At 45.3% G+C, this 67416-nt stretch overlaps 43 non-coding genes across 43 annotated transcripts; all 43 read left to right on the top strand.

The window, feature by feature from the left end:
• The first annotated feature begins 27326 nt into the window (after nt 1-27326).
• Nucleotides 27327-27398, top strand: trnam-cau (transfer RNA methionine (anticodon CAU)). The gene has a single exon. It is a non-coding gene; the product is annotated as a tRNA-Met (tRNA).
• Nucleotides 27399-27525: 127 nt separating this feature from the next.
• Nucleotides 27526-27607, top strand: trnal-aag (transfer RNA leucine (anticodon AAG)). The gene has a single exon. It is a non-coding gene; the product is annotated as a tRNA-Leu (tRNA).
• A 228-nt stretch (nt 27608-27835) lies between these two features.
• trnam-cau (transfer RNA methionine (anticodon CAU)) lies at nt 27836-27907 on the top strand. The gene has a single exon. It is a non-coding gene; the product is annotated as a tRNA-Met (tRNA).
• Nucleotides 27908-28034: 127 nt separating this feature from the next.
• Nucleotides 28035-28116, top strand: trnal-aag (transfer RNA leucine (anticodon AAG)). The gene has a single exon. It is a non-coding gene; the product is annotated as a tRNA-Leu (tRNA).
• A 379-nt stretch (nt 28117-28495) lies between these two features.
• On the top strand, nt 28496-28577 carry trnal-aag (transfer RNA leucine (anticodon AAG)). Its single transcript has one exon. It is a non-coding gene; the product is annotated as a tRNA-Leu (tRNA).
• A 239-nt stretch (nt 28578-28816) lies between these two features.
• Nucleotides 28817-28888, top strand: trnam-cau (transfer RNA methionine (anticodon CAU)). The gene has a single exon. It is a non-coding gene; the product is annotated as a tRNA-Met (tRNA).
• Nucleotides 28889-29015: 127 nt separating this feature from the next.
• trnal-uag (transfer RNA leucine (anticodon UAG)) lies at nt 29016-29097 on the top strand. The gene has a single exon. It is a non-coding gene; the product is annotated as a tRNA-Leu (tRNA).
• A 429-nt stretch (nt 29098-29526) lies between these two features.
• Nucleotides 29527-29608, top strand: trnal-aag (transfer RNA leucine (anticodon AAG)). The gene has a single exon. It is a non-coding gene; the product is annotated as a tRNA-Leu (tRNA).
• Nucleotides 29609-29997: 389 nt separating this feature from the next.
• Nucleotides 29998-30079, top strand: trnal-aag (transfer RNA leucine (anticodon AAG)). Its single transcript has one exon. It is a non-coding gene; the product is annotated as a tRNA-Leu (tRNA).
• Nucleotides 30080-30468: 389 nt separating this feature from the next.
• On the top strand, nt 30469-30550 carry trnal-aag (transfer RNA leucine (anticodon AAG)). The gene has a single exon. It is a non-coding gene; the product is annotated as a tRNA-Leu (tRNA).
• Nucleotides 30551-30780: 230 nt separating this feature from the next.
• On the top strand, nt 30781-30852 carry trnam-cau (transfer RNA methionine (anticodon CAU)). The gene has a single exon. It is a non-coding gene; the product is annotated as a tRNA-Met (tRNA).
• A 127-nt stretch (nt 30853-30979) lies between these two features.
• Nucleotides 30980-31061, top strand: trnal-uag (transfer RNA leucine (anticodon UAG)). The gene has a single exon. It is a non-coding gene; the product is annotated as a tRNA-Leu (tRNA).
• Nucleotides 31062-31291: 230 nt separating this feature from the next.
• trnam-cau (transfer RNA methionine (anticodon CAU)) lies at nt 31292-31363 on the top strand. Its single transcript has one exon. It is a non-coding gene; the product is annotated as a tRNA-Met (tRNA).
• A 127-nt stretch (nt 31364-31490) lies between these two features.
• Nucleotides 31491-31572, top strand: trnal-aag (transfer RNA leucine (anticodon AAG)). The gene has a single exon. It is a non-coding gene; the product is annotated as a tRNA-Leu (tRNA).
• A 389-nt stretch (nt 31573-31961) lies between these two features.
• Nucleotides 31962-32043, top strand: trnal-aag (transfer RNA leucine (anticodon AAG)). Its single transcript has one exon. It is a non-coding gene; the product is annotated as a tRNA-Leu (tRNA).
• Nucleotides 32044-32432: 389 nt separating this feature from the next.
• Nucleotides 32433-32514, top strand: trnal-aag (transfer RNA leucine (anticodon AAG)). Its single transcript has one exon. It is a non-coding gene; the product is annotated as a tRNA-Leu (tRNA).
• A 238-nt stretch (nt 32515-32752) lies between these two features.
• On the top strand, nt 32753-32824 carry trnam-cau (transfer RNA methionine (anticodon CAU)). The gene has a single exon. It is a non-coding gene; the product is annotated as a tRNA-Met (tRNA).
• A 127-nt stretch (nt 32825-32951) lies between these two features.
• On the top strand, nt 32952-33033 carry trnal-uag (transfer RNA leucine (anticodon UAG)). Its single transcript has one exon. It is a non-coding gene; the product is annotated as a tRNA-Leu (tRNA).
• A 429-nt stretch (nt 33034-33462) lies between these two features.
• trnal-aag (transfer RNA leucine (anticodon AAG)) lies at nt 33463-33544 on the top strand. Its single transcript has one exon. It is a non-coding gene; the product is annotated as a tRNA-Leu (tRNA).
• A 389-nt stretch (nt 33545-33933) lies between these two features.
• Nucleotides 33934-34015, top strand: trnal-aag (transfer RNA leucine (anticodon AAG)). The gene has a single exon. It is a non-coding gene; the product is annotated as a tRNA-Leu (tRNA).
• Nucleotides 34016-34452: 437 nt separating this feature from the next.
• trnal-uag (transfer RNA leucine (anticodon UAG)) lies at nt 34453-34534 on the top strand. The gene has a single exon. It is a non-coding gene; the product is annotated as a tRNA-Leu (tRNA).
• Nucleotides 34535-34764: 230 nt separating this feature from the next.
• Nucleotides 34765-34836, top strand: trnam-cau (transfer RNA methionine (anticodon CAU)). Its single transcript has one exon. It is a non-coding gene; the product is annotated as a tRNA-Met (tRNA).
• Nucleotides 34837-34963: 127 nt separating this feature from the next.
• Nucleotides 34964-35045, top strand: trnal-aag (transfer RNA leucine (anticodon AAG)). The gene has a single exon. It is a non-coding gene; the product is annotated as a tRNA-Leu (tRNA).
• A 389-nt stretch (nt 35046-35434) lies between these two features.
• On the top strand, nt 35435-35516 carry trnal-aag (transfer RNA leucine (anticodon AAG)). The gene has a single exon. It is a non-coding gene; the product is annotated as a tRNA-Leu (tRNA).
• A 389-nt stretch (nt 35517-35905) lies between these two features.
• Nucleotides 35906-35987, top strand: trnal-aag (transfer RNA leucine (anticodon AAG)). Its single transcript has one exon. It is a non-coding gene; the product is annotated as a tRNA-Leu (tRNA).
• Nucleotides 35988-36225: 238 nt separating this feature from the next.
• On the top strand, nt 36226-36297 carry trnam-cau (transfer RNA methionine (anticodon CAU)). The gene has a single exon. It is a non-coding gene; the product is annotated as a tRNA-Met (tRNA).
• Nucleotides 36298-36424: 127 nt separating this feature from the next.
• On the top strand, nt 36425-36506 carry trnal-uag (transfer RNA leucine (anticodon UAG)). The gene has a single exon. It is a non-coding gene; the product is annotated as a tRNA-Leu (tRNA).
• Nucleotides 36507-36736: 230 nt separating this feature from the next.
• On the top strand, nt 36737-36808 carry trnam-cau (transfer RNA methionine (anticodon CAU)). The gene has a single exon. It is a non-coding gene; the product is annotated as a tRNA-Met (tRNA).
• A 127-nt stretch (nt 36809-36935) lies between these two features.
• Nucleotides 36936-37017, top strand: trnal-aag (transfer RNA leucine (anticodon AAG)). Its single transcript has one exon. It is a non-coding gene; the product is annotated as a tRNA-Leu (tRNA).
• A 389-nt stretch (nt 37018-37406) lies between these two features.
• trnal-aag (transfer RNA leucine (anticodon AAG)) lies at nt 37407-37488 on the top strand. Its single transcript has one exon. It is a non-coding gene; the product is annotated as a tRNA-Leu (tRNA).
• Nucleotides 37489-37726: 238 nt separating this feature from the next.
• Nucleotides 37727-37798, top strand: trnam-cau (transfer RNA methionine (anticodon CAU)). The gene has a single exon. It is a non-coding gene; the product is annotated as a tRNA-Met (tRNA).
• Nucleotides 37799-37925: 127 nt separating this feature from the next.
• Nucleotides 37926-38007, top strand: trnal-uag (transfer RNA leucine (anticodon UAG)). The gene has a single exon. It is a non-coding gene; the product is annotated as a tRNA-Leu (tRNA).
• A 219-nt stretch (nt 38008-38226) lies between these two features.
• Nucleotides 38227-38298, top strand: trnam-cau (transfer RNA methionine (anticodon CAU)). The gene has a single exon. It is a non-coding gene; the product is annotated as a tRNA-Met (tRNA).
• Nucleotides 38299-38428: 130 nt separating this feature from the next.
• On the top strand, nt 38429-38510 carry trnal-aag (transfer RNA leucine (anticodon AAG)). Its single transcript has one exon. It is a non-coding gene; the product is annotated as a tRNA-Leu (tRNA).
• A 352-nt stretch (nt 38511-38862) lies between these two features.
• On the top strand, nt 38863-38944 carry trnal-aag (transfer RNA leucine (anticodon AAG)). Its single transcript has one exon. It is a non-coding gene; the product is annotated as a tRNA-Leu (tRNA).
• A 238-nt stretch (nt 38945-39182) lies between these two features.
• trnam-cau (transfer RNA methionine (anticodon CAU)) lies at nt 39183-39254 on the top strand. Its single transcript has one exon. It is a non-coding gene; the product is annotated as a tRNA-Met (tRNA).
• A 125-nt stretch (nt 39255-39379) lies between these two features.
• Nucleotides 39380-39461, top strand: trnal-uag (transfer RNA leucine (anticodon UAG)). Its single transcript has one exon. It is a non-coding gene; the product is annotated as a tRNA-Leu (tRNA).
• A 432-nt stretch (nt 39462-39893) lies between these two features.
• Nucleotides 39894-39975, top strand: trnal-aag (transfer RNA leucine (anticodon AAG)). The gene has a single exon. It is a non-coding gene; the product is annotated as a tRNA-Leu (tRNA).
• A 352-nt stretch (nt 39976-40327) lies between these two features.
• Nucleotides 40328-40409, top strand: trnal-aag (transfer RNA leucine (anticodon AAG)). Its single transcript has one exon. It is a non-coding gene; the product is annotated as a tRNA-Leu (tRNA).
• Nucleotides 40410-40846: 437 nt separating this feature from the next.
• Nucleotides 40847-40928, top strand: trnal-uag (transfer RNA leucine (anticodon UAG)). Its single transcript has one exon. It is a non-coding gene; the product is annotated as a tRNA-Leu (tRNA).
• Nucleotides 40929-41158: 230 nt separating this feature from the next.
• trnam-cau (transfer RNA methionine (anticodon CAU)) lies at nt 41159-41230 on the top strand. The gene has a single exon. It is a non-coding gene; the product is annotated as a tRNA-Met (tRNA).
• Nucleotides 41231-41360: 130 nt separating this feature from the next.
• trnal-aag (transfer RNA leucine (anticodon AAG)) lies at nt 41361-41442 on the top strand. Its single transcript has one exon. It is a non-coding gene; the product is annotated as a tRNA-Leu (tRNA).
• Nucleotides 41443-41783: 341 nt separating this feature from the next.
• Nucleotides 41784-41865, top strand: trnal-aag (transfer RNA leucine (anticodon AAG)). Its single transcript has one exon. It is a non-coding gene; the product is annotated as a tRNA-Leu (tRNA).
• The last annotated feature ends 25551 nt before the right edge of the window (nt 41866-67416 follow it).

Here is a 67416-nt window from a genome sequence, read left to right as displayed (position 1 = left end):
CCTCACATGCATGTTTCTGGAGTGTGGGAGGAAGCCGGAGAACCTGGAGAGAACCCAGCAGACACAGGGAGAACCCGGAGAGAACCCAGCAGACACAGGGAGAACCCGGAGAGAACCCACGCAGACACAGGGAGAACATGCAAACTCCACACAGAAAGGTCCCAGGTCCGGGCCCCGGAATCGAACCCACAACCTTCTTGCTGTGAGGCGGCATCGCTAAACCACTGCGCCACCAACAATAAAGTCCAAAGTTCAAGTTTAAGGACCAAGGCCAATTCAACGTCACGACATCGTGCTGCCCAGCGCTCTCTCATGTGACCTCCATGCACTGCTTACATGGATGAGACGTGACAGTGGAACGACACCTTTGTATGTTAAAAACATCCACTAGAACCTCCTTGTGGGTCCTCATAAGCAGCCTGCCTCTTATTCAACCAGCTTAAATATGAGTCATCCTTCAGAAAAGCAGACATTTGTGCTTGTTTGGCAAACTGCTTGTTCACAAGAAAACTCTGACTAAGCAACACTCTAAAACCAGGGCTGTTCCTGACAGCGTGTTGCCTCGTGCACGTGCTCTGAATCCGTGCTTGTGTTCCGTTGTGCCGTGCAAATGTCCGCTGACGAGCCAACTCTCCGTCTGAGAGATTAGGCTGCGTGCGAGAGCGGAGGAAAGCCTGCAGAGGCAACAAAAGCCCTCCGACAAAGCAGAGCGGCGCTCGCACAGAGTCGCAGAGTGACGACTCGCCAGGGTTCTGGAGCCGGAGGGTCAGTTGTAGAGGAAGTGACTGGACTCACCACAATGAGCTCAAGCACGAGACAGCGTGAAGTCACAGTTGCACTTTTACCCTTTTCATGTTGGTCAAAAATAAGACAGCCGTGTATCCAAAGCCGCACGGCGAACCGCTGAGGATGAACCATGGCAAAGATTTCTTTTCAACGTTGCTGTGTTGCTGTGTTGCACAGTCATCCAAACACAGAGGGGTCTGAGGCGACCTCACACTTCCCAGCGGTTGAAATCAGAGAGCAAAAGTACTGACATTCTGTACGTCCGTAAACGTACTGATACTTGTAGAATAAATGATTAATAATAATAATAATAATAATAGTAATCTGGTAAAAGTACTGACCTCCTTTACTGGAGTAAAAGAGAGAGAGAACAGACTTTGTATCTGCAGTTTTCCTGAGTTCAGATTCAGATTCCTTTTATTTGCCATCGTGTAAAACACATAGGAAGCTGTTTGGGCCATGACATGTGTGCCTTTCAGTTCTTTTTTTCACATGTATCAACTGACAGACATACAACACAGTGCAATGAAGAAATAAACAAATACCATGTGTATATAATAATAATAATAATAATAATAATAATAATAATGATATATGAAGTGCATGTTGGGACCAGTAGTGCAAGGTATTTATATATTGCTGCTGATAAGTGCTGGTGTCACTGGATGTAGCGGGGGAGGGGAAGCCAGAGTCATGGAGCAGCCTGGTGGCTGAGGGGAAGAAGCTCAGTCTATGGCGTTGCTGCTGTGGCCTTCAGCAGCCGCATGCTCCTCCCAGAGGGGAGCAAGGTGAGGAGTCCGTGGCCAGGGTGGGAGGGGTCGGCCATGACCCCTCCCACCCTATTGGTGGTGTGCGGTGAATTCTCCAGGTGGCTTTGAGGGATGTCGATGTTGACGGAGTCTTGGCTGACACCGACGTGGTTGTATAAAAACTGGTTTATTGCCAAGAAGTCAGGAATCAAACGGGCACCTTGGCCCGATGTGAGCAACTCCAATGATCCTTTGTTCACATCACCTCTTATACCCCCAGTAACCCGCGATGAAGACACTCGGAGTGGGGGAGAAGGTATACATTCCTTAGTCGCAGCAGGGTCACTTCTTAATCCAAATGAGTACATATACCTCAGTTTAGATGCTACAGGTACATTAACTTTTGCAGGTGAAATGAAAAGAAATGTTGTTGCATGACGATAATGATGTGTGTTGACGTTCACATCTCTGAGAGCAAGGAGTGTCTGTCCTGCTTCTATTCAGGTTCAGACACAACTCCACTGTGTGTGTGTGTGTGTGTGTGTGTGTGTGTGTGACAATAATGTGGAACACATCGATAAGCTCTTCCTAGTCCTCGTGTAAGTCCTCGGCAAAGCGATTTAATATTTACACTTCCACTGTAAGCCGCATTATCCCTTCATGGCCCAACTATCTGTGTGCACTCTTGGCCTGCGTGTGTTTGTATTGACGCCGAGGCCGTTCAAGCTCGGCTGCCTAATGACTTCAAAGACTTCAGGTAATTATGGACTGCACAGAGCTCAAGTGCCAAACTTCATCCCGGCCCCTCCTCCGGGAGAGTCCTGTACTGCGGAATGGAGGGAGTGAGTGGGAGGAGTGAAGGCCAGTGAGAGGTGAAGTGAGTCTTCAGGCCAGCGGGGTTCGCTGACCTTCTGACCTTCCGACTGAGACGTGGCCTCTGTGGTTCATACAGGTTTTTGACCATTGTAAAGCACTGTGAGTTGCATTTGTGTGAAAAGTGCCATATCGATAAAGTTTGAATTGATCTGATTCATCGATGGCCTGGCCAAGCTTCTTAAACTGATCATGATCATGCCCCCTCTTCTCTCTCTGTGTGTGTTTAACGATATTCCATCCATTCTTTCCCTGCAGGGTCAATGAATCTCTTCCGTCCACACGCTGCTCTCCTTCACATCTAATCACATTTTGTTCAACCGTTGTTTTTCTTATTGCTCATTCATGGTGACTAAAAAATGAATGAACCTCCACAGTTTGCCTGTTAAGCGCATCATATAGTTCTCTTCCTAAAATTATTGTTGCCAAAGAAGTGAAATATTCCAGCGAGTGGATTCCCGACGCAGCGCAGGGAGACAGAATGTCACTATTAAAACAGAAACCCAAGCAAACTGTGCATCGAAGCCTCTGCACAAAACGTTCTGCATAACCGGCCCCTTTCTCCAGAGTGTGGGCGGGGGGGGGGGGCTGGCAGATCCCAGCTTGACTCGGCCATGGCTGTCAATCATCCACGTTTGACTCCAAGCCTCTGTAAATTCCTCCTTCCATCCGGTTGCTGGATTGTGACCTTCAGAATCCCCCCCCCCCTCCCCCAACCCCCCTCTCCCTGCCCCCCTGCTCTGTGTGCAGAACAGTCGACGGGCAAAAGAGCCGCGTGTTCCTCCACTGTGGACCCGCTGGTTGATGAGACTCTGCAGTTCCATCCGTCACCAGCAGTTGGGCTACGTTAGCAAACGCATCACGTAGGCTGATTTTTCACACGTCTGTGTGGTGATTAGTGACAGATCACTGACTCCGGCTATAATCACACTTTTCCATCATCATTGCCATCGGACTTGCCATCACTTCTATTTTGCTACACTCACTGGTTTGTCTTTGTAAAAATAAATAAATAAATAAATAAAATGGAACTTGGTAGAACATCCCTGCAAACGATGACCCACGGTGATTGTTCTCAGAAATGAGTTGTGTTTTTTTTTTATATTGAGAAAAATTCATCCAAAGTGAAAAGACTTTGGAAAAACTATTTCCTGCTCACATTGGAGATATTTGCATCGTGTAAGTGATGTCGTGAAACATCAGTGGGTTTCACTCGCCAGAGGCTGAAACAGTTTCCCTGGGTGGATACAACATCAGAGTTAAATACTTGAATAAAAAAAAAGTGTTAATATTGCCATAACGTATTAACTTCCTTTGTTTGCCATTTGTAAAGTAGCAACACAAAGATGACACCCAGGCTTCTCTAATTTTGCCTTGAGACTGATTCCAGGAGCTAAGACTGTGTAGCATGACGGCTACAACGTTCTAATGTTCACCTCATAGACATCTTCCCACCTCCTATCCCATAGTTCATCCACATTCTGTCACCCTGTCATAACCCCTTTCTGTTGTTGAGAAGAAATTTGAGATTGCAAACCAGACGGGAGGACGGCTGCCCCCCCCCCCCCCTCCCCCCCGACGTGTGATTTTTATTGGACGGTACTTCAGGCCAGACCTTCTGACCAAAAGGTGTCACACCGAGTGTGGAAGCAAGGGAGAGCGAGCAGGTACGAGAGTGGAGGTTCACGCGGTCGCTGGCCGAGGGCTTCAAACACTCTCAACGAGTCAACGGTGTTCCCACAGGGAGGCCGTGCGAGGACGCTCGCAGAGTCGTTAGGCCGCTAATGATCCCAACTTGCGAGCGCTCGGAGGAAGCCGGACCGCTGCCGTCACACACGGAGCAAACCCACTTCACACGAGAAAAAGCCGCCGGCGTGACATCAAACCCAGGTGAGGTGAGCGCGACCTAAATGAACTCGCTAGCGCTAAAGTGAACGCGCGTTCGCTAGCGAGCATCTTAAACGCGTCACGCGCTCGGTTATTGAACTACTGCGCACTGTGTGTTTGTCCATAGGGAGTCCGGGTTAAAGTTCCCCTTGACAGACAGGATGAGATTTCACAAGAATGACGTTTGCTTTTGTTTTGTTTACGCTTGTTTGCTGTCCAGAATGGTTGTTTCTATTTTTCTCAACAAAAACAAAAAAAATATTCCATCTCCTCCATCCGTCCAATCATAATGCGCCATTTTCACTGGTCAGTGAACCGGTCACGTGACCCCCGTACGTCACGTCCGCTGGTAGCGGGTGCAATAGCAATCTGTCAAATGGCTACAATAGGACAACAATGTCATTTGTTTGCCAATTCAGTTGAGTTCTCCACAAACCACAACACACCACCGAGCGTCCTCCTCCTCCTCCTCCTCCTCCTCCACGCCGCTGAGAAGCAGAGAAAGACGCCGAGCCAAAGGCCCGCGATGAATTCAAAGCAGCGGTTTGAGTGCGCGGCCCAAACGAGCTGCCCTCGGCCTGAACCAGCGTGTGGAACCAATGCCCGGCAACAATTAATCTCTGTGAGATCATTAGGCCAAGCCGAGTCGAGTCCCACAGTGGCTGGCTTGTAATGAGCTGCTCTGCCCGCAGTCTGCACACAGCACCCCCCCCCCCCCCATCGTCCTGCACGCTACGAGCAAAGCGCAGTCTCTGTTGGTCGCAGGGCCGCGTTTGATTTAAAGACTGAAGTTCAAGTTGAAGGGCCGCGCAGATGTCCGGCCGCCTGAGGGCTTCGTGTAAGCCTGTTGGAACTTCAAGGGACCTCGTGCGTCCAGTTCCAGTTCTGACCTGTGGCAGCTCCAGAGGGCGGAGCCAGAGCGCAGTGCCGGGAACTCTGGGAAAAACATCTGGCTTTGTACACATGTATCTTAATATTGCTTTGTAAAACAAATTAAAAGATCTAAAAGCACAGATAAAATCAAACCCACAAACTTTATTTTGAAAAAAAAAAAACAGTGCACTATTACACTATTACTATATACTATAATCTTACTTAGCTGGTTTTACATGTCAGAAACACATTACATACCTGACCGTGTGTGACACACACTGGTGCTAAGTGATCGGTTCAAGCACAAAAAAAAAAAAAATCAATAAACACATGTTTGACTGTGCTAGTTTTCTCTTGGACGTCCAATAAACGTGGCAGCCCAGGGCCACTTTAAAGCAGCAGGCTGGCAAATTGAATTCCACACGGCCTCCAAACGCCTCCTTCCTCCTCCCAAACCTGCGGCCTGCAGCCAACCATTAAACTGAAAGTCATTTCTTTCTTCCTCCTACTTTTCCCACCAGACCACCACCACCACCACCACCACCTGGCCTTAGTATCGACCCCCTCCCCCCCCCCACCTCAGACCCCCCCCCAGTGATCACCTTTGGTTCTCACTCCAGTTCTGTCAGTGTTGCACGTCTGCGATGCCACGTGACTCTCAGAGGCAATCGTAAAGAGTTGAGGAGCTAAAGCATAAAAATAGGCCTTTCCGCACTGAATATGCATGTAATGTGCGATGTATGCGACCGATTTATTCTTTATGACTTTAGCGCGCGCTATAGGGAAACTTACACGGGGGGACATTATGCAGCGTTTTATGACTTTGTAATGGCCTGCGGCAGAGATGACATTAGTTGTGCATCCACAGTCAACGAAGGCCTCCAAACACGGCGGCTCAGTCGGGCTCCTGCCTGCTCACCTTTCAGTTCGGCCGCTTGCTTCTCACTTGACAGTAAATGGCTGCAGCGCTCGGGTCAGAGTGCAGCGCTAGCAGGGAAGCGTTGCTCTGAAGTCACGTTGCCTGCCAGGCGACACGTTCTGCCAGGCTTCCCTGAGCAAACTGCGACGCCGCACACACTGCCAGTTTATACAAATAAAAAAAAAATATATATATATATATATATATATAAAAAAAAAATAATCTCAATGTCCTTTTTAAATGCAAAAATTCCCAGTTTTAGCAAGATTTTTTTTGGATATGGTTTGAGGTTATTTCGATCCACCACTGATGCTCTGCGCTGTAGTTTCTTTACATTGGAGCAGAGAGATTATCAAGAAAATAACAGCATGTGCTGAAGAAAAGAAGCGACTATGATGAAATTGCAAGAAATATGAATGAACTAGTTCATAATAAAAATGGAAACACACACACACACACACACACACACACACACACGATGTTGGCACTTTAAGGGTCAAAGTTCGTACATCTCATTCTCCAATCCGATGTTTGCTAATAATCTCCTCCATCCTCATTCCAGTCAGTCTTCCACCAATTCCCTCCTCCTGCCTTTAGGCCCCTCCCCCCCCCACCCCACCCCGCTCCACTCTTATCATATAATCTATCTATGTCTCTGTATATATTTTACTCCTATCTCCTCACTGCCCTAATCTCAGCCTTAAGCGTAACCCTAATCTCAGCACGACGTTGAAGCTGGCACCACATCGGCCGCGGTGCTTCTTAGGTTTCCATTCCACCTTAAAAAGAAAATACGCAATTTGACCGCTAGACCGGCAAACTTCGTACGAGCCTTGTTTTTCCTTTGCTGGTCCTCCTGGTCTGAAAGACACCAGGACGAGCGGCTCGAGGGGCCTCGATGCGTTTGCCTCGCACAAATGGAGCGATCAATTCCACGTCCCCCCACCCCAGATCAACTGGATATTTATTTGATCGGCGAGGCGAGAATTCACACCAAAGCGGCGCTTGTTAAGCACTCTCTGTTGTTTTGTCCCACATGACGGTGCTTTTCTTCTTCCAGTCTTTTGCCCTGGGTTGGTTTCTGGACGGCAGCTTCAGACACAAACTGATCCGAGTACAGTTTGATCCTCCCCCCCCAACCCCCCCTCTGCGGCTCGTGGCCTTTGGTGTCCATGTGAAAAAAAAACACTTGGCCGTCTCCGTTGAAAGTGCCGCCCCCCCCCCCCCCCCCCCCTCAGGGACTGAGAACAAACGGAACAAGTGGGTGACTCGGCCTGAGCCCACTTGATGTGACGACTCTGACAGTCACCAGTTGGTGACTGTCAGAGTCGTCACATCAAGTGGGCTCACGCAGTCCCCTTGTTCAACTGGTCACAGTGGGAAACGGGTCGTCAAAGCAGGAGGGAAATCAGCCACTGATTGGGCAACACTCCCAGGTAACGGCAAAGTGCCGCTGTTCATTGTTGTTCAGTGTGCGTAAACCTCTGCATGATCAGTGGACAAAAGCCCTTCAGTAATCTTTTCCTAACGAGGAAGCAGCGGGTGTGGGGACGTACTTGGCGGCCGCTCGTGATTGTCTGTGAAGCATTGATGTGAAACATTTCCATGCACGCTTGTGTGTAACTGAGGCACGTGCAGGACCTTTTTGAACACGAGGCCCTCTGCTCTCCAGGGTGGTTGACTGTTTGAAAGGCGTCCCCTCGGTGTCCTGAGTCACACACACACATTCCTCACGCTGACCAGCGAAGGAACTCTCGTCATTCACCCACCAACGGATGGATGAGGCGAAGGCAGACTGATCAATCAATCCATCAATCAATCAATCAATCAACTCTTGCTCAATCACAACCAGATGGGCTTCTTGTGACTGCTTGTTTGTCTCTCTACCTGCCCCCACGTGGCAGGTAAACTAGCAACTTGTCCTGGGTGCAACCCCGCCTTTCCATCCCCTGAGTGGTGGGAGAGGCGGCAGCAGGAAAAGAAGTACACACACACACACACACACAAAGCAACAGAAGTTGAAACACACTCATTGGAGTCTGCGTCACACACACGCTGAAGCCTGACTCACACAAACCTGAAGCCCCGAGGAGGAAGCGACGTGGGAGCGTCGCTGAACTTCTTCCAGCAACTTAAAAGAGGCTCAGTTGGAGAGAACACAACACACACACACACACACACACACACACACACACACACACACACACACACACACACACACACACACAAACAAAAGTATAGTTCAATTACAGGTACACACAAACTCTGAAGTTTAGAAAAGAAAGTAGACAATCAAGTGCGCCGTCAAACTGACAAAGCCAAGGATGAATGTGATTGGCCGCCTGCTGTAGCGATGATGCTTCCAGTCTGTTGCTGCTGCTGCTGCACATCAGAAAACATGCATTCTCCCCACCAATCCTCTACTGTTTCCAAACCCGCATCAGCAGTCAGAGCCTCATAAACAACAGAGTCTGTGATGATGACTGCCGCCGCCGCCCACAGTTTATTATCATTCACACACTGTGTGGTTTCATAGACAGCGAAGCCTCTCGGCAGAATTCTGGATCAAATGGGTCCGGCGGTCCAAAGCGGGGCCGACGACATCATCATGCAGAGATGTTTGTATACATAAATAAGGAGCGCAAGCGGGGGAGAGCCTTCAGAAGGCCGACCCAGGCAGCAGAAGCGTTGAGCAGTGCAGCATTAATGGGCACAGAAAGCAGCACCAACACAGCGTTCAAGACCGACCAAAACATCAAAAACAGCAGCGTGAGAATTGCCCACTGTGCCAAACGCTGCAAAACTATTGTTGGCCAGGTTGATTAGGGTGGGGGGGGAAGGAAGTCGTCCCCGAGATTCTTCTGCATCCGCTGCCAAAGAACGAGATGAACAAACTTTAAATAGTCGCCGGGGTTCGCGGTGTCGCCGCTTCGTGCACTTCAGACGAGATTCATTTGTCTTCTTCTGACGGCACCGCTGTCTCCGCCTCCTCCTCCCTTCAGGAGCGCCACCCGGTGGCAGGGGTGACGCGTCTTTTTGTCAGCTCGCGTTTTAAAGGCGAACTCGCACTGACAGGCCGGCCACGCCCCCCTCCGCCGTCAGTGTCACGACTCACTGTTAACGCGACGAAGATGAAATACTTCACGGTCGCTCCGCTGCTTCCAAAGACACAGCCGGGGAAATAGTCCAGGGACACTACACTGCAAAAACAACACTGTTATAAAGCCTGCAGATGTATGGACGGACATTCAGAGGAAAGTGGAAGGCGGGACACACAGGGAGCACCTCAACACAGCGGGTAATACTCGACGTTAAGCTATACGGTGTTTTTTCTGATGTGAAAATGCGCCGCAAGAACACAAAACAGACCGATTGTGATTGTCTGTTTGGGGGGAAGAAAGTAACTGACTGTTTTCTATCATTTCCTCTCTATTGTTCTGTTCTTTGTGTGGTTGGGCTGGCCGCGTAGCCGCATAGCCGTGACGGAGCTACGCTTTATCTTGCCATGCTAGCAAATCAAAACGCCAAGAGGCATTAGCATGTCTTTCATTTTTAAACACGTTTGGAAAAGACATTTTATGAAACGTGTGGATGCGGTGATTTAATGCGGTTTGAGCCTCCAGGCAGGGTTTTAAATTCCCTGCCAGGGAGTTTCCAGGTTTGTTTCCAAGTCACATCGCAGTGCAACTTCTTCTTCTGCGGCGTCGACACACCGGACGCCGTCCTCACAGCTGCCGGACGTCGTCCCCGCCGTGGCGTTCAGTTGGCATCCGTCTCTCCCACTGAGTTTTAATTGCTGCCCCCTGATCAGTGCAGCGAGCGCTCCACATCCTCCGACCTCATGAAGCGCAACACGCTGCCGTCTCGTCACTTCCAAGGCTCGAGAGCGTTTTCATCTCCCCGGGTCTTCATTCCAAAAATTCTCCTCTCTTCGTCAAAATCTGCCGGCTGCGAAAAAAAAAACATCTTGTCTTTTTCCAAAAGTTAACAAGGGACTGTGCAGAAAATACCTTGTCTGTTGACACAGCTGGTAATATCTTCATCATCATCATCATCGTCACCATTTTATACAGGCAAAGCATCGAACAGACACTGGCAGCGTTTCCATCGCCCCTAGAAGATACCAGGACGAGCAGCTCGAGGGCCTTAATGTGTGTGTGTCTGTGTGTGTGTGTGTGTGTGTGTGTGTTTATAGAGGAATATCTCAAAAATGCCATGGAAAAAGACTTCTTTGTGTGACCCCGTACGTGACTTACGGGGTCACGTGACCAGTTGACTGACCGGTGAAAACGCACAATGTTTTGTACCTCCGTCCTCCACACGGTGGCGTCTTGAGGGACGAGATTTGACCAGAACCACCTGCAAATCGCAAACAACTGTGCTCTGTGGAAATTTTAGAAATCAATTTTTTTTTTTCTATTTCGAAAAAAAACTGTCATGGAAACGCAGCTAAGAGAGGAAGTGTGACATCGCTTCTTTTCTCTTTATAGATCACATGGCATCGTCGCCATGGCAACAGTTAAGATTTTAAATCAAATCAAATGATCCATTTAACAATGAAAATTTACCAAAATAAATGAATGAATAGTGGTCACAGGTTGGCCACCAGAATCGTATTAAAATGTGGCCTTGAGTGTGGCGCTGTTTTCCATCATACAGAGAGTGACTGACGTGAGGCCCTAATGTGGAATGGCACTGGGGAAGCAGAGAGAAAGACCACTGTCATACACAACCCCCAGGGCGCCATTGATTGAAGGGTGTGTGTGTGTGTGTGTGTGTGTGTGTGAAAAATACACTCATAAACATGCAAAAAAAAAAAAAAAAAAAATGAACAAACGAAACCCAACACACTATTTTGCTCATTAATTGACGGGTAGCGTTCAAGTTTATGCACACACGGTAAAAAAAAAACATCACTTTTCCCCCGACAAACACGCAGAATCACGACACGCTGCAGATTATTATTTATCCAGTTTGTATTCCAGCAGGGCTGTCAAACTGTCACACTGATTACATGCTGACAGACAGGCTCCGTGTGTGTGTGTGTGTGTGTGTGTGTGTTTCAGTTATCTTAATATTGGACATTTATGAGACGGTGAAGAGCATATGGACTATGATATCTCACTCAATTTATTATTATTATTATTATTATTATTATTAATGATAATAATAACAATAATAATAATAATAATGATTTTTCATTGGCTCCAGTTGGATTCGAGCCTCCATATCTCACACAAGTTAGTAAATATTGCTCATTTTTACAGCGCTGAGATTTCACCTTCTACTGTGAGAAGATGCAGATGACCCGTGACGATTCTCACTTCTTCTCACTTCTTCTCAGAGAGCTCTGACACGCACTGGAGCCTCCGTCTTTTCCCACCAGTGTATCACTCATATGTCAGCTTGAGGCACTGCATTGTTTTCTGCTTTGTTTCCTCGCGCCTGCTAAGAGCCGTTGCTCGTCCTCCTGGGGGAGGAGCCTGAAGACGAGGAGTTACTGCAGAACGTTACAGAGGTTCCGTTTCAGTTTCCATGTTGTGCCCCTGCAGCTCCCCTGGGTGAACGACACCATCTGCAGTCGCCACCGTCTGCACTCCCAGGTCCACCTGAGTGCGTATGTTTAGATTCAACTGATAAAGACACAGATTGCAACCTCTTTTCTGACAGGTTGACCGATGACACCTGATCGTACTGGCCTCACTGGACACATACGCTGTCACAGCAAAGTTGCACTGTGGTACAGTGATATCTTCTCTGAACAGAAATGTGTATCACTTTTACATTTGCAGATGACTCAATGCTTTCAAATTAAAGATGCAAAATACTGACGGGGCATTTCCTCTTGTTGGTCATCCTGAATGGATTCAGAAATGAACCCCGAGGACCATGAGTACATAAATATTAAAAGAAAGAGAGTCAATAGCCATAAAAACTTAGACGAGTCAGACACAAAGAAGATTTGATTAGAATTAAACCAAAGATGATTTCATTATTTATTATGATCCCACTGGCGAGCTTTTCCTGCCACTACCGCTTACTGCCTGCACTGCAGGGATCTGCTGGTTCCTCTCTGGATCCCCTTTGATTGTTAATATGATACTGGCTGCTCAAACACGATCTTGTGGACATCGATGCAAAACAGACAAAGTATAAAAAAAGAGACCATCTAATCACCAAGATTGCAAAATCCTTCCTGAAAGACTCGATGCAAGGAGTTGCAGAGAATGAAGAACATCCAGACCGCCGAGGTTTACACTGGGGACTTGAATCCAGACTGATGGACCATGGAAACTGAAATGAGTAGAAACCAAGTAGATTTCTGAGTTTGGGAGCTGAACGTGTTGAGCAGTGCCGGGAAATCAGTTCTAGGGGATCAAGAAGAAAAGTCCCAGTACTGTCAATCCAGAAGCACTGAGAAAGATGATACAATAAAAATCTCTGGATGTACTTTACTGTGAGCCACTCTGATACAGCAGGCAGGGGGTGAAGTTAATGAACAGGTCAAACTAATGGCGCTACTACCATTCAGCAAAGACCTTAATGGTCGCAATGACCCAGAATAGCACCACGTCTTTCTTCCCCCCCCCAAGTCTTTCAAGATTCAGTAGCTTTGTGAGGAGAAAAAAAAAAGCTTTACAATTCATAAGTGGTAACTTCAGGTTAGCATGAGTGCAGTGATTAGTTAAAAGTAGCAACGTGGAGGAATCAATGTGAGCGCAGTCACGTCAGCCCACTCCCTGGAGAGCGAGCCGTGAACGCTGCCTGATCAAACAGCCTTCATCAGTGCCTAGAAAATTCCCTTTTCTGAGCGTTGTGTATTTTAAAAACCTCTCCGTCTGGACGAAGGGGAAGACTTGGAGCAGAGAACATCAGGTCCCTGCAGAGGTGGCAGCGCATCAAACAGTGCATTAGTCAGCACGGAGAAAAGCTCAAGCTGCAATGGAATCTGTCCAATGGGTGTCAGGACGTCCACTCAGAGAGCCAATCAGCTTTGCCCTCATGCAAGCCAGACCTCCCACCAGCACCACTCTGCTAATATTTGCTGTTTTGTTGATTCGGTTGGGGAACGCATCGCTGCCTGCCTGCCTGCCCGCCTTCCAACCTGCATTTAAAACACCCACAACTGCAAAGCCCTGCAGACCTCAATGTTGGTTGAGAAGCAGCAGTGGAACCCCTGGATGGGCTGAAGCCTCTGTTCACCAGCGGCAACCACAAGTGACTCAAGCCTCTGTTGGCCTCACCTGAAAAGCATCCTGACGTCTCTGTGTGTGTGTGTGTGTGTGTGTGTTCACGCATTATTTCAACAACTGTCAGGCATTTTAGCTAACGGGGTAGCATTTTTTTTTTTTTTTTTACAGCTTATTTAAATGGAAGTGAGCGAAAGCAAGTAAGTGGGTGCATGTGTTAGTGAACGTTAGTGCCCTACGGATGCCGTTATTTCTCCAAACGTACTTGAAAGTGCAGGGGCACATGTGGTTTAGCAGTAGCGCCCCAAAATAGAAATAATGCATTTGGCATTTAACAGCAGAATGACTTGCTGGATAGAGGAAAGGATGGAATATATATATATATATATATATATATATATATACATATATATGAGAATTCCAGTGAATTACGGCTTATGCAATTCACACCATTCAACGGAAACACCTGCAAATCACAATTTTTGAAATATTGCTTTTATTTTGCCGAGAATCCACCTTGACAAAAGCAATGACCTAACACAGACAAAGGGAGCCATGCATTCTGGAGGGCAACGGCCCACAGGTGACGACAATCAAGGGACAGATAGACAATGTGACACAGGTGACAAAAAGGCGGGAAAGCAGAAACAGGAAGTAAAGCAGGGAAAATACAAAGAGGCAAGGCTCTGGGAATAAAACAGGAAACACAAAAACAAAAGCATGACCGTCGTCACAGTCACGGGCCTACACGGCACTGACACGCTGCAATTGGAAAACAGAGAAGCAAGAATGCAGATGAGTTCCGATTCCAAAGCCGTTGTCTCCGCTCATCACAGTGAAGCTTCCCACTAATGGGAATAGAATTAGAAGAGCTGATGAATCATCCCTCTGCTTGGCTCAGCCACTCACTGGGACAAGCAGCTGCAAACGGGGCAGACTGACACTCTTCACACACACAGCAGCCACAGGTCTCACCACCGCGTCGGACGGACTATAGCACTCAAGCGCTTGGTCGCCGCCCTGGAGGACGACCTGCTCATAAATTGTGTGTAACTGGTTTTTCTCCCAGAACATTTTTTTTTTTTTTTAAAGGTCCAGTGTGTAAAATTGAACCTGATTGATGATTTCAAATTGCTAAAAGCTTAATACACTGCCCATGAATACCTCCAATAACAGTGATTTGGTTCCCAGCCTTAGAACTACTAAAGTTGATTGTTCAGTACGAGCTTTGACTGTTTGTCTTGTGTCTTTGACATCGCTCTATCCCACATCGGTGAAATTTGTTCACACTTACGTACACAAATGGAAATCTCACGTAAATACTCACTTCACTTGGGGAAATCTTTTACTTTGGCCGCTGAAATGATTTCATTTATTCTCAGACTCACACTTCCCATCGACCTTTTTCTTCCAGATTTAGTTCCAGCTCTCCGGCGACTGAGTGACGGAAAACCCTCAAAGTTTCAGCAAACTTCCCCGCACACAGTAAATCCTGCATTGCTGAGGCTTAAAGGAAGCAGCGCAGTATTCCACGTATCGACGTGATGCCTGCGCTGCTGCAGAAGCGTCCAGTCAGCCACATTCTGACATTAATCTGACACAGATAGATGGCGACGTTGCGTCGCCTTCAACGACATGTTCGCATGTCGGGCAGTCAGTGTTGTGGGAGGGCCTGGAGTGGCGGTGGGAAATGATCGGCTGTCTTAGTAACTTAGTAACGAGACGCCGGCGTTAACAAATGAAATCCAGAGGGCAAAAGAAGCCATTGGAGAAGTTGCACTGATGAACTCACGAGGAGGTCGCGCTTGCGTATTCAGCGTGCGTGGCTCAGCTTTATCTCTTCTAATTAAAGGAACGCCTGGAAACTGGGATTCAATCAGAAGAAACGCAGCGACTAAACATCCCTTCATCCCTTCCCGTCCCCCACCTGCTGCCTCACGCCAGCTCTCCTGGACTTCTGCGTCTGCCCCCCCTCACCCCCCTCCCCCTCTCCGCCCATAACTGCATTCAGGGACCCCCTTATTAAAAGTCATCACACATAAAAGATATTTGAATCTTTGTAATTCACCCCTGGGCGCTGGGAGGCCACCGGTGGGAGCATGGAGCAGGGCTTATTTGCCCCGACTGAAAGGTAATCAGCATGACATCTAATTTCATCTCAGCAGATGTAAGCGTCAGTGCGCGGCCAGCGGTTCAGATGTGAGCTCGAGGCTCCGCTGCTCCCGAGCCTCCTGGAGGGAATGAGATGATTTGAGATTCAAGTCGTGATCTCTCCCGCAAACTGGCTTTGGTTTGCTTGCTGATTGAGAGGAGCTCACCTGCCACCACTTGGGAAGAAGAAAAATATCTTGAGGACCCCCCCAGGAGACAGAAGGCCTGTGGCTGTGGCTCCATCAGGCCTAGAAGTGCGCAAAACCGAAATTTCACAATGAAAAAACGCCTAAACTTTTTTTTTTTACTCTTGCTTTATTTTACAAATCAATGAAAATACAAATACAAATAACATTGGATGGAAGTAGGTTTGGAACAATGGGGCTCGGCAGAAGCTTCCACCGCTTGTGAACAACATTAACACACACACAACAACCATAAATCACAAATAATTTCCACCCAACCCAACTCCAAAGCCCAAAACTTCCTCAGATTCCCCACATACAAAGACACTCACACTCACACACACACACACACACACACACACACATCAGATACTGGCACTTGACATACATGGATGCAAACATTCACTGGAGAGAGAAGTTTCATTTGAAACCATCCACTGTTATCAGTAGTTTTAAAATAAGACATGATTTAATAATGTCTTATTTTGGCGAGGGCTTCGCTACCCTTTGGTCTTCCCTGTGTGTGTGTGTGTGCTACAGCGGTGTCAGGAATATAACAGCCTCCCTGCTGAGACTACAGTTGCCAAGGCAACGATTTGCGGAGCGATAACTGTGAGCCGGCTGAGCTCGTCTATTAATTTGTAGCATCTGGACAACAACAACAACAACAAAAAAAAAACAACTAAAAACAACAACAGAAATTCTTCAGCACCTCAACTACAGTAGGTGGAGATCCGATGACGCTGCTCGGAGAGTCACGCTCAGATTCTTCCCTCCCTCCAAGATGTCTCCCAGTCTCCTGCTGCTAGTTAGCATTGGGCTAATGGAGCTGAGATGGAGGAAGATTGGCCGTCACGTGCGCAGGCCTCATGTGTGGATCTTGTGACCTCCCTGATTGGGGGGTTTTGGGGGGGGGGGGGTGGGGTGGGTTGTCACACCCAGCAGATGTGAAGCCTGATTAGAGCTCGGCTCTTTCACACCGCTTCTCATCAGGCTTCTCGCTGGCTCACACCTTCCATGACTGCACACGTGCAAACACACCCAGACACTCGGCCTCACGGCGTCTTTATCTGCTGTGTCAGTGACGCTCGGCACGTCTCCCCCCCCTCAGCAGCTTTCTCGTTGGCGCCGCTCCTCCTGAATTCTCTCACTTGCTCGTCTCCTCATTAGTCCGTCTGCTTTTGTCTTCTGCAGCTTCTGCCGGAGCCTCGGCGTCTCTCTGTGTTTGTTGTGCATCCTGTACATCTGAGTGTGAGTGGTCGCTCGGCTGCAAAGCCGGAGATAATGAGGGCTGGAGTATTCAGTGGAGGGAGAAGCAGCAACAGTGTGGATACATTGCTTAATTATTGTTATTTTTCCTTTAATATGCAGGATGCGCATGGCAGATTACTGTTTTTTCCACCAGGGGGAGTGCTGTGGATATTCACTGTTTGACCACAACCACGCCATGCAAAGCGTTTTTTTTTTTTTCCCCATTGCTGAGGCGATAGTAAAAATAACTAATAGTAAAATTAGGTTGGATGTGTAAATGGTTCGAGAACATTTTAGCGTGTCATCGGCAAATTTGATCGCACAAAAACATTTTTCCCAACGGTGGAAACTGTGGCCTGTGATAAAAGCTGAGTGGCTCGTAGCCTTTAAAATGATTCACCACCGTGGCTCAGCAGGCCGAGGGGAGGCGGGGACTTCAATGCAATATTTAAGAGTAAAAACAACAACAACAACAACAACAACAAACAGAAGAACAACAATTCATTCCTGGTATACTGGTGTAGCCAGTTGCTCAGTGATCATCTTATTGTTCTGACCTAACATCTGTTCAGTTGCAGTGGCCAATCACAGGCCAAGAAACATTCATTAATACAGATTTTTATATTTAAATCTATTCAGTGAGGTTCTCGGCGAGAATTGCATAATTGTACCTTATGCTGATGTATATGACTCAGACAAAAAAAAAAAAAAAAAAAAATGAACATGTTATCCCAAGTCATGAATGCAAGGCACTTCATAATTGGTGGATTTAGCCCTGGTGCAGGAAGCCACCGAAAAGGCCACTAACAGAGCAAACCTTGACACATACGCTTTCACTTGCACGACCCCTCTTATTAACATTTCTCACGTGTGACACCAAGCGCAAGCTGAGGCAACGGGAAAATGATGATGTAAGAGGGAACGAGCCGGGCCAAACAGCTTTTCCAGCACGTATTGATTAAAAGTGCTGCTGTTCCCCTGCCGACGGTGTTTGCAAAGCCTCCCAGGTAATGAGCTTATTCTGCTAAAGTGCTAAAGACCGCCCGTGTTATGCCCACTCAGTGTGTTTTTACAGTTTCAATCGAGCCAAACAATGCCCGCGTCTGACCTCTGGAATAAAGCAGAGTCGAGAGCAGGAGGTTGGCATTAAAGCGCTGTCACCAGGTTAATGCTGCATAAGCCTGGAGGAGGCCGCTCGTCATGAGAGGCCGACTGGCAGCAGCCCTGTTCTTTACGTCCGCGAATCACCGGAGGAGAATTGCAAAAAATACAACGCGCACGGCGAGGTGGGAAACGCGGTGCGGCCGCCGTGGAGGCTCTGTCAGTCACCCGGGAACAGAGTGCGTTCCAACCTACACTGTGGTCGCGCAGGCGTGAAGAGGACGCTCGAAGGGAAGGGAAGTTGAAATACACACACAAGTGCAAAAAATAAATTAAAAGGTTTGCGGGTTACTACAAGACAGCTTTGACAAGATGAAGACAGGAAATGGAACTCAGCCCTTAAAGTAGGGGTCCCCAAACTACGGCCCGCGGGCCACATCCGGCCCGCTGTGTGTCTCTGTCCGGGCCCGCATGAAGGCAGTCATAACCCCCCCACCCCGCCACGTAACTTTGCCGACACGTTAGCGTAGTCCCGTTCCCGGTCCCCCGCTCAACAAAGACGTTAGCGCTATTTCCCCCGTCAACGAAAAAACTACCGGGACGTTACTGCCGACATGATGCAGTTGCAGTTCCGTCATGTGGCCCATTGCTAAAAAGGTTTGGAGACCACTGCCTTAAAGGTTCAGTGTGTAATATTTGGAGGGGAAACAGCGACATCAGGTGGCTACATTTCAGATGCATTCCGACGCTCACCCTTCCTCTCCCAAGCTTGCCAGTGAGCTACAGTGGCCTTCTTCCTTGTTGGTTTACTTGAGGATGTGAACATTGACCCTATTTTACAAACGCGCTGTCAGGCAGCTGGATTGTCCACACCAGGCTTCCTTAGAAATATGACGGTGCAAGATGGCAGCTAACTGGGAGCAAGACTCTCCATCTATGGATATTCGTATATATAAATAAGAACAATTCTAAGGGGAGGAAAACCAAATATGGTTCAAACTGCCCTGTAAAACTCATGATGTTGAGAAAAAGAAAATCTATTTTCAGAGTCAAAATGTCATATTTTTTTTAATATTATATAACTTTTTTTTTCATTGAATGTGTTGAATAAACAATTAATTTCCATAAAATTTCCTTCATTTTGAATGCACGAAATGAACGTGAACCACATGACCAAAGAGGTCCCGACATAATGCGACCACATTTCTGCCGAGTGCAAATCAAGAATGAAAATAATTTCCCTTCTGCATAATTTCCGCTCCGCATTCATTTCAGTTTCTTGCACTCGCCGCTTCTGTGAATAACAATCTTTGGCACTCATTTGAAAAAAAAAAAGAAAAAAAAAATCTTGTTGGATCGATTAAACAAACGGCACAGACACCAGAATGTGTTGAACTGCTGGGTTTGTATTTTGCTGTGCGGCATCAAAACCCTCCTCTCCACAAAACTGTCAAAGCCTGAAATTTCATAAACAAACATAATGAGAAACTTTTGGGTCCAAATGGTTTCCAGTGGGGCAGAGCACATTTCAATGGTTCTGAACCTTTTCGGAGTTTTGGACAAAGGGGTCATTTCCAAGTTAGCCAGCGTGCTGTTTATCATTAGTGGAGACTACAGCAGCGCTGCCAAGTGTCATTCAGGGGAATAAAGGAGGCCTCCCTCCCGCAGTGCTGGGGGTCGAGACTGTTGTCATGCTCCTGGTGTGCTGTGCACTGCGTAAGATTGTTGGTTTTTTTTATTTTTTATTGGCAGGCTAGCAGAACTTGTGCTAGCTAGCTCAGCTAAACTCTGATGAAAAGTGTTGAAACTGCCTCCAGTGAAAAGTATCACAGTGGCTGACTTGAAAATGAGGTTTTGAAACTGGTCCAAGAACTCGACCAGCTGTTAATCCTGGCCACGTCAAGTCATGAAAAATGCACAAGGAAAAAAATATTTGTAAAAAAAAAAGTTTTATTTTTTATTATCATTATTATTATTATTTTTACCAGTGTCACTGCGATACACAGTTTTTCATTTATTGTTAAGTTTTCCATGTTTGTTTTTACAAGGCCTGACTTCCAGGATTTGGAATTAAAAACAAACAAACAAACAAACAAACAAAAAAAAACTCTTTCACTCGTGAGAGTGAAAACAGTCTTTGAGTGTCCGACTCTGCACCCATCATTCTTCTCAATAAAACTGGAGTGGGAATATGACAGCAGAATGAGTGCCCGGCACAAACCTGCAATCCATGCTCATTAAGTGTGCAATGATTAACGTGCACGACCGTCCCGTCTTTCATCACGCAGCAGCACACAGGGCGCCTTTCTCTCCTTTCCAACCTCAACGGCAGCAAGTTCATCTCTTGCATGTCCACACTTTGCTTCCTGCTAAAGAAAAGTCATTGGTTTGTTTTTTTTTGTGCTTTTTAGTGAGGAAAAAAAAAATTAGAATTATAAGAATGAACATAATTCCTTTTGCACAGTGTTGTTATTGCAGACAGGAGGTTGAAAGAAAATAGATGAGCAGGAAAGAAGCAACATTTCCCGGAGAAACAGAAGGTGTTTTTCCTGTAGAAGACAAAACAAAGAATTGTGATTAACACGAGAGTCTGTTTGTGACTGGGAATCAACAATGAACATTAACCGTTCTCATTTAATGACATCACTTCCTCTGAACCGACGACGAGAATAAACCCACAGTAATAAGACAGAAAACCGTCTTTCTCCACCTTCCTGTGACTCATCCAAGGTCGTGTTGCGGTGACAACAGGATCCCCAGTTGTTGTCTCAATCTCCGCCGACACCTCGTCCTCCCGGGGGAACCTGAGGTGCTGCCAGGATTCCTCATCCCTGCAAGCCAGCTCTGAACCTACCCTGGGGGGGGCTCGCCGAGTTGGACGACTGCCCCTGAACACCTCTCTGAGCACAGTGGGTCCTGAAGGCACCGCGGTCGCCTCGTTTGACACGTACAAGTAGATTCAATGGTTTTTCCTTTGTTTTTCATGACTATTGACATTGTAGGTTGTCACACAAGGCATCCAAACTATGAATTAACACATATGGAATATGTATGAAAGACATGTTTGTTCACACGTGCTTGCCGGCAAAGCGTACACTTGATTATTTACAATTAACAAACACTCGACTCAGTTTAAAACAGATACAAGGCACAAAGGGGGATAAACACAATCAAAAACAACAACAACACACTTGAATTAGCAGCTAACGGGCACACAAGCGTGTGTGTGTGTGTGTGTGTGTGTGTGTGTGTGTGTGTATGTGAGACGGTTGTTGTACAGTAGCTGGAACCTCGGTTGAAGCAGCTATTTATAATATGACAGTTAAAGTCACTGAGCTCCACAGAAGCTCCAGATGATGAATAGCTGCCCGTTTCCCTCACGCTTCACACCGGCTGTTTGGATGAAAGCCAAGCTTCCATCCCAGCCGACACACACACACGCACACACACACCACTTTTGTGCGCTTCTGCCGTTATTTACCATACAAAGGTGGAGCTGGATGTGCAGATGTGGTGGTGTAGCAGTCAGAAACACACAAACTGTCGCCTCTTGGTCCCGGCGTTGACGTTTCTTTTACAGTTTCTTCTGAAGACCGCTTGAGCTGCGACTGAGGCCTTTATTTTGCTGTCAGGCGAGCTGGATTGTCCACACCAGGCTTCCTTAGAAATACGACCGTGCAAGATGGCAGCTAACTGGGAGCAAGGCTCTTGATTTGTGTGCAGTATATTCTTATATATATATATATATATATATATATATATATATATATATGAAAACAGTTCTAAAGGTTGGAAAACTAAATGACTGCTATTGCACTGTGAGTATGCACTGTTATTGATGTATTTATGGGCTGTATGTTCGGCTTTTACCAAGATAAAAATCATAAATCGGGCCAAATGTTACAGGCTGGACCTTGAAAAGGTACATTGAAGAAGAAACAGGTATCGGATGTATGGATGTATGGATGTATGGGTGTATGGATGTATGGTTGTATGGTTGTATGGATGTATGGTTGTATGGTTGTATGGATGTATGGTTGTATGGATGTATGGGTGTATGGATGTACGGGTGTATGGATGTATGGATGTATGGATGTATGGTTGTATGGTTGTATGGATGTATGGTTGTATGGATGTATGGTTGTATGGTTGTATGGATGTATGGTTGTATGGTTGTATGGATGTACGGGTGTATGGATGTATGGATGTATGGATGTATGGATGTATGGATGTATGGTCGTATGGATGTATGGTCGTATGGTTGTATGGATGTATGGATGTATGGATGTATGGGTGTATGGATGTACGGGTGTATGGATGTATGGATGTATGGATGTATGGTTGTATGGTTGTATGGTTGTATGGATGTATGGTTGTATGGATGTATGGATGTATGGTTGTATGGTTGTATGGCTGTATGGTTGTATGGATGTACGGATGTATTGATGTAAGGTTGTATGGATGTATCAGTCATGTAAACAAGTTGCCAAGACAACTGAATGATGTGTTGTTGTTGTTTTTATTGTTGAATGGTGAATCAAATTAGAAATCAGAACTCCATACTCAGTGATGTGACTTGGGTCAAACTCTTAAAAAAAGTTTTTATTTCATAATGACCACTGGCTCCTCTGGCAGCCTCTTTCACAGATCCAGGGCCGCTTATTGTAAAGATGTACTGATCAACATCTTGAGCCAGGAATAAAACGCCAAGGTCGTCGTGTTGCCAGGACGCTCTTCTCTTCACCCTCAGGCCCAGACAGTGTCATGGAGGCGTCACGTAAGAGCAACACTTCATATGAAATAACACATTTTTAAAGAGGCTAATTATTTAAAATGTGTTTTATTGAAATGGCCAGAGAACCCGAAACATCATCTCAAAAATAAAATGTATATATACATATATAATTTATTTTTTCTTATGTTTCAGGTCATTGGAACATAAGTGCTACTGTTGAAGACTTCCTCTTTATTCTGTCATTGTGATGGAATGGATAATGTGTGGTATATATATATATGCATGCTATGGCCTTATGCATCTACAAGGAATGAGAGCTGCGAGCTGCGGAGCCTCTGAAGGCTGTGAGCTCTGACCTGCGCAACACAGGCCAACCGGAACTAGCATAGCGCGTGCGCGTGCGTGTGTGTGTGTGCTATCAAAGCCACGACCTTCGCCTTTAGCGCTGCTCTTCAGCAAATCCACCAGTCTTCCATACTTCATGACTGTGATTAAGTTGACTTTTCAGGTATGTGTACTTTACTTGACTATTTATTTTTCTGTCAACTTTTTACTTTTACCGCCTGTCTTTGTACACAAATACATATGCATGTACTTTTTTGCTCATTACTTTTGTGTGTTCAAAAGTATTTGCATTACTTAAAAACAACTTCTGTTAAAAGTACAGCAGTTGACTGATTCTTATCGTCACAGTTTTTATTTCTTGGGGCGGTGCTATTTGAACTATGCTGTTGTGTAGTGTAAAGACACGTGTAAATGTGATGTATCCAGTATAAAACTGGATACATCACATTTTAGAGGGAGATTATTTTAGAGAACCTCGGCTTTGAGTGTCACTGTTCAGTACGTTTTCAGTACATCGAACATTAAAAATTTTATTGAAAAAAAAAATACAAAAAAAACAACATTGATTATTGTTATTAAAAGTGTAAATGTCTCCGAATTGCGGGACAAAGTGCGTCAAGTATCATTTCATAACGGGACAGGTCTTCCACTGGACAATCCCAGTACTTCTCAGTACTTCTCACGTCGGCCAGAGTATTTTTTTTTTTTCACACATGTATCTGTACTTTTAATTAAGCACGGAATGCAAATACCATGGTGCCACCTCAGTGTATGTGCGACAGTACAGCAGGTATTTTGTACTAGAAAAGAACAAGCGACGTGTCGCTGGCCTTTTTTCAATTATCATTTATATTTTGTGCACGCAGCTCATTTATCAGCATGCCCTCTATACTGTATTTATGCATTTAAACCTTTTACTCACACATACACGCACGCACGCACGCACACACACACACACACACACACACACACACACACACACACACACACTGAGGAAGTGTTCCTTAGCAACTGCCTGTGCTCTGGGTGCCCCCTCTCCCTTTGTGTCTGTCACCCTGATACCAATTAGCGGTCGTCATGGCGATACCACCGCTGTCTGTTACAGTCACACCTCTCACTGTATCCGTTACGGCAAAACCAATTAGTGGCCTCCGCTGTGTTAATAGGTATCATGAGAGTGGGCTGAGTGCAAATGTGAGCAGTGCGGTGGCGGTGGGGGACAGATGGCGCTCTTTAAACGCTGTCTTTAAATATGAATGTGTCACATTAGCCCCCCCCACCTCCCCCCGGATACAAGGCGCGGGTCACATTTCCATGCAATTAGTTTTTTTTTTTTAGTCTATCTAATTTTTAGTGTGAAATACAGATGTGCCGTCTTGATTCAATTATCGTCCAGTTGGCGTCACGCTGCAGATTCAGAGATTTCTGTTTTTTTTTTTTTTTTTATCTTTTTGGTTTGCTTGTTTGCTTTGAATTTATTTGCTGTTTGCCAAAACAAATAGCATAAACTCCATCACACCAAAGTAAAAACAAAAAAAAAAAAAAAAAAAAAGTGTGTTAGACAAACTTGTTATTATTAAGAACACGTTGTGTTCAAACGTACAGACTTTTTATTTTGTTTGCAGTGTCGTAAATTCATATTGTCGTCTGACCATCACAACATGTACATATATATATATATATATATATATATATATATATGTTGAGCACTCTGCATTTCTGGGTAGAAATCTTTCTTCATATTGCATGACACTTGCCTCATGTTGCATCAATAGTCGTAACAGTGAGTTCCCAGCAGTTGGCCGTGAAATACAATCAGGATGAGATGTAGCACTGTGCAGACCTCGCTGTTTGTTTTATTTAATTAAATTTAATTTTATGTTTGGAATAATGTAGTACACACTAAATCTAAAGAAAATCAAACAAGAAAGAAACAATTACTTAAAAAAGTTTGTGGCGCTGACGGTGCCATCAAACGTGTCACCTGCCTCACTGTCAACAACATGGCTGAACCCAAGGCCTATGCAAATATATTGACTGGGTGTTATTCCAGCCTTTAACACACTGTAACCTCATGGCTTTATTTCCACTATCCAGAACCGTGCCACCAATTTCTATTTGTTTGTTTTAATTATCATAATCTTGAGTCTTGTATTTGGTGCCATGACAATCATATTTTAAATAAGCCAAGAATATTGTTTCCTATTCCAGATCCTTCAGTGATCACAGTCTTATCCTAGATTGTAATCCATGCACTGCAGCTGCAGAGTGGCCCTCTGCAGGAATGAGATTGAAGATGGTTTGATTGTGGTGGACTTGCAGGGTCCTTTTGTGGAGGATCCTGTCAATGAGGAGGCTGCGCTCCTCAGCAGGGAATAATAGACGTCTATTATAGACGTCTGACGCGGTCGTCTACGCCCGAAACTCAGAGTGAAGAAACTCACAGTTCATTATCTCCACTCCACAACACGCAACAGTGTGAGTGTTACAATGAGAGTTACAGTGGCTCTGCTGCAATGGCATCTGAAGGTCTGTAAAGATGGCTCATAGGATTCACAACACCAATGTTTACAATATCAGTCCTGTAACATCTGGCCCTGTGCAATACTGGATTGGATGTGCTCTTATTTTTGTAGGGGATTTGTTTGCAGAACCTAAGACAAATTCCCGTTTGTACTGATTCGTGAGTATCCTATAAATGCGATAATTCCCAGATTCCCAGTAGACTGTCTTTTTTATTGAGCACATGATTTCACTGTGTGTAAATGTTGCCGGCGCCAGACCGAGGGGGAATCTGGACCAGCAGCAAGGGTTACACAGGCTAGGAAGCACTGTGTAGCGAGGTGTTTCTGTTACCTGTGGATCGCAGTGACACACCACACCTTAGCTGACGTTCACGCTCGTTTTAATGTGAGCTGCGCATGCGCTGTGTCAGCTACTTCTTCACTGGATCCTCTGCCTTTCCACAGCACCATCTAGTGACGTAAATGGGTATCTTTTGAAATGTGTGCGTGAATGTATGTCTGTGTGAAATGTCCTGTCAAAGTAAGTTAATGCAAAAAAATTATGGGTGGTGTCTGTTTATAAAAAAAAACGTAATAGCAGCGTTTTCCCCAAGCTACTACATAAACACATTTAGGATAAGAAAACATTTCCCATAGAAGCATAATGAGCTTCGACTGTGAAAGGAGAAAGGCAGAATTGAACTTAAACTTTTGAGGGTGACTATTGAGAGAAAGCATTTTATACCCTGATAGTAATTAGGGGTTACGCAACAATGTAGGAGCACATTAATAGGTACTCTGCTCTAACCTACTGAAGCATGAAGACATACTTAATTGCATTGTGACGTCACACTTAAAGAGGGCACAGGAGTAAAACAGCCTCATCAAGTTGAGGGACAAAAACGATTCACCTTCTTCTTTACATAAAGTTAATGTTGGCGACATTGGTTGGAGTTGTGACATGACACGCTGGTGCTGCACTGAAGTTGGCATTCAGCCAATATTTTTGTTTCTCACGGAAAACACCATGAGAGGTGACATAGTCTTGGCAGTATCTTTTACGAATGGCAGACGTTAGGTCCATGGAGTATTTTTGTTTATTTGGAAAAAGGGAGGTCGATGATGGGTTTCCTGTTGAAGGCAGGAAACAGATGTGCAGTCAAATGTAACATTTAAGGGTGTAAAGGTGTGTCATCTTGTGGTCACATTTTAGACTGCATCGCTCATTCACTCGCCCTCCCTCTCCTTTGGTGATCCTTGACTTTGCTCCAAAGTTGCGTCCAATGTAGCTAAGGATTCAGGAGCACAAAATGCAGCCTGGGAACCTGACTGGATTAAGCCTCCAATCTCTGTGAAGTCCAGATTCAGTTCAGATTCCACCACTGCTAAGTGTGCGCTACAATTTCAGTCTTCTTGTCTAAACTCTTTGAATTGACCTGGAATGACCATGAGTCTATGTCATGACTAAGCTAAAGAAGAGTGGCGCGGCGGAAGCGTGCTGGGCCCATAACCCGGAGGTCGATGGATCGAAACCATCCTCTGCTAAGCTCAGAATCTCCAAGAATGTCCTACTTTTTCTGTCAAGTATGGTTTATGCACTTTACATATTCTTCTATCAACACTGCTGCCGTTGCTGGATTGTGTCAGACAAAATCTACGTTTGCAACTTCCAAGAGTGACCAATGGTACTGGTGTTTGTCGTCGTCGTCGTTGTTGGCCGACTCTTTATGTTGAGCTTTAATGACAATAAGTCTATGTCAAGGCATAGCAAAAGAAGAGCAGAGTGGCGCAGCGGAAGCGTGCTGGGCCCATAACCCAGAGGTCGATGGATCGAAACCATCCTCTGCTAAGAATCTCCTATGGTATCTAGTGCATTTTCTGCCACAATTGAAGTGCGCAATGAAATCTTCTAACCTTATGATTGGCCTTTGCTCTTTGAAAAATATTCTTTGACTTAGAGATAGGTTGCAAAATGTGGTAGTGTGGCCGAGTGGTCTAAGGCGCTGGATTAAGGCTCCAGTCTCTGTGGAGGCGTGGGTTCAAACCCCACCACTGCCAAGTGGGCACTTAACTAAATTCAGTCTTCGTGTCTCAATGCTGCATGAGGGAAATAGTTTGATTGCTGGATTGTGGCAAAAAGCAGCACAAATTGCACTCAGATTCTGCAGTCATGTGGCTCCTTCCCCCTTTCCTGTGACCCAGTCTCTTGATATATCATATTAATTTTCTGTTGTCTGTTTAAGTTCTGTTGGCATGTGGTAGCCAATGACTAATAAGATAAAGAAGAGCAGAGTGGCGCAGCGGAAGCGTGCTGGGCCCATAACCCAGAGGTCGATGGATCGAAACCATCCTCTGCTAAGAATCTTCTACGGTGTCCATTGCTTTTTCTGTCACAATTTACTTTTGCAAAGAAACCATGTAAACTAATGGCTGGCCTTTGCTTTTCGAAATATAGTGTTTGAGTTAGAGTGAGGTGGGAAAATGTGGTAGTGTGGCCGAGTGGTCTAAGGCGCTGGATTAAGGCTCCAGTTTCTGTGGAGGCGTGGGTTCAAATCCCACCACTGCCAAGTATGGTTTATGAACTTTACATAATCTTCTATCAACACTGCTGATTGTGGCAGACATAGCCTACGTTTGCAACTTCCAATGGTACTGGTGTTCCTTGGTAGTCCTGTTTTTCTTCTTGTGCGACTCTTTACGTTGAGCTTTAATGACAATAAGTCTATGTCAAGGGATAGCAAAAGAAGAGCAGAGTGGCGCAGAGGAAGCGTGCTGGGCCCATAACCCAGAGGTCGATGGATCGAAACCATCCTCTGCTAAGAATCTCCTATGGTATCTATTACATTTTCTGCCACAATTGAAGTGCGCAATGAAACCTTCTTTCCTTTTGACTGGCCTTTGCTCTTTGAAAAATAGTCTTTGACTTAGCGATAGGTGGCCAAATGTGGTAGTGTGGCCGAGTGGTCTAAGGCGCTGGATTAAGGCTCCAGTCTCTGTGGAGGCGTGGGTTCAAATCCCACCACTGCCAAGTGGGCACTTAACTAAATTCAGTCTTCGTGTCTCAATGGTGCATGAGGGAAATAGTTTGATTGCTGGATTGTGGCAAAAAGCAGCACAAATTGCACTCAGATTCCGCAGTCATGTGGCTCCTTCCCCCTTTCCTGCGACCCAGTCTCTTGATATATCATATTAATTTTTGTTGAATTTTCTGTTGTCTGTTTAAGTTCTGTTGGCATGTGTTAGCCAAAGACTAATAAGATAAAGAAGAGCAGAGTGGCGCAGCGGAAGCGTGCTGGGCCCATAACCCAGAGGTCGATGGATCGAAACCATCCTCTGCTAAGAATCTTCTACGGTGTCCATTGCGTTTTCTGTCACAATTTACGTTTGCAAAGAAACCATGTAAACTCATGGCTGGCCTTTGCTTTTCGAAATATAGTGTTTGAGTTAGAGTGAGGTGGAAAAATGTGGTAGTGTGGCCGAGTGGTCTAAGGCGCTGGATTTAGGCTCCAGTCTCTGTGGAGGCGTGGGTTCAAATCCCACCACTGCCAAGTGGGCACTTAACCAAATTCAGTTTTCGTGTCTCAACGCTGCATGAGGAAATAGTTGGATTGTGGCAAAAAGCAGCACAAATTGCTCTCAGATTCTGCAGTCATGTGGCTCCTTCCCCATTTCCTGCGACCCAGTCGCTTGATATGTCATACAGATTTTTGTTGAAGTTTCTGTTGTCTGTTTAAGTTCTGTTTGCATGTGGTAGCCTAAGACTAATAAGCTGAAGAAGAGCAGAGTGGCGCAGCGGAAGGGTGCTGGGCCCATAACCCAGAGGTCGATGGATCGAAACCATCCTCTGCTAAGAATCTTCTCCGGTGTCCATTGCGTTTTCTGTCACAATTTACGTTTGCAAAGAAACCATGTAAACTAATGGCTGGCCTTTGCTTTTTGAAATATAGTGTTTGAGTTAGAGTGAGGTGGGAAAATGTGGTAGTGTGGCCGAGTGGTCTAAGGCGCTGGATTAAGGCTCCAGTCTCTGTGGAGGCGTGGGTTCAAATCCCACCACTGCCAAGTATGGTTTATGAACTTTACATAATCTTCTATCAACACTGCTGCGATTCCTGGATTGTGGCAGACATAGCCTACGTTTGCAACTTCCAATGGTACTGGTGTTCCTTGGTAGTCCTGTTTTTCTTCTTGTGCGACTCTTTACGTTGAGCTTTAATGACAATAAGTCTATGTCAAGGGATGGCAAAAGAAGAGCAGAGTGGCGCAGAGGAAGCGTGCTGGGCCCATAACCCAGAGGTCGATGGATCGAAACCATCCTCTGCTAAGAATCTCCTATGGCATCTATTACATTTTCTGCCACAATTGAAGTGCGCAATGAAACCTTCTTTCCTTTTGACTGGCCTTTGCTCTTTGAAAAATAGTCTTTGACTTAGCGATAGCGGGCCAAATGTGGTAGTGTGGCCGAGTGGTCTAAGGCGCTGGATTAAGGCTCCAGTCTCTGTGGAGGCGTGGGTTCAAATCCCACCACTGCCAAGTATGGTTTATACGCTTTACATAATCTTCTATCAACACTGCTGCGATTCCTGGATTGTGGCAGACATAGCCTACGTTTGCAACTTCCAATGGTACTGGTGTTCCTTGGTAGTCCTGTTTTTCTTCTTGTGCGACTCTTTACGTTGAGCTTTAATGACAATAAGTCTATGTCAAGGGATAGCAAAAGAAGAGCAGAGTGGCGCAGAGGAAGCGTGCTGGGCCCATAACCCAGAGGTCGATGGATCGAAACCATCCTCTGCTAAGAATCTCCTATGGTATCTATTACATTTTCTGCCACAATTGAAGTGCGCAATGAAACCTTCTTTCCTTTTGACTGGCCTTTGCTCTTTGAAAAATAGTCTTTGACTTAGAGATAGCTGGCAAAATGTGGTAGTGTGGCCGAGTGGTCTAAGGCGCTGGATTAAGGCTCCAGTCTCTGTGGAGGCGTGGGTTCAAATCCCACCACTGCCAAGTGGGCACTTAACCAAATTCAGTTTTCTTGTCTCAACGCTGCATGAGGAAATAGTTGGATTGTGGCAAAAAGCAGCACAAATTGCTCTCAGATTCTGCAGTCATGTGGCTCCTTCCCCCTTTCCTGCGACCCAGTCTCTTGATATATCACACAGATTTTTTTTGAATTTTCTGTTGTCTGTTTAAGTTCTGTTTGCATGTGGTAGCCTAAGACTAATAAGCTGAAGAAGAGCAGAGTGGCGCAGCGGAAGCGTGCTGGGCCCATAACCCAGAGGTCGATGGATCGAAACCATCCTCTGCTAAGGATCTTCTACGGTGTCCATTGCTTTTTCTGTCACAATTTACGTTTGCAAAGAAACCATTTAAACTAATGGCTGGCCTTTGCTTTTCGAAATATAGTGTTTGAGTTAGAGTGAGGTGGAAAAATGTGGTAGTGTGGCCGAGTGGTCTAAGGCGCTGGATTTAGGCTCCAGTCTCTGTGGAGGCGTGGGTTCAAATCCCACCACTGCCAATTGGGCACTTAACCAAATTCAGTTTTCGTGTGTCAACGCTGCATGAGGAAATAGTTGGATTGTGGCAAAAAGCAGCACAAATTGCTCTCAGATTCTGCAGTCATGTGGCTCCTTCCCCATTTCCTGCGACCCAGTCGCTTGATATGTCATACAGATTTTTGTTGAAGTTTCTGTTGTCTGTTTAAGTTCTGTTTGCATGTGGTAGCCTAAGACTAATAAGCTGAAGAAGAGCAGAGTGGCGCAGCGGAAGCGTGCTGGGCCCATAACCCAGAGGTCGATGGATCGAAACCATCCTCTGCTAAGAATCTTCTCCGGTGTCCATTGCGTTTTCTGTCACAATTTACGTTTGCAAAGAAACCATGTAAACTAATGGCTGGCCTTTGCTTTTTGAAATATAGTGTTTGAGTTAGAGTGAGGTGGGAAAATGTGGTAGTGTGGCCGAGTGGTCTAAGGCGCTGGATTAAGGCTCCAGTCTCTGTGGAGGCGTGGGTTCAAATCCCACCAATGCCAAGTATGGTTTATGAACTTTACATAATCTTCTATCAATACTGCTGCGATTCCTGGATTGTGGCAGACATAGCCTACGTTTGCAACTTCCAATGGTACTGGTGTTCCTTGGTAGTCCTGTTTTTCTTCTTCTGCGACTCTTTACGTTGAGCTTTAATGACAATAAGTCTATGTCAAGGGATGGCAAAAGAAGAGCAGAGTGGCGCAGAGGAAGCGTGCTGGGCCCATAACCCAGAGGTCGATGGATCGAAACCATCCTCTGCTAAGAATCTCCTATGGTATCTATTACATTTTCTGCCACAATTGAAGTGCGCAATGAAACCTTCTTTCCTTTTGACTGGCCTTTGCTCTTTGAAAAATAGTCTTTGACTTAGCGATAGCGGGCCAAATGTGGTAGTGTGGCCGAGTGGTCTAAGGCGCTGGATTAAGGCTCCAGTCTCTGTGGAGGCGTGGGTTCAAATCCCACCACTGCCAAGTATGGTTTATACGCTTTACATAATCTTCTATCAACACTGCTGCGATTCCTGGATTGTGGCAGACATAGCCTACGTTTGCAACTTCCAATGGTACTAGTGTTCCTCGGTAGTCCTGTTTTTCTTGTTGTGCGACTCTTTACGTTGAGCTTTAATGACAATAAGTCTATGTCAAGGGATGGCAAAAGAAGAGCAGAGTGGCGCAGAGGAAGCGTGCTGGGCCCATAACCCAGAGGTCGATGGATCGAAACCATCCTCTGCTAAGAATCTCCTATGGTATCTATTACATTTTCTGCCACAATTGAAGTGCGCAATGAAACCTTCTTTCCTTTTGACTGGCCTTTGCTCTTTGAAAAATAGTCTTTGACTTAGCGATAGCTGGCCAAATGTGGTAGTGTGGCCGAGTGGTCTAAGGCGCTGGATTAAGGCTCCAGTCTCTGTGGAGGCGTGGGTTAAAATCCCACCACTGCCAAGTGGGCACTTAACCAAATTCAGTTTTCTTGTCTCAATGCTGCATGAGGAAATAGTTTGATTGCTGGATTGTGGCAAAAAGCAGCACAAATTGCACTCAGATTCTGCAGTCATGTGGCTCCTTCCCCCATTCCTGCGACCCAGTCTCTTGATATATCATACTGATTTTTGTTGAATTTTCTGTTGTCTGTTTAAGTTATGTTGGCATGTGGTAGCCAAAGACTAATAAGATAAAGAAGAGCAGAGTGGCGCAGCGGAAGCGTGCTGGGCCCATAACCCAGAGGTCGATGGATCGAAACCATCCTCTGCTAAGGATCTTCTACGGTGTCCATTGCTTTTTCTGTCACAATTTACGTTTGCAAAGAAATCATGTAAACTAATGTCTGGTCTTTGCTTTTCGAAATATAGTGTTTGAGTTAGAGTGAGGTGGAAAAATGTGGTAGTGTGGCCGAGTGGTCTAAGGTGCTGGATTTAGGCTCCAGTCTCTGTGGAGGCGTGGGTTCAAATCCCACCACTGCCAAGTGGGCACTTAACCAAATTCAGTTTTCGTGTGTCAACGCTGCATGAGGAAATAGTTGGATTGTGGCAAAAAGCAGCACAAATTGCTCTCAGATTCTGCAGTCATGTGGCTCCTTCCCCATTTCCTGCGACCCAGTCGCTTGATATGTCATACAGATTTTTGTTGAAGTTTCTGTTGTCTGTTTAAGTTCTGTTTGCATGTGGTAGCCTAAGACTAATAAGCTGAAGAAGAGCAGAGTGGCGCAGCGGAAGCGTGCTGGGCCCATAACCCAGAGGTCGATGGATCGAAACCATTCTCTGCTAAGAATCTTCTCTGGTGTCCATTGCGTTTTCTGTCACAATTTACGTTTGCAAAGAAACCATGTAAACTAATGGCTGGCCTTTGCTTTTCGAAATATAGTGTTTGAGTTAGAGTGAGGTGGGAAAATGTGGTAGTGTGGCCGAGTGGTCTAAGGCGCTGGATTAAGGCTCCAGTCTCTGTGGAGGCGTGGGTTCAAATCCCACCACTGCCAAGTATGGTTTATGAACTTTACATAATCTTCTATCAACACTGCTGCGATTCCTGGATTGTGGCAGACATAGCCTACGTTTGCAACTTCCAATGGTACTGGTGTTCCTTGGTAGTCCTGTTTTTCTTCTTGTGCGACTCTTTACGTTGAGCTTTAATGACAATAAGTCTATGTCAAGGGATGGCAAAAGAAGAGCAGAGTGGCGCAGAGGAAGCGTGCTGGGCCCATAACCCAGAGGTCGATGGATCGAAACCATCCTCTGCTAAGAATCTCCTATGGTATCTATTACATTTTCTGCCACAATTGAAGTGCGCAATGAAACCTTCTTTCCTTTTGACTGGCCTTTGCTCTTTGAAAAATAGTCTTTGACTTAGCGATAGCGGGCCAAATGTGGTAGTGTGGCCGAGTGGTCTAAGGCGCTGGATTAAGGCTCCAGTCTCTGTGGAGGCGTGGGTTAAAATCCCACCACTGCCAAGTGGGCACTTAACCAAATTCAGTTTTCTTGTCTCAATGCTGCATGAGGAAATAGTTTGATTGCTGGATTGTGGCAAAAAGCAGCACAAATTGCACTCAGATTCTGCAGTCATGTGGCTCCTTCCCCCATTCCTGCGACCCAGTCTCTTGATATATCATACTGATTTTTGTTGAATTTTCTGTTGTCTGTTTAAGTTATGTTGGCATGTGGTAGCCAAAGACTAATAAGATAAAGAAGAGCAGAGTGGCGCAGCGGAAGCGTGCTGGGCCCATAACCCAGAGGTCAATGGATCGAAACCATCCTCTGCTAAGGATCTTCTACGGTGTCCATTGCTTTTTCTGTCACAATTTACGTTTGCAAAGAAATCATGTAAACTAATGTCTGGTCTTTGCTTTTCGAAATATAGTGTTTGAGTTAGAGTGAGGTGGAAAAATGTGGTAGTGTGGCCGAGTGGTCTAAGGTGCTGGATTTAGGCTCCAGTCTCTGTGGAGGCGTGGGTTCAAATCCCACCACTGCCAAGTGGGCACTTAACCAAATTCAGTTTTCGTGTGTCAACGCTGCATGAGGAAATAGTTGGATTGTGGCAAAAAGCAGCACAAATTGCTCTCAGATTCTGCAGTCATGTGGCTCCTTCCCCATTTCCTGCGACCCAGTCGCTTGATATGTCATACAGATTTTTGTTGAAGTTTCTGTTGTCTGTTTAAGTTCTGTTTGCATGTGGTAGCCTAAGACTAATAAGCTGAAGAAGAGCAGAGTGGCGCAGCGGAAGCGTGCTGGGCCCATAACCCAGAGGTCGATGGATCGAAACCATCCTCTGCTAAGAATCTTCTCTGGTGTCCATTGCGTTTTCTGTCACAATTTACGTTTGCAAAGAAACCATGTAAACTAATGGCTGGCCTTTGCTTTTCGAAATATAGTGTTTGAGTTAGAGTGAGGTGGGAAAATGTGGTAGTGTGGCCGAGTGGTCTAAGGCGCTGGATTAAGGCTCCAGTCTCTGTGGAGGCGTGGGTTCAAATCCCACCACTGCCAAGTATGGTTTATGAACTTTACATAATCTTCTATCAACACTGCTGCGATTCCTGGATTGTGGCAGACATAGCCTACGTTTGCAACTTCCAATGGTACTGGTGTTCCTTGGTAGTCCTGTTTTTCTTCTTGTGCGACTCTTTACGTTGAGCTTTAATGACAATAAGTCTATGTCAAGGGATGGCAAAAGAAGAGCAGAGTGGCGCAGAGGAAGCGTGCTGGGCCCATAACCCAGAGGTCGATGGATCGAAACCATCCTCTGCTAAGAATCTCCTATGGTATCTATTACATTTTCTGCCACAATTGAAGTGCGCAATGAAACCTTCTTTCCTTTTGACTGGCCTTTGCTCTTTGAAAAATAGTCTTTGACTTAGCGATAGCGGGCCAAATGTGGTAGTGTGGCCGAGTGGTCTAAGGCGCTGGATTAAGGCTCCAGTCTCTGTGGAGGCGTGGGTTCAAATCCCACCACTGCCAAGTATGGTTTATACGCTTTACATAATCTTCTATCAACACTGCTGCGATTCCTGGATTGTGGCAGACATAGCCTACGTTTGCAACTTCCAATGGTACTAGTGTTCCTCGGTAGTCCTGTTTTTCTTGTTGTGCGACTCTTTACGTTGAGCTTTAATGACAATAAGTCTATGTCAAGGGATGGCAAAAGAAGAGCAGAGTGGCGCAGAGGAAGCGTGCTGGGCCCATAACCCAGAGGTCGATGGATCGAAACCATCCTCTGCTAAGAATCTCCTATGGTATCTATTACATTTTCTGCCACAATTGAAGTGCGCAATGAAACCTTCTTTCCTTTTGACTGGCCTTTGCTCTTTGAAAAATAGTCTTTGACTTAGCGATAGCTGGCCAAATGTGGTAGTGTGGCCGAGTGGTCTAAGGCGCTGGATTAAGGCTCCAGTCTCTGTGGAGGCGTGGGTTCAAATCCCACCACTGCCAAGTGGGCACTTAACCAAATTCAGTTTTCTTGTCTCAATGCTGCATGAGGAAATAGTTTGATTGCTGGATTGTGGCAAAAAGCAGCACAAATTGCACTCAGATTCTGCAGTCATGTGGCTCCTTCCCCCATTCCTGCGACCCAGTCTCTTGATATATCATACTGATTTTTGTTGAATTTTCTGTTGTCTGTTTAAGTTATGTTGGCATGTGGTAGCCAAAGACTAATAAGATAAAGAAGAGCAGAGTGGCGCAGCGGAAGCGTGCTGGGCCCATAACCCAGAGGTCGATGGATCGAAACCATCCTCTGCTAAGGATCTTCTACGGTGTCCATTGCTTTTTCTGTCACAATTTACGTTTGCAAAGAAATCATGTAAACTAATGTCTGGTCTTTGCTTTTCGAAATATAGTGTTTGAGTTAGAGTGAGGTGGAAAAATGTGGTAGTGTGGCCGAGTGGTCTAAGGTGCTGGATTTAGGCTCCAGTCTCTGTGGAGGCGTGGGTTCAAATCCCACCACTGCCAAGTGGGCACTTAACCAAATTCAGTTTTCGTGTGTCAACGCTGCATGAGGAAATAGTTGGATTGTGGCAAAAAGCAGCACAAATTGCTCTCAGATTCTGCAGTCATGTGGCTCCTTCCCCATTTCCTGCGACCCAGTCGCTTGATATGTCATACAGATTTTTGTTGAAGTTTCTGTTGTCTGTTTAAGTTCTGTTTGCATGTGGTAGCCTAAGACTAATAAGCTGAAGAAGAGCAGAGTGGCGCAGCGGAAGCGTGCTGGGCCCATAACCCAGAGGTCGATGGATCGAAACCATCCTCTGCTAAGAATCTTCTCCGGTGTCCATTGCGTTTTCTGTCACAATTTACGTTTGCAAAGAAACCATGTAAACTAATGGCTGGCCTTTGCTTTTCGAAATATAGTGTTTGAGTTAGAGTGAGGTGGGAAAATGTGGTAGTGTGGCCGAGTGGTCTAAGGCGCTGGATTAAGGCTCCAGTCTCTGTGGAGGCGTGGGTTCAAATCCCACCACTGCCAAGTATGGTTTATGAACTTTACATAATCTTCTATCAACACTGCTGCGATTCCTGGATTGTGGCAGACATAGCCTACGTTTGCAACTTCCAATGGTACTGGTGTTCCTTGGTAGTCCTGTTTTTCTTGTTGTGCGACTCTTTACGTTGAGCTTTAATGACAATAAGTCTATGTCAAGGGATGGCAAAAGAAGAGCAGAGTGGCGCAGAGGAAGCGTGCTGGGCCCATAACCCAGAGGTCGATGGATCGAAACCATCCTCTGCTAAGAATCTCCTATGGTATCTATTACATTTTCTGCCACAATTGAAGTGCGCAATGAAACCTTCTTTCCTTTTGACTGGCCTTTGCTCTTTGAAAAATAGTCTTTGACTTAGCGATAGCGGGCCAAATGTGGTAGTGTGGCCGAGTGGTCTAAGGCGCTGGATTAAGGCTCCAGTCTCTGTGGAGGCGTGGGTTAAAATCCCACCACTGCCAAGTGGGCACTTAACCAAATTCAGTTTTCTTGTCTCAATGCTGCATGAGGAAATAGTTGGATTGCTGGATTGTGGCAAAAAGCAGCACAAATTGCACTCAGATTCTGCAGTCATGTGGCTCCTTCCCCCATTCCTGCGACCCAGTCTCTTGATATATCATACTGATTTTTGTTGAATTTTCTGTTGTCTGTTTAAGTTATGTTGGCATGTGGTAGCCAAAGACTAATAAGATAAAGAAGAGCAGAGTGGCGCAGCGGAAGCGTGCTGGGCCCATAACCCAGAGGTCGATGGATCGAAACCATCCTCTGCTAAGGATCTTCTACGGTGTCCATTGCTTTTTCTGTCACAATTTACGTTTGCAAAGAAATCATGTAAACTAATGTCTGGTCTTTGCTTTTCGAAATATAGTGTTTGAGTTAGAGTGAGGTGGAAAAATGTGGTAGTGTGGCCGAGTGGTCTAAGGCGCTGGATTTAGGCTCCAGTCTCTGTGGAGGCGTGGGTTCAAATCCCACCACTGCCAAGTGGGCACTTAACCAAATTCAGTTTTCGTGTGTCAACGCTGCATGAGGAAATAGTTGGATTGTGGCAAAAAGCAGCACAAATTGCTCTCAGATTCTGCAGTCATGTGGCTCCTTCCCCATTTCCTGCGACCCAGTCTCTTGATATGTCATACTGATTTTTGTTGAAGTTTCTGTGTTCTGTTTGCATGTGGTAAACTAAGACTAATAAGCTGAAGAAGAGCAGAGTGGCGCAGCGGAAGCGTGCTGGGCCCATAACCCAGAGGTCGATGGATCGAAACCATCCTCTGCTAAACTCAGAATCTCGAAGAATCTCCTACTTTTTCTGTCAATATTTAAGCGCGCAAAGAAACCTCTTGACCTTATACTTGCCAATTGCTCTTCGAAATATAGTCTTTGAGTTTAAGAGTTGTAGGAAAATATGGTAGTGTGGCCGAGTGGTCTAAGGCGCTGGATTAAGGCTCCAGTCTCTGTGGAGGCGTGGGTTCAAATCCCACCACTGCCAAGTATGGTTTATACACTTTACATAATCTTCTGTCAACACTGCTGCGATTCCTGGATTGTGGCAGACATAGCCTATGTTTGCAACTTCCAATGGTACTGGTTGAGCGACTCTTTACGTTGAGCTTTAATGACAATAAGTCTATGTCAAGGCATAGCAAAAGAAGCGCAGAGGAAGCGTGCTGGGCCCATAACCCAGAGGTCGATGGATCGAAACCATCCTCTGCTAAGAATCTCCTGTGGTGTCTGTTACATTTTCTACCACAATTGAAGTCTGCAATGAAACCTTCTTTCCTTTTGACTGGCCTTTGCTCTTTGAAAAATAGTCTTTGACTTAGAGATAGTTGGCCAAATGTGGTAGTGTGGCCGAGTGGTCTAAGGCGCTGGATTAAGGCTCCAGTATCTGTGGAGGCGTGGGTTCAAATCCCACCACTGCCAAGTGGGCACTTAACCAAATTCAGTTTTCTTGTCTCAATGCTGCATGAGGAAATAGTTTGATTGCTGGATTGTGGCAAAAAGCAGCACAAATTGCACTCAGATTCTGCAGTCATGTGGCTCCTTCCCCCATTCCTGCGACCCAGTCTCTTGATATATCATACTGATTTTTGTTGAAGTTTCTGTTGTCTGTTTAAGTTCTGTTGGCATGTGGTAGCCAAAGACTAATAAGATAAAGAAGAGCAGAGTGGCGCAGCGGAAGCGTGCTGGGCCCATAACCCAGAGGTCGATGGATCGAAACCATCCTCTGCTAAGAATCTTCTACGGTGTCCATTGCTTTTTCTGTCACAATTTACGTTTGCAAAGAAACCATGTAAACTAATGGCTGGCCTTTGCTTTTCGAAATATAGTGTTTGAGTTAGAGTGAGGTGGAAACGTGGTAGTGTGGCCGAGTGGTCTAAGGCGCTGGATTTAGGCTCCAGTCTCTGTGGAGGCGTGGGTTCAAATCCCACCACTGCCAATTGGGCACTTAACCAAAGTCAGTTTTCGTGTCTCAACGCTGCATGAGGAAATAGTTGGATTGTGGCAAAAAGCAGCACAAATTGCACTCAGATTCTGCAGTCATGTGGCTCCTTCCCCCTTTCCTGCGACCCAGTCTCTTGATATGTCATACAGATTTTTGTTGAAGTTTCTGTTGTCTGTTTAAGTTCTGTTTGCATGTGGTAGCCTAAGACTAAAAAGCTGAAGAAGAGCAGAGTGGCGCAGCGGAAGCGTGCTGGGCCCATAACCCAGAGGTCGATGGATCAAAACCATCCTCTGCTAAACTCAGAATCTCGAAGAATCTCCTACTTTTTCTGTCACTATTTAAGCGCGCAAAGAAACCTCTTGACCTTATACTTGCCAATTGCTCTTCGAAATATAGTCTTTGAGTTTAAGAGATGTAGGAAAATATGGTAGTGTGGCCGAGTGGTCTAAGGCGCTGGATTAAGGCTCCAGTCTCTGTGGAGGCGTGGGTTCAAATCCCACCACTGCCAAGTATGGTTTATACACTTTACATAATCTTCTGTCAACACTGCTGCGATTCCTGGATTGTGGCAGACATAGCCTACGTTTGCAACTTCCAATGGTACTGGTTGAGCGACTCTTTACGTTGAGCTTTAATGACAATAAGTCTATGTCAAGGCATAGCAAAAGAAGCGCAGAGGAAGCGTGCTGGGCCCATAACCCAGAGGTCGATGGATCGAAACCATCCTCTGCTAAGAATCTCCTGTGGTATCTATTACATTTTCTACCACAATTGAAGTCTGCAATGAAACCTTCTTTCCTTTTGACTGGCCTTTGCTCTTTGAAAAATAGTCTTTGACTTAGAGATAGTTGGCCAAATGTGGTAGTGTGGCCGAGTGGTCTAAGGCGCTGGATTAAGGCTCCAGTCTCTGTGGAGGCGTGGGTTCAAATCCCACCACTGCCAAGTGGGCACTTAACCAAATCCAGTTTTCTTGTCTCAATGCTGCATGAGGAAATAGTTTGATTGCTGGATTGTGGCAAAAAGCAGCACAAATTGCACTCAGATTCTGCAGTCATGTGGCTCCTTCCCCCATTCCTGCGACCCATTCTCTTGATATATCGTACTGATTTTTGTTGAATTTTCTGTTGTCTGTTTAAGTTCTGTTGGCATGTGGTAGCCAAAGACTAATAAGATAAAGAAGAGCAGAGTGGCGCAGCGGAAGCGTGCTGGGCCCATAATCCAGAGGTCGATGGATCGAAACCATCCTCTGCTAAGGATCTTCTGCGGTGTCCTTTGCTTTTTCTGTCACAATTTACGTTTGCAAAGAAACCATGTAAACTAATGGCTGGCCTTTGCTTTCCGAAATATAGTGTTTGAGTTAGAGTGAGGTGGAAAAATGTGGTAGTGTGGCCGAGTGGTCTAAGGCGCTGGATTTAGGCTCCAGTCTCTGTGGAGGCGTGGGTTCAAATCCCACCACTGCCAAGTGGGCACTTAACCAAATTCAGTTTTCGTGTGTCAACGCTGCATGAGGAAATAGTTGGATTGTGGCAAAAAGCAGCACAAATTGCTCTCAGATTCTGCAGTCATGTGGCTCCTTCCCCATTTCCTGCGACCCAGTCTCTTGATATGTCATACAGATTTTTGTTGAAGTTTCTGTTGTCTGTTTAAGTTCTGTTTGCATGTGGTAGCCTAAGACTAATAAGCTGAAGAAGAGCAGAGTGGCGCAGCGGAAGCGTGCTGGGCCCATAACCCAGAGGTCGATGGATCGAAACCATCCTCTGCTAAACTCAGAATCTCGAAGAATCTCCTACTTTTTCTGTCACTATTTAAGCGCGCAAAGAAACCTCTTGACTTTATACTTGCCAATTGCTCTTCGAAATATAGTCTTTGAGTTTATGAGTTGTAGGAAAATATGGTAGTGTGGCCGAGTGGTCTAAGGCGCTGGATTAAGGCTCCAGTCTCTGTGGAGGCGTGGGTTCAAATCCCACCACTGCCAAGTATGGTTTATACACTTTACATAATCTTCTATCAACACTGCTGCGATTCCTGGATTGTGGCAGACATAGCCTACGTTTGCAACTTCCAATGGTACTGGTTGTGCGACTCTTTATGTTGAGCTTTAATGACAATAAGTCTATGTCAAGGCATAGCAAAAGAAGCGTGCTGGGCCCATAACCCAGAGGTCGATGGATCGAAACCATCCTCTGCTAAGAATCTTCTACGGTGTCCATCGCTTTTTCTTTCACAATTTACGTTTGCAAAGAAACCATGTAAACTAATGGCTGGCCTTTGCTTTTCGAAATATAGTGTTTGAGTTAGAGTGAGGTGGAAAAATGTGGTAGTGTGGCCGAGTGGTCTAAGGCGCTGGATTAAGGCCCCAGTCTCTGTGGAGGCGTGGGTTCAAATCCCACCACTGCCAAGTATGGTTTATACACTTTACATATTCTTCTATCAACACTACTGCGATTCCTGCATTGTGGCAGACATAGCCTACATTCCCAACTTTCAAAAGTGACCAGTGGTCATTTCGTTTCACAATATTGTATGAGTCTATGTCCAGACTCAGCTAAAGAAGCGCAAAGTGGCGCAGTTGAGATTCAAAAGTTACAGCTGATGTCAAGAAGTCTGCAGCGTGGTGTTCTGCAAAACTTCCCTCACATGCAAGCAGAACTACAACATCAAGGGAAGAGCCAGTTATGTGTGTTTTCTATTTGGTGTAGATATTGATGTGGGCGTCAACGTGTTTTAATGATCACAACTTCAGTTCTGACCCAGCTTTTTTTTCTGGGCTGATTTTCACACCTGCTCCCAGTCTGCAATCTACACATCTGTAGCTCATCCCCTGCAATCAGCTTCAGCTCTCTGAAGCTCCAACTCAGGAGTCACTCTTTGCTAGATAGTCTTTGCACATATGCAAGTGGTTTCAGCACTTGTTAAAACTTTTTTTTTGATCCTCGGAATTCTGACCCCTCGCCTGATGGGCACTTCATCTCTGCCTGTTCCCCTGGTTCTTATTACCGTGAGTAGCATCTGCGAGTAAGCCTTGTGTTCTGCTGCTGTTATGCTACTGTTTTTTTTTTGTTTTTTTATGCTTTTAATTCCTTCATGTTGCTGTCGAACGACCGGGCAGTGGTTCTCAGGCTCACTCCCAGCAAAAATGTGGAGAAAGTGGCCAGAAGTGACGTTTGAGGTCAGCCAGGTACAAGGCTTTGTCTTGTCTGTTGATTAGTGGACAAAATGTAAATGTACCTTTGTTCATTTTTCACCTGCACTAGGAAGTGTGTGTGTGTGTGTGTGTGTGTGTGTGTGTGTGTGTGTGTGTGTGTGTGTGTGTGTGTGTGTGTGTGTGTGTGTGTGTGTGTGTGGTCATGGCTATCAGTTCACAGATGTTGACAGTAAAATACAATAACACATATAAACATCAATGCAGTACACTAGGAAAGGTATTTTACAGTTGAGTGGACAAAATACTGGACATGGGTCTCAACCGATTAGGGAAAATAAATAATACTGCTTAATAAATATTCTAAAAGTCTGATGTGTTTCCTAGCACAGCAAAAACAGATGAACACAGTCCTGTTGGACAAAAATATGATGGCAAAATATTTCACGTGACTTCATTGGGATCCACTAAACAGCCAAAGGCTGATATGTTTTATTTTACGGCCAAACATCCCATAAACCAGCATTCTTTTGTCATGTCTGCAGGAGTTGCCACAGCAAATCATCTGCCTCTATCTATCTGCATCCTCTTCTCTCACACCACCTACTACTTAATGTGTTTTTTTCTCACTTCGTCCATAAATCTCATGTTCCGCTACGTCTCCTGCCTGGTAGATCCAACCAATATATTTACAAGCCCCCCCCCACACACACACACGGTATCTATCCTAACCATCACAGTCCAGTCTCCCTGGCTTTATCTCCTCAAACATCTCACTTGTGCTGTACACATGATGTACTACACTCCCAGATAATGTCAATATTTTAATTTCTGCTACCGCCAGCTCTGGCTACATCTCAGCTCAGCCTCGTTTGGAGATTTCCAAACCCTACACCCGGTCCTGGTTTCACCACTATGTTCTACGTCTTTCCTTTCCTTCTATTGTACATCATCACAGCTGACATTTTTCTCGAACCATTCCATCCTACTTGCACATGCTTCTTCAACTCCTTTCCACAATGTAGTTAAAATCTTAATCTGGGATTAGTCAACAAAAACAAATACAAAAAAACATACAGCACTCTAACCACCTTAAGACGGAAAGCTGGAGAACAAGACACAAAATAAACGGTAGCCTGCCCTTACTACAAAATAATCTTCAACATAAAAGAATCAGTGAACGCAGTCGTTGTTATGAAAAGGGTTGGTTGAGTCTCTGTGCTTCCAGGCCACCAGCTGCTTCCATCTGTTTAGCTTTTGAAGATTCCCCTAGCTGGAGTTGCCAGTAACCCAACAGGATGCCGCACTGAATTTGCCAACTACAGCTAGCAGAAAGTCAATGTTCCAATTCCAGCTATGGCACAGACCAATTAGTGGGGGCGAAAGGGTGGGAGAAGAAAGAAGGGGGCGTGTTATTACAGTTGAAAAATTGTTCCTCACTTTTCATCAGCAATGTTTCCTTCGTCAGATAGACTGAAAGGTTGATGGTTCAAACTGTTTCATCCCAGTGTCTGTCGCTGTGTCCTTGGGCAAGACATTCTGTCCACATTGCCTTGTACACATGTAAGTGAATGTTCAATGGTGTGTGTGATGGAGCGGCTGTGTGGTGCAGATTGGCAGCCACAATTCCATCAGTCTGTCCCACGGCAGTTGTGGTTGCAATTGTAGTATACCACCAGTGTAAATAAATAATGGCTTCAATGTTAATTTAAAGTCTTTATTTTGAAAGGTCAGGTTGTTTTGTGTGTGTCTCCTTGTCACTCCAACCAGTGGAGGCAGATGACTACCCTACAGAGTGCAGGTCTATGTGAGGTTTCTTCCCGCTGGGGAGTTTTTGCTGCCCACTGTCGCATTATGTTTGCTCTGGAGGAATATCTTTGTTTTCTCTTTGATGGTACAAAGCGCTCCCAAGACAGACTTGCAATGCTCAAACCATGATCCTGAATGTTGTGAACATAGTTTTAAATTTAATTTCTTGAAAGAAAGAAGACAATCATTAGGCGCAAAGTGAGGCAGTGGAAAAAAAAAAAATCATTGTCCATAATAACGGTTATAATTTAGGCTTGAATCAGCAACACCTGAAGCATTCTGGCACTGAAGGTTTCCTTATAACACATCTAAAGCACGACAGCAGTTCTGCATTTCTAAATCCAACTGTAAAGGTTAACTATGTAATATTTGGGGATTTTTAAGAAGAAACAGCGACATCAAGGAGTTTCAGATTGCAGCGCTCTTTCACTTAAGTCCCCTTAGGGACTCCATACCCTCCGTAACCTCCCTCTACCAATATAGAAGTCATAAGTGAAGCCACATTTTAAATACGGGACCTTTAAAACGAGAACAAAGGGGGTAAAAACAGAAGGGGGAAAAAACGTGAGAATGATTTGAAAGCTGATTTACTCCAGCTTGGCCTCTCCAACGACAGCGGCAGATATAAAAGCTGGTCGAGCGTGACCGTTTGGAGTAAGTGCCATGATGTTGGTAATTTGCAGGCATCTTGGCCTGCAAGCCTGATTGGATCAGGGTACGCTCTAATTACAAAGGGGTTTATGGGCTTCTGCCTTGGTGGATTAGTCTTAAAGCTGTAGTAATTTGTGCCTGGCACGCTACGTGATGAAGGTGCTGTTTACTGTGTGCGGCTCTGCTCTGTGGCATGTTTTTGATGCAACTTAATCTGCATAAATTTCACAGAATAAAGTAGCAAAACACCAGCCAAGGAGTACATTGTGTGCGAGCGTCTTCGCGGGGTTGCACCTCGGGAGCTCATTTGCTCTGTTTATTTCCTCAATAGCGGAGAAACAAGTAAAAGAGTTACAGGGTGAACAAAAAAAAAGTAAGTGGCCTGAAACAGGAAGTGGGTTTCAGGGCAAGCAGACAGAAGAAGGTTCAGGGCAGGTGTGGAATGAAAGCTCTGTTTCATCATAAGTTTTTTCTTTTTTTTTTTTGTTTGAGCTATCAACTCCTGACACCTGGATAGTAAAGGCAATTAAAAACAGCAACAGCACCCACTGTTGTTAAGGAGGAAAACGCAGATGAGAGAAACTGCAGAAATGAGCCACAGCAGCAACGGTGTGTTTTCCGGCTCCTGCCAAGGTTGCTGTGGCTGAGTTGAATGAAACAGTCAATTTATTATATTTCAAAACGCTTCTCAGGGCTTGGACACACACACTGTGGAACAACAGCACCATCAATCACGTTTAAATTAAATCCTCTGCTTTAAGCTATGCACACACGTCTGCGTTTCTCTCCATCCTCCGCTCTCCTCCTTTCACCGCCGTATTTCTCAGTCCATCAACGCTTCCCTTTCTTTTCATCAGGTTTTTATTTATTCATTTATTTTTTTTTTTTTATTGGCCACGCGTCTCGCGGCTTTTAACTTGTCTCTTACCAAGTGCCAATCAATCATCAGCGCATCTCGCCTCTCTCACTCCTTCTCACCCCCCTTCTTCGCTCTTTACCTTCTTTTTATGCTGCCCCACACATTATCCATCACGCCGCCCAACAAACGGCTCTCCCTCCTGCAATCTCTGGTCACCGATCCATCAGTCAGCCCACGCTTTGGCCTCGCTGATGCTCCAAAGATTAAGAAGCACTTTACAGTTTATATCCTTCACATAAGAATACAGCAGAGTATGCACTTTAGTACAGAGGCATGACGATGTATGACTGTTGCAATGTTGCAAATGATTTTTTTTTTTCTTTTTTGAACTCTTGAGGTACTTTCAGATGAGGGAAGGAGGCATCCCTGATGGATGTCCTTTAATAGTTTGATATGAATCCGTTTTCCTGCGTGCAGTTTAAAGCCAGTTCCATCCTTTCCCCCCACTATTTACATGATGTAGTCAAAGATCCACTATTAATCTCTGCCTGTGTTTGCCGAGTGCACCACTGATGATGAAAAGTACACAAGTTTGGCCCAGTGTTTCTAATGAAATTGAATTCTGGCCAACAACTCGTAATTTCCACTGCAAGGCCGAGGACAACCAATCAACGTTTTATTCATATTTGGATTTCATAGAATTTCACGTGTCCAGAATGACGGACAATACGACATCAGTTTCAGTTGGATTTACTTGGGTAAATAAAGCAAAAGCAAAACTGCATTTGAATACAGCCTGATTAGAGACAACTGCGTACAGTGTGTGTGGAACTCAGCCGTTTTACAGCAAAAAGGCAACAGAGCCGTATCATTGCACTGCCAACACTGCACGCTTACGTATTCACGCTGTCACATGTTGGACCGCTGCTTAATAGGATCACCAGCCTCTGCTGCCAAGGCCAATTTATTTCATTGGAATTTCTGCATATTTACCAGAGCAAAAGATTAGAAGGTCCTTTGGGAATTCCGTTCATTTTACTGGCTAATGAGAACTTAATGTGTGTAGAGCCAGGTGGATGTTATTGCACCTGAATGTGAGCATTTTAGAATGCATTACATAACACATCTGATGACTTCTAAACTCCACCTCAACTTTTTGTAGAGCTGCAAAGGAAAACTTTCCAAAAATCTGGATGAAGGAGAGTGGTTGTTGACTTTACAGCCGTCTTCTTGTTCGGGTTGTCGGCAGTGTTGGGCTACATTGTTGTGGACACGTTCATTCTGGCGTGTCTGGATGGCGCTCTCACAGTTGAACACCCACATTAGCTATTTGGGTGTTCCACCATTTGGAGTTTTGCCCAGTGGTAGAGTGTCCGCCCTGACACTGGTAGGTTGTGGGTTCGATCCCCACAGTCACACCAAAGACTGTAAAAATTGTCCCATTGCCTCCCTGCTTGGCACTCAGTATTCAGGGTTGGAATTGGGGGGGGGGTTAGATCACCCAGTGATTCCCAGGCGCAGTACCGCTGCTGCCCACCGCTCCCTCAGGGGATGATGGCTCAAATGCAGAGGACGCATTTTGCATCGTTTTGGGATGTGACAATCACAGGGACTTCAACTTTAGTGTAAAACCAGGTATCTCCACCGCCAGTCCAGTAGGTCTCCATTCAGCCATGTCTCTGTGGAACACAGCAGGCTACATTCACGACACTCCCACCCAACCATGCAACAAGATTCATATCTGCGCGGTCGGTTCCAGACAGACAGACAGACAGACAGACAGGCACTTCATCACCAACAGAAATTCACAATTTCCCACCAGGATTTTTCCCACAAAAATTGAAAGACCGGGAAAACTATTTCAAAAGGAATGCAGCAGTGGTGATGCTGAGCACTCACTGACATTCGACAGCAACAACAGCTCGTCATCCGCCACCCCCACCATTTTATTTATTTTAAAATTGATGCTCGCAGCCAGTCATTAACGAACAATAGGGAGTCTTTGTGCAAAGTGTGGCGAGCAAGCAGACTCACTGCCAACGCTGACAATGAAGACGAATGTGTCTCCTTTCATTTCAAACAAGCCTTTTAATTGGGGTTTTTGTTTTTTGCGATCTCTGCGTTGTCGTCTTTTACATTCAGCAGCCGACTGTGACTAAACTGTTTGGATGCGCAGGAAACAAAGAGACAATACGAGAAAATCACAGGCATAAAAAAAAATAAAAAAAATAAAAAAAATCTTCTCAACCACAACTCAGTCCACTCTATGGAACAATGAAAACATAAGTTTTCACCCAACTACTGCTGTTCTTCTAAATGGTGTTCATGCAGCAGTGGCCTCATGGAGAAGGTATCGGTGAGCTGAGACAATAAGGCAAAACATTTTTTACATAAGGGCTTTGAGACACTCAGTGGGACTTTAACTTTAACCTTTAATTATACCATTTCATCGTTTTTACTATGGAAAAAACCTTGAGCAACGTTTATTTAATATTTACTAACTCAATACTAAAATACTAAAAATATTCTTGTTTATTCAAATATTTATTTATATTTTCCCTGCTACAGGCAAAATGCCTCAGGCTAATTTTAGGCCTGGATCACTGCAGATATGTGGCTTCCAACTGCAGATTTGGCCATGGGTATTTGTGAGTAAAAGCGTATGATGGCTATTTATGGAAGCTCCTGTACAGCTAGGTTTATGATGACTTCAAAACAAAAAAACAAAAAAACAAAGCTGGCTGACCAAAGCTTCTGCTACCTGGAAATCACCAGATGAACCTGAGGAGGCACTGACGCGTTTCTTTACAAGTGGAGTGTTGGGTTAGGGTTGACCCAACCGAGTCTCTGCTGGCGTGTCGACTAACCGAGATGGCTGAATGCTCGATTGTGCACCTCGCACACCTTCTCTCTAGTGTTCGATAAAACAAGGGCCACTGGGAACAAACTGTTGGACCAGTGTAACCTTGCCAAAGTGTTACAGTATACATGAATACTGGCCCTTGGATAGCCTTTTTTTGGGGGGGGGGCGGGGGGGGGGAAGTATGACTCCTAAATTCTAAATTGGATTATTCCAATAAACAGCATGCAAGTTATTGAAGAAGTTATCTTGCCTGGGGCACCTGCTGCTGCTAAATAAACACACTGAACAAATATTAAACTTCTTACTCTGGCCTCTGTCTTCATGTCCTGTCTGGTGAATGTAGTTGGGCTTTTTAAATATAGTTCAGGAAATATCTGCACAGCTGGGAAAAATCTGTAGCTGTTTCCAGGAATTTTTTTTTTTTTTTCAAAATAAAAGCACAAGTGCAATTGCAATTTGCAGGTGTTTCCATTGAATGGTGTGAAGCGCATCAATCGTAATTCTCGTCAAATCTCGTCCCACAAGACCAACTGTGAGGAGGATGGACATGGAAAACATGTTGCAATGAATCTGCATTTCCATGTCCGTCCAGAATGGTTGCTGTTTTTTTTTTTTCTCTTGGATGACTTGTAAAAAAATATATTCTGTCTCCTCCTCCGTCCAATCCTAACGCGCCATTTCCACTGGTCAGTGAACTGGTGTCGATGTGAAAAAAGTATTTCCATGACACTTTAGCGATATTCCTCTATATGTGAAAAGCCACCTGACGAGAGCGTCAAAACCTTTGAGCCATATTTGAGAGGTTTTTCCAGGTTTAACTGTTTCCATCACCAGTTTTTTATTGCAATATTTAGGTTTTGCGCATGTCTAGGGGTGATGGAAACACTGCTATTGATGGCCACAGAATTACACCATTAAGGTAAGAAACGGAAGGCAGAGTCAGGGAGGTGGATTTCCCAGTAGCCTTCTTTGAAAACATTGCAGTTCACTCAGCTTGGCCGGTAAATATTTTGCCAGTTAGATCCATAAAAATAGAAAAACCCAAACCAAGAGCAAGCATGCGTTTCGGCCATTACAGTGAGTTCACTTGGGTGAATTGTCTCAATGCTTAAAAAGTTGACCAGCTCGAAAAAAGTTCTCCAGTCGTGAAACAGGCTAGCGGCTAACAATAGCAGCATGAAGTCTCCATCTGTGCTCTCACGTCTTTCCGACACACTGCTGCTGCAGGGGGAACACTTGCCACAAGAGGGCTACAGAACCAGAAGGCCCGCTTGCACAATATATTCTAAATGGAACAATAAAAAGAGACATTTTCTTTGTGAAAGGGAGGATCACCAACCTCAACTTTAGGGTCAGCAAAGGCCATATTTATATGGATGTGGTGTGTATGAAAAGTACAGGTCACTGTGAGACACTGAGATGAAATTTAAAAAAAAGTGAGTGCCATCAGGTTGTGAATATAAATACAAAATCCCGTAGAAATAAACAATTAGAAATGCCTAGTGAGGGCTTAAGGATTAAAACGTGCATTTAAAATCCATCCCGATGAAAAGCTGCATTTGAGACGTGAGGAAATTTGACAAACGTACACACGTGCGCAAAAACGCACCCGGATTCATGCACTTTGCTGCATTCTGCCTGAGTCACAGTTCAATAAAGACCCAGTGGTCAGAGCCGCAAGTGGGAAGCGAGTCCGGTTATAGATTGAGCTCAGAGGATCAATGTCAGGTTGTTCACTGCTTTCACAACACAAAGTGTAAAATCATTCTATCATCAAACTAATTCATAAATTCTCCCTCATGTGAATGTGTGAATTATTGAAGCTGTTGTGTTGTTGCACTTCAGCCAAAGACCCACAACACACGGACGTGAACTGGCAGGGTGTTGGCAGGAGATGGAGAGCGCAGATGGCACTTGTGCGTTTGTATTGAATTTGGCCTCACAGTAAACTCTGTTCTCACTGGGGACTCTGCCTCTTTCAGCCCCTCCCCCCTCCCCACTCCCCAGGGCCTCTTCATCTTCGACGTATTCAGCGCAAGTTCAGCAAAGTGCATTTCACACCAATCAGCAGTCCAACAGGAGAATCAACAGATTCAGTGGCGCCAGATTGTAAACGTTGAGGCGTCGCAGCTCCGGCTTCAGAATATCGTATTTTGAGGGACATTATTGTTATCGTACGCGGCCAATTTGAATTGCGATGTGGCTCAGGAGCGTCTATAACAATATCACATTATCGCACACACACACACACACACACACACACCCCTTTCTGCAAGAACCCTCTGTCTTTGTCTATGCTTTACATCTTGAGTCTGCAAACGGTGCCTCATGCGTTGATTGACTGCAGACGCCCCTGAGATGATGCATAAAAATAAGCATAGCATGCATATGTATAAGAACAATGTCAAGATCATAGCCAGGGAGACAAACTATCATAAATCATTGGATTTTTGGGGGGGGGATTTGTAATCGTATATTGTACAAGGACTAAAATATTGAACCAACGCAGTCATTATCAGACTTCTGCCAATGCTCAGAAGATCACTGTGGATCTCAGCAGCTCACCTGGGGGTAATTCTACATTTTAATCCAAAAAGTTTGACAATAAAACTCTGGGCTCCTACCTCTCTCTCTCTCTCTCTCTCTCTCTCTCTCTCTCTCTCTCGGTGAGAAGTTTCCTGACAGTGGCGCTGTCATCCGCAGCTCACAGCAGCTGTCAGTCAGCTCACAAGGTCAGTCGTTAATCCAAGAGCACTGCAGACAATCGATGAATTCCAGAGAACTCCTCCAGCGCTCCTCCATTCCTCCCCCAAAATAGAAGTCATGTCCAGTGACTCATATTAGTCGTGTCCCAGTCTTTCAAAATAATCCTGAAATATACCTGTGATACATTGCACCACACTGTTGGCTCAAATAAGATGACAACCTGAATGAATACATGCATATCGAAGCTGTTACTTTGAAAGGTCAAGCAATGTGTAATGAAACTGAAGTGAATTGAAGTCACGACTTAACAGCAACTCTGACACCCTGAAACCAAAACTATTTCAGTTAAGCAGCCTTTTTTTTTTGTTGGCTTTGATGACATCATGACACTAAACATGACACCTGTCATGACATTTTATGAATACTTATAGCCGTTGTCATAACTTCTCAGCTGGTCGACCGCTCAAACATTTTCAAGAATCTAACATTTTATCGATGATGAATTTAAAGCACACCAAGGCAATGATTCATGGTTAGTACGTACTTATTTCACTGCAACCAACTAACATCCAGACGATCGTAAAGGCAGAACAGCCATGTATGTTACATCACCGCTTCCTCTGCATTCAAGGTCACTGGGATCATGGAACCTTATCTCCAGTTCATTGCAGGGCCACATGGACACAAACAAACAACCCCTCACACTCACGCCTATAAACCATTTAAAACAGCCAGTTTGCCCAATGTGAACATCGTTAGTCTCTGGGAATGCAGCTGGTGTAGCCGGAGAGAACACGGCCTGGGAATCAGACCTGTGACCTTCCTGCCGTGAGCCCACTGCATCACCACGTCGCCCCATTAAGGCAACACAACACATATATAACCTGTACGCGTCAGTGGAGTACGTACTTAAGTTATGTAGCCCTTGTGCCAAATTTCCGAGTGCACCATTTAATTTTAATGCTGTGAGAAGTCAACCTCCAGCTTCTCAAGTAGCGTGAATAATGTCCCCAAATTGCTTTGAGTCAGAGGTAATTATATGATGGCTCTATATCTCTGGAGGAACTCTCCAATGCAATTAATAATCTTTAGAATAATAAATTCCCCCAGCGTGGCCGGTCTTACTGGAACAAGTGGCACCAATTCATGGAGAAATGAATTTAAAGCAGGGAAAATGAGCGAGAGAGGGAGGGGGTCGGGGGGGTGTCTCAAAAATAGTTTGTTTCAATTTAACTTTATTTTCATTGGACCAAATCATAATGTTCTATCAATGCACTTTAGCAAGTTGACAAAACCCCAGACAGCCACTTCCAAATCATTGATTGGTGCATTGGTCCCTAGTGATTCATTGCTTTATTCAAACCTTCATTGGCCATTTGAACCATGCAACAAGTCTCCACAGAACATATCGAGATCCCACTCATGGGTATTAGTCATAATAGCAGGCTTTTTATTTCTTCCCAATTCTTCTTTGAAGCTCAGCAATTTGAATTTCCGATAGAAAATTGTTCCTTTCTCGCATGCAACATTTTTCTGACTGCTTTTGAGGTTGAAGATGCATTTTTGACGAACTGCAACATCAAACCAAACCTTAACATTGAAGTGGTGGTCACTGAATTTACAGATCTTGCGAAGAAATGACTCTTCAAAACAGAATGAGGGCCTTAGCAGAGGTTCTACTTTTGTCTTACATAAAAATTCATAAAAATGGGAACACAGCACCAAGTCCACTTTTATTACTTTTTGTTATTTCTAGACTGCTGCAAAGGTTTTACAGAATTCATCACAGCGCTGATAAAACTGTCCTGTCACATCCACTCATCATCTGTAAGTGCATTTTCAACACTTGGTGACAATTACAGTTATTCCGGTTTTTTTTGGAAAATTACTTTTTGGCTTCCTCACTGCCAACTCACCCCTTTGTTTCATAGCCTTTGCAGTGATCTTGAGGGGAAGGTTAAGGTTGAGGAGGGGGAAGTTTACGACTAAGGCTGGATATGACCTTTCAAAAGGTAAACGCCGGCTGAGAGACAAGCACTTTGGAACTGGGGAACCGCAGTAAACAATGTGCTCTGGCACCAGAGGAGAGGAACTGGCCGGGCCTTTGGTTTTTATTCATTTATTCACGAGTTTCAATGTCAAAGTCGTTTTTTTTTTGGTGCTCGCTGACGTAGGGCACATTTTAAAGGAAAAGCATGACATTTCATATTTATCTACTGTACACTGAGGAAAATATAATGACGGAACTGGACAATTATTGGGCTTGTCAATGTTGACACAGGCGTTTGCATGTTCTCCCTGTGTCTGCGTGGGTTCTCTCCTGGTTCTCCGGCTTCCTCCCACACTCCAAAAACATGCATGTGAGCTCAATTGAAGACTCTAAATTGTCCGTAGGTGTGCATGTGAGTGTGAATGGTTGTGTGTCTCTATGTGGCCCTGCGATGAACTGGAGACTGGTCCAGGGTGTCACCCTGCCTTCACCCTAAGACAGCTGGGAGGGGCTCCAGCAGACCCCGGTGACCCTGAGCTCAGGAAATAAGCGGGTACGGAAGATGGATGAAAACACAACTTAAAGAAGCATTCGCTCACACGTACACAACTCAGGAGGAGGAGTTGTGTACGGAGAACAATGAGGAGCAATTAAACAAAGAGAAGCACTCCTGCGCGGGAAAACAAAGGCGTACGTTTGTCAGGGAGGACGAGACGTAAGAGGGAGAGAGGAGAAGGTCAGAGATGAGAGGAGGAGGAGGAGGAGGAGGAGGAGGCAGCAAAGCGAGGAAGGCTTTAAACAGTCAGATGTGCGCCAGCATCTGTGCAGACGTGTCACGGCTTAGTCACCTCTGAGCACACTGAGGGTAGAAAACATGGAAAACACACAGGAAAGTGCACACACACACACACACACACACACACACACACACACACACGAGCATGCAGCTAAAGCTCCCTGTCACCCTCGGCACGCATGTGACTTTATCTGATTTCACAGTGACAAACACATTAAGCCCCAGTGGAGCTGTGTGCACGAGTAGGTGTGTGTGTGTGTGTGTGTGTGTGTGTGTGTGTGTGTGTGTGTGTGTGTGTGTGTGTGTGTGTGTGTGTGTGTGTGTGTGTGTGTGTGTGTGCACAACCCTCCTGTTTTGTGTTCCCTCTCTGTGTGTTTGCCCGTGCCGCTGAGTCTGGGTGAAGACTCCCACAATGCACCTCTCTGCCTGCATGTCGCCCCCTGCAAAAAGCCTCCCCACAGCAACAGAAGGAGGATGTGTTGAACATGGCATGTTCTCATCCCGCGCCTTCACTCAGAATAGCAAAGGCCAAATTAAAAAGTAACAAGGCGAGAACCTCCAGTCTGCCCCAGATGCGTCTTGACAGCAGCTCGTCGGGATGCTGAACTCTGCTGTTGTCTTTTAGTATTTAGACCACCATCAATAAACATGGTGACTGATTATTTCATGATGTCTAGTGGTGGTGCACACACTCACACACACTCACACACACACACAGAAGAAAGTTGCAGATTAATTGCCAACGTGAAAAGGCCTGATTTGTAGTGATGTGCATATTGGTGTTTTTACCGATGTATCGATTACTAATCAGTAACATTTTGCATTAACTGAATTAAGTTCATTCTGTCTTTTCTTTCAAAGACTTCTCGTTGGTTCTTTTATATCAACTTCGATTTCGAAGGGCTTTTCTGCCTTCATCAGAGGGTCACATGACGTTGGTCTGAGACTCCTCTTGTGTTTCTTGAAGCTTCTTTGTTTCTTATGGCCCCATGAAGCATATAGCGAGAGCAAGAGTCTTGCTCCCAGTTAGCTGCCATCTAGCACCGCCATATTTCTAAGGAAGCCTGGTGTGGACAGTCCAGCTGCCTGATTTCGTATTTAGGGCCAACGCTCGTGTCTTCAAGTAAGCAAAACGAAGTAGACGGTGGACGAAGTATCCAGATTTGTGTGTACAGGCCACCGTAGTTCACTGGCAAGCTGAGGAGAGGGAGGGTGAGCAATAGAGCGCTGCAGTCTAAACTGTGACCACTTGATGTCTCTGTTTCTTCTCAAACTCTCCAAATATTCCACACTTAACTTTGAAGCAAAATCTGAAGCTTTTTGAAACGACATGCTAGCACAGGTGAGCTGCACACGGCAGCCTGCTGCACTTCAGACTGTGTCCCCAGGCCAGTTGGAGTGTGGAGCCACTCTGCAACCATGGTTATCTATTTAAACCCTCGCGTGCAGTTTGTTCAGGGGCAACAGCAGGTCTTTGAACGCCTCCCCCAGCATTGATTCTCTTGATCCCCGGTTAACTCGGAGACGGCAGTGCAGGTGATCCATTGCAGTCTGACCTCAACGGCCTCAACTTGACGGATGACTACCCTGCCTCCCCCCCCGCACACCAGCACATCCTGTGTGGCCATCAGCTTCTCCACGATCGGCGTACTCGTTGGGTCGGACCAATTAAGACACAGGTGGACGCGGTGTTCAGTGGAAGGGGATTGAATAACTGAAAAGTGATTTCTGTGAGCACTTCCGGTTCCTTGAAAAACAACCATGGCAATCCAAGCCATGTTGACCCTAGTACAGAGTGGTTAGATGATTATTTTGCAGATCTCTCTTGTCATTCTTTTCTTGATGCTTTGGGCGACGTCTTGAGAACTTGCCTCTGCCTGAAACCTCCTCCAGCTGTTGGCTGTCTGCTGCATCAGCCACTGGTCCATTCCACTTTTCACTTGTTGAACCCTTTCAGTGAACCGCAGCGTCATGTACACCTCTTCTGAGTGCTAGTTGTGTCGTACAATAGGGGAGCAAAGAGACAAAGAACTGGCTCAAATTTGTGGAAAGTTTCTGAAATGTTCCTCAGTGTCACAGTTGGATCCCATGCAGATGTCGAGTCATGTCAAGTCGAATTTTATTTAGAGCTCAATTCATGAACAAGGCGAACACGATGTGCCTAATAAATACAATTGTGATAAAAGAATAAACAATGAAATGCAATTATACAAGCACACTTACGCAGCAAAAAGTAAAGTTAAAATTCCAGTCTGAAAAGGCCACTATTGTAAGTCTTCATCCTGCCAAGGGGAACAAATATCGCCATATATTATCATAGGAACTTACAATCAGAACTGTTTTATATGAACTCTTTGGGAACTGCCTATTAGTCTGGTCTCCCATTAGTCCAGCAAATCGCCCGTTGGTCCGACCTCCCATTTGGGTTAGGGTTAGGGTTAGAGTTAGGGGAGGTCGGACCAATGGGAAGCTGGACAAATGCCGTGCCCCCGAACTCTTGGGTATGAAAAAGAAATTTGTGTTCAACTGAAGAACTTCACAGATTAAGCTTCTTTTTTTTTTTAATGTTGTAAAATCAGATTTCAGTGTTATTCTTCCTTGTTTCTAATGTATTATTTATTTCCCAATTGTTGGCTGATTTTCATTCTGTTTCTTCAGTTACACAAGTACACGGACCTCATTTGTAAAGAGGTTTTTTAATGATGTAAGACTTTACTTTACTTTAGGTGCAATGGTTTTGCATGCAGGCGAAAAGAAAAGACTTCCAAAAGTGCAAGGCTAATCAAATCACCCTCCAGCTGATTTCTCACATTGGCAAATTAGCTTGTTTTAACGATTCACTTCAGCCTAATTCACAAAACAATCTCAAGGCAACTTTTTTTCTCCCCCCCTCACTCTTTCAGCCTCGGAGTAATTAATGAAACGTCCCAACTGCTGATTAAGTTCAGCTGAAGCGTAGTAAAGAGGGAGGACATGCGCTGAGCTCTGAGCTGCTTATTTCCATTAAACCCCAGTGTAAAAACACGGCTCACCCTAAATTAAACTTATTGTCAAATCAACCAACCTACGCGCACAAAGTCACACACACACACGCAGGCTAACGCACAGGTAGACACACAATCCATTCCACCCACGCACCGTCAGACGCAGATTAAGATCCGGGCTGAAGTTGATAAATACGTGGGCCCATTTGAAATGGTAACTTTTATTGAATGACTAACCAGGCTGCTAATTTGGTGTGACATAATTAATTACAGCCAATTAGGTAAACAGATGGGACAGAGAGCGTGTGGGGAGAAAATGAGCGGCAGGATCATTAACTGGTGTGGGTGGCTGGATCGGGCTTCACCGCTGGCCCAACGGGAAGCCGTCGGGGGGGCTTCAGTTTAATGTGCGACAGCAGAAATTGGAAGGAGACGCAGATGAGAGGAGATTGTGTTATCCCCACATAAAACATCTCACTTTTGCTCTGCTTTATCTGCAACATTTGATCCTGGTTTACGTCAGTTGTCGTTCAGATTGTCATTAAACAAACTTTTTTTTAAAATTCTGAAAAACAGCTGTGAAAAACTGCAGTGTAAAGGCCCTGGTACACCCGGATTTGATTTTTTTTTAAAGTCAATGCAACCGTCCACACCAGCAGAAAAATTCCTCATTCATCACTAAAATAGAATATAGCTTATTAGCCTTATATTAATACCTCACCTCAGACACGTAGCTCGCCGCTGCTCCGGATCATTCGGCTCTCGGTAATTTGTTCTCTCCCTTTGCAAACGTGGAGCCAGTTGACGCAGCAGCTCGTTCAAATTGTTCGACGGACATCCTGGTGAAATTTCACTGGGTTAAATTGGAGCTCCTGGTTGGTGGGGTTGAACTCAGAGACTTCTATTCCTTTTCATTTTCTTTTTTAATCCAACCATCACCAGGACGTCGTTGCTTGAGGATGTCGTCCACTCCACTGTTTCTCCCTCAGTGCCAAAGAAAGAGCACCAAACTTTATTCGCTCAGCAAATTTTAAACACATATTCGAAAATTCAGAGAAATTTGCATTTTTTTTCACGTCGTGTCACTTGTGTCACTTCGTCTATAGGCCGGTGTGTAAGGAGTGATAAACTCTGGAAAGTTTTTGGACCGACAGGCTCGAGTTTAACCTTCGCATGAACCATGTGAATAAGTCAGAGTTACAAAATAAAAAAACAATGCACATGGAAATAACGCTTCAGGGAGCTTCCTCTGTCGCTGCATTTCCATATTTACTCAAAAAAATAATGCAGGTAACATTTCCCCTTCCACCATGAAGGCCCCCCCGAATAATCAATCTAAAGAGTTGGCAGCATAATAACAAGATTGTTGACTAAACATGGTGAATGTGAATGCAGGCCACCGGGGGGAGTCGTGTGGGAGGAACACTGGCACAATAAACGGCAGCAACCTTCGCTGAGAAGGAACATCATATATTTTATTCACGCCGTGTTGTTGTCTCACAGTTGTTGTTTTTTTTAAAATATAAAAAAACACATGCAATGGTGTTTAAAATCAATCGAATACGGAGGTAGATTTAAAATCTGGTGGGAATGTGAAAGGTTTCTGGCTTGGGGGACTAAATTCTAACTCGGTTGTGGGACAAAGGTGTGTGTGTGTGTGTGTGTGTGTGTGTGTGTGTGTGTGTGTGTGTGTGTGTGTGTGTGTGTGTGTGTGTGTGTGTGTGTGTGTGTGTGTGTGTTGAGAGCGATGGAGCACAAGACACACAGTCCAAGCAAAGCTGTTGACTGCCTTGATGACTGAGTGCTTTCATTCTCAGGCTCCATCCGACTGTGCATTGAAGAGCTTCTTGGACTGCACCATCCAAAAGTAGAACAGGAAGCAGAAGTTTGAGTTATTTTGCTCCTTTACTTTGGAAGGGACCAGTGGCCCTGGGGGTCGGCGCAGCCTTTCAGTTGATTTAAGAGTTGACCTAAAACCTTCCGTTTTGACGACGCTTATATTTAGCAACAGCGTATTTTCAGTGAAGCTGCCATTGGTTCAGATTGCTGAGGGAGGAGTTATATATTGCAATTGGAGTTTATATCACTTTCCCGCTGTTCTTTGTGGCCATGAACTCTTTCTGCTGCATTTATACAATACTGCCACAGTCTCTGGGTGTTTTTTTTCCTGCTGTGACACTCCACACATTCACAATACTGGAGAAAAAATGTATGAGCAACAAAGTGGTAGAACAACGTTGAAAAGCAAAACCATAAGAAAAAAAAAAAAGAAAAACAACAAAACGGTAAAGTCTTCATTGGCGTGTTTTGTTGTGTAATATTTGTGTTTATTTGGTCTGTGTGACTTTTGCATTGCGCAGTCTGTCAAGCCAACTCTTTGACCAAAGCCTGTCATCATCCACCACGCCTGGACAAACAAACAGATGAGACTCCTGGAACAATAGCTGCTGCTGCTGCTGCAGCCAGGGAGGACAGAAGCAGAACCAGCAACCGTGATGAGATTGTATTGTTTTCAGTCTTGTTGTCTGATTTATTCAAAGCCACAGAAAGTTCTGAATGCACTTCCAAAGTTATTCTTTCAAAGTCAGTTTGACAACTTCTCTATTTGTAGATATTGGATTATTCATCTAAAGTTGAAATTGTTCCCCAGAATTGCGCGGTTGAAATACTCTTTCGCTTTCTAACGAAAAACATTGTCACAATCAATCACACTGGCGGCTTTTCCAGAGTGTTGGAACTTTCAAGGATACTGGACTTTGATTCATAAAACAAAAAACGTCTTCATGTATTTCACATTCTGTGGAATGGATCTAGAACGGATGGAAGTTTTGATGTCCTTCGCAGTGTCCTCTGTTGTCTGACGAGAGCCAATGGCGGATGAAGCCGCTGGCATTGCAGGGGGAAGATCTGGCGAAGGTCTCATCCTCAAAATATATGTTCCTTGCAAAAAGAGGGGTGAAAAAAAGAAAAACAAAACCAGGCTTTACAATTTTAATTTATTTATTTTCTTGCCAATGAGGTGGATTGCCAAGCATTGATTTCAAACAAAGACGTTTTGCTCCTGCCAAAGCCTGCGGCCAAGCGCGCAGCATTAATTCATTCATTGTCCCGCCGTCGATGTCGTTTGCCGGAACTCAACTCGGACTCAAGCGCATCGGCGACGTTTCGTATCACTTTTCCGAAACCTCTGGCGGGGTGACGACGATCTCACTTTTTCCAGAAATAACGACGCAAAAAACTGACGACGCCCTCCTCCCACAACGTCGAAAACCGACACGTTCGACGGCGGAAAAGCTGGAAGTGAGCGACAGAAACCCGGAGGCTCGGAGGTCGAGCTCCCGTGAAATCCACGCCAGGATGAACTCCCATTGTGCGCTCGCGCTGACGCTGACGCGGCCTGACAAACCAATGACTAAATCATCACGTGTTGCTGCTTCCCAAAATCTGGCCTGGCGCCCGAGCCGTCCCCCGACTCCTCCCCCCGCCTCCTCCGTGCCCGCCGTGCACGACTGCCGTGCAACAGAGACTCCGTGTCACGGGGATGATGCATAATGAATGGCGGAGGCATGAATGGACTTTTAAATTCTTATTGAGTTTGCCAGAGAGTTTGTGGTGCGCTGCTATCGCTCAGACCCCATCCCATTTTGCTGGAGACTTCAGTCCACCTCTGCAAGCAGCAGCGTCCTCAAGGGGAAAACTACTGAGGAAAACAGAATGTTGTTTTGGTGTATGAATATTTATATATATATAAATTTCAATCGCAGTTCCCTCAACTGGCTTTTTATGCTGTTTGTGAAATAAAATATGCACCATTACACAGTCTACATGAATTTACTGTTTCAATTCTAATTCACAGACTGACAGACAGACAGACGGACAGACGGATGGAACAGCGGCGGTGATTTGTGTTTGGTGCATTTGGGAAGAATTGTAATGAAGCCATTTAGCTTCGTAACGTGGAGCGATATTTCACTCGGATGGGAAGGAAAAAGAGGGCTGCAGTTACTGAGTTGCATCAAGCAGGTCATTAGATGTTTAGTGTATTTATTTATTTATTTTTCACATTATGTTGGCAGTGTGAATATGTTTTACACTGAGGAGCTGAGGGGTTTCTTTGGATTTCTTACAGGAAAACGACTTGTGTTGCAAAACTAAACACAAGTTGCCAAACTGGATTCTGGAATGGTGCCGCATTCTAAAATGGTTACACTGTGGGGCAAAGACCTGCAAAATATCACCATGAAAATAATAGAACAATGTTTCACCACCATGAAAAGAATTTTAAGGACCTTTTTTTTAAAAAAAAAAAAATAAATAAATAAATGAAATAAAATAAATAAATAAAAATAATGACAAGGTTAAACTGTATGGATGTGTACTGTTTCTGCCACTATGCTGTGTGTTTGGCCGGCCCAACTTTGCTTTAGTGCAGTAAGCCTGCTTCCTTTAATCCTGGCACTGCTGTTCTGTTTGTGTTTCCACATCTTTCAGGTCTGCTTTTACCATTTTACTGCTAGGGAGAGAGAGAGAGAGAGAGAGAGAGAGAGAGAGAGAGAGAGAGAGAGAGGTAGCGATAAAGTGACCAGAGCAGTCCGAGCTCCAGACTTTGCTCCTCTGGGCTTTCTGGGCACAGCCAGCCATGGCTTTATTTGGCAAAGCAATATCCTGTATCTCCTCTACATCCACAAGCCCCACAGCAATTAGGCTGTTCAACTCCTCCTGAATGACTTGTCCGTGGTGTAACCCCGCCCCCGCCCCCGCCTGCAGACTGCTGGGAGAGGCTCCAGCACCCCTGGCACCCCGAGTGCAGGAGGAGCGCAAATAGAAAATGGATGGATGAACTCCTCCTGAATTTAGTCGCTCTCAGACGCACACACACACACACACACACACACACACACACACATGCAGTTACACTGAAGGCCAGTTATTGGACGTAGTGGCGACTCACAAACAACTTTCTCGAGTTTTATTTTTGTTTGTTTGTTTGTTTGTTTGTTGGGCGCCGCGGTGGTGCAGTGCTCAGTGCTGCCACCTCACAGCAAGAAGGTTGTGGGTGGGACTGCTTTCGACCGGTGGCGGGTCGTGCATTTCACCTCTCAGCCTTCAGCGACGTTGTACTTAAATATATAAATGGACACGCTGGTGTGCCCGAGCAGCTGGAATGCTGGAATATAATTACTTTTGGAAATTAAACACGAAGGCCTGATTACCATGTCAGAGATGATCGCGTGCGTTAAAAGTCCTCATCATGCTGATTGCAGTGAGTTGAGGAATTGGTTTGATTGAGATCTTTGAGTGTACAAATGCACAGTGTTGTTTTCAATACAAGATTTTTATTCATTTCAAAAAGATACCGGCCACACAAACTCGGCCTTGGTTTGTGTGGTCTTGACTACAACACTGGTACAGGGTGCCTATACAACCATATGGAATGCTTACAAAATGGTCCCATCTTTTGTCTGCTCCATTCACCTGCTGGGCTCTAAGAGAGACTGAAGCTGCCTGGTTACCTTGGGACCGCTGACCTCATTAGACTGGTTTTGCTGCCGGGGGGGACGGTTGGAGCGATGAAAGGTGTCGACTTGTTTGAGGAATAATAGGAGCTAATCCGTTCTCTTGAATGAGCCAGATGGTGAGAAAGGAGCCATACGTTTGCTTTAATAATCCAAGTCCTAACAGCTGAAGTCAAGATGTCTTATTCTAGCCAGCTGGCTGCCTATCCAGGGTGGGGGGTGGACGTGCACGACCTGCAAGAGGCTGTGAAGGTGAGCAGGAATGGCAGAGAGAGAGTGAGAGAGAGAGAGAGAGAGAGAGAGGAAAAAAAACAGCTGGGAAGTTCCATTAGTTTCTTAAAACCTCATTTTTCCAGCAGGCAGGTCTGATGCGTCTCCTCAACCCATTTGTGTTCAGACAAACGGCTCTGCAGTCACGATCAGACCGGCCATTAAGGCTCTGACGCAGCTTCTCGCAGGATGACAAAGAGCGAAACATATTGGAGGATGTGAGGGCGACCGGTCCCTGCTTTGCACTGCGAGTGGAGCAGGTGCGGGAGATGTTACAGGAAGCTGCTCCTAATGGCGTCATCCACATGCAACAACAACAACAACATTTGAATTTACAAAAAAAAAAACAACTGTTTTGTAACCAACAGCATTGCATGTTTCCTCAGAATGATTTCACAATGCACCTCTGCATGATTCTGCCTTTTTGCTCCATGTCTAGTGCACGTTGCTCTTGGTGCAGTACCCCGAGTCAACTGCGTGAGTGCTCTATCTCCCTGAATCCCTCTCCTCCTCACTGTCTTTTCACCTGAAGCTGCTCGCTGTGAGAAAAACACCCAGCAGCAGCAGTCTGTACTCTGTGTCAAGGCATTCTGATGGCTTTTGGTCTTTTTTCCCAGTGACAGATTGGTGGAGACAATATGTGCAACAACCCTGACACACGAACGAGACTCAACTGCACGACTCCGGAGTTAATTTTAAAAAGTGCAAACAAAGGAGTCGCTCTCAGTGAGACTTAAAAGGACAATCGACTATCACTCGCAATGACGGTGGAAAAAAGCAAACAGTCAGAAGGGGAGAAAAATGATAAAATAAACAACAAAGCGCTCACAAGAAGAATCAACATGAAATCACACTGAGGTTGAGGAAAAGACGAGTTTCTCATGTATATCAGGATATGCACATTCTAAAGCGGGGTGACACTGAGGCAACTTGGCAAACGTGGATTAGACAGAACAGATCAAGACCCAGGGAAACACAGACCACAGCAGGGTTTACATTTTACCAAATATTCCCATTAAAATCAGTTTATACGTCCAAACTGGGAATGGAAAATGATCCACATCAATGCCTCGTTGGGAATAAAAATGACCACGCCCCTTAAAATGGTTCTGGACCAGAAGAAGGTGGACGAGGTGTCCAGGTTTGTGTGCGCAGGCCACCGTAGTTTACCGGCAAGCTTGGGAGAGGGAGGCTGAGCCAAAGAGCACTGCAATCTAAAACATGACCACTGGAGGGCAGAATTTCACACACCGTAGCTTTAAAGATTTTCCTTCATTTTTGAGTTGCATTGCAACAAATCAAATGATGTCCATTTAAGTCCAGTAAATTAAAAAAAGTTTCTATTTTAAAGACCTTAGAGATGTTATGGAGAAATTGCTGGTTCATTAGTTGCTATGCATTTAATTAGCTTACTTATTTGCACATTATAAATACAAAACTTGTGCTCCACTGAAAAGCTAGCGTCCGCCAGCCCGGCAGCTATGATGAATGCATAACTTTTGTCTCGTTAGCATACGCTGTATAATTTATCCTCGATCCTCGCACAGAGGAGAACGGAGCCGCCAAATCCAGTCGTGAATAAAACACAGTCTGATTGCAGCTGCGGCGGGAGTGACGGCGCGGGGAGAGGGACAGATAGGAAATGGGACAAAGAGGCAGACAAGGCGCGAGGAAGCTGGAAAGCCATCAGTCTCACCGTCAGACGGAGAGGAAGTGCGAGCGGGAGCGACGTCCCGCTGTAAAGAGCTTTGTTCTCGGGTTGAAATTGGGTCACAAAAGGGCCTCAGGTTAAAGCTGTGACAACAGCACTCGGCTCATCTGCGCACGACTGGCTCGTCTCTCTGCGACGGGGGGGGGGGAAGGGAAGTGCAATTGATTTCTTTGAAATTGATTTCATTGGTAAAGGAGAGAGAGACGGAGGGTAGGGGGGTGAGGGGGGGGGGGGGCAGAAGCGAGAACCTGCAGCTCCGAGCCCGGGAGATGGAGGCCGTATGCAAATGAAATTGTTTCCGTTTGTGAAATAATTGCAGCGAATCATATTTGGCCAAACCCACAGGCGCTCTGGTACATTATTTTTTATTTATTTATTTTTTTTAATATTCATTTTAGAAATTATTATGTATGGTTTGCTTTTTGTGCAGGTAAAAAGAAAAATAAAGGTGCAGAGAGCAGCGTTTTATCCATTTGAATCAAACAGTTGGAAACCTGATGTGTTTGCAGAATACAATCAAGGTAAATGCACCGAAACATTGCCCCTAAGCCATACATTTAAAATGAACGCTTTGCATGTTTTTTTTCCGTAGATTTTTTATTCTTACCTGAACGTACAATACTCATAATTTGTGAACCAAGGAAGAGGAAGACGCTGCAAAACCGACACTAATGCAAACGATGAAGACCATCGCTAGAGGTGTGCCTGATGGGTAATGCCGACTTCACACTCGATTGGTTTTCACGTAGCGTCACCAGAAAAAAAAAAAAGCTGAGTCTTGGCACCACAAGACTCAGCTTTTTTTTTAATCAGCTAATTGAATTAAGGCTAAACCATTCGTTTTTCATTCCTAGCCCGTACTTAGCTTATGCGACACGAAAGGTCAAAGCACCTCCTGGTGCCAAAGCTTCTGGTGCCTCCATTATCTTCGAAACCTTGAAGGAATCTAATATTGTGTGGTGGTCTTGATTGAAATGAGTTGGCAAGGCCACAGGACAGCGCTTGAACAGAGCGGAACAGAAGGACAATGGGAATGGAAGGCAACACTTGTTGGTTTTAGATAAACCAACAAAGAAGGCGGAACCCACTGTAGTTCACTGGCAAGCTTGGGAGAAGGACGGCGTACCTCGGGGGATTTACACACTTATTAATTGATGGTTTTTTTTTTAATGAACTACATCGGTTCTTTCACAACTGTGCATTAGCATGAGCCTCTGGTCCCTGTTTTAGAACGAAGCGACGCTCCAGAGTCTTAAAGCGGCCTTCATTTCTACCGCCGCTACTGAGAGACGCAAATTTTCCTTTTTTTTTTTTTTGTCTCTCGCTGCGGCGTGGGAGCCGTCGCTCTCACAGGTTGTCTGCGAGAAGAAAAAAAATGTAAATGCGCCGGCGGCAGGAAAAACAAGACAGTACAGCATAATCAAGGCAAAGAAAGGCGGTCGGAGGAAAGTAGAATGGAAGGGTTGGAAAAAGAGCCTTTTGTCCCGCTTGACAAACGTAGCAACAGGATGTTTACAGCCGCGGGAAATCAATCACCTCGCCTCGCCGCTTGTTACCCATGGAATGCGGCGTTGCGGCGCTCAGACGCGTGGAGACTTGTCATTTTCTGCCATGAATGCCGAGCGCCGCGTCGCAGGCGGCCGGCGCTCTGTAATTACGCCGAGCGCAGCCGTTGACGGCGGGCCGAGCCCGAGCCCGAGCAGAAACCTTCCTCCGTTTCGTTCCAATAGAAAACAGTTTTAATTAAGGTGATAAATATTCAAATTGCTTGAGGGAGATTTGTATTGTGCTTCAGATTAGCTTCCCTTCCTCCAGCTCTCCACTTCCTCACCCGTTATCTTCCATCCGTCGCCTCTTCTTCTGTCTTTTTTTTTTGTTGCCCAGGCCTATCTTCCTGTCTCCCCTCCATCTTTCTTTCAAGTCTGTCTTCTGGGGATCGGGATTATCTCGGTGCCAGCCGCCACAGCATTTCCCCAGGTGGAAAAGTGACTCATTCAGCACTTCAATTGGCCCCCGGCTCCTGTGCATTCAAATTTGAAGTCCCCTCCATTCTCACCGCGACACTTCCTGACAGCGAGCTGCTACCGGGCACCCCACCAAAACCACCGTCTCTGCGCAGCCAGTAACTCCTCCCAATGTCCTCCGGAGCCGACGGAGCAACGGTTGCGTTTGCGTTGACAAAGAGTCCGAGTTGTTTCTCTCTCAGTTCATGAAATACGTCTCCGTGGCCTGCCGGCGTTTTTTACCGTAAGACCAATAGTGTTTGCGCTCCGGTGCTTCCGGTAATGAGCAAGTACGTCTCATTATGTGAGACGATATATTCTCAAAAAGCCCGGCTGGCGTTTTGGAAAGCAGGATGACGGATGATCAACGTGGTAGGAAGGAAAAGTTAGGGTTCCACTCAGCCGCGCTGTCCCAAAGTCACAGAGACCTCAGACTGTCGAGACGATGACTCATGAGAAAAGTTCACTTCTGATGTATTAAGCATATGTACACTACCGCTCATCAGGATTTACTCACCCTCGCTGAAGGCATCAAAACTGCATATGAACACACATGGAATGATGTAGGAAACAATAAAAGTGTCAAATAATTCAAACATGTTTTATCTTGAAATTCTTCAAAACGGCCACCTTTCGTAAAAATCACATT

The sequence above is a fragment of the Nelusetta ayraudi genome, unplaced genomic scaffold (assembly GCF_046127955.1).
Source record: "Nelusetta ayraudi isolate G7.1 ecotype Tasmania unplaced genomic scaffold, CSIRO-AGI_Nayr_v1 ptg000097l, whole genome shotgun sequence".
NCBI classification, from domain to species: domain Eukaryota; kingdom Metazoa; phylum Chordata; class Actinopteri; order Tetraodontiformes; family Monacanthidae; genus Nelusetta; species Nelusetta ayraudi.
The sequence above is the reverse complement of the archived record's forward strand: the minus strand, read 5'-3'. Positions and strand labels throughout refer to the sequence as shown.